Source organism: Lampetra planeri, unplaced genomic scaffold, assembly GCF_965212315.1.
Source record: "Lampetra planeri unplaced genomic scaffold, kcLamPlan1.2.h2 scaffold_213, whole genome shotgun sequence".
Taxonomy (NCBI): Eukaryota; Metazoa; Chordata; class Hyperoartia; order Petromyzontiformes; family Petromyzontidae; genus Lampetra; species Lampetra planeri.
The window spans coordinates 262-62,531 of record NW_027614894.1 but is presented as its reverse complement, the minus strand read 5'-3'; the positions used below and the strand labels follow the sequence as shown (position 1 = coordinate 62,531).

Genomic DNA, 62,270 nt, shown 5'->3' with positions numbered 1-62,270 from the left:
ATTCTTCGTCATCAGCAGCAGCGTACTTTAGTCCCCACTAAAAGACCATGATGCACCTCACCTATCATCCCACTCACTCACGCACTCACTCACCCACCCACTCACCTTGTCTCTGCGTCTCTGTCACTCGCTCTGTGCCCGCTAAATGAACTAACCATCATCAGTAGCTAATGCTACTGATGATGATTCTGCTGTTCCATCATCAGGAGTAGCAGTATCATAATCATCAGCAGTCGGTGCATCATTATCAACAGCGGTAGCAGTACAAAGCGATGCTGATGATGTTGCTGCTGTTACATCAGGAGCAGCAGCAGCATCATCATGAGCTTCAAGCAATGAACAGTTGAACACCCTACGGCTACACCATGAACACACTGCTTGCTACACCATAAACACCCTACTCTCTGCAGAAAACCGAACTGAGAATCCTGATACTCGGACTACGAATCCACAAACCTGAATTAGCAACCCATCAACCCGAGACCAAGATACCGCGGTGGCTAGGAGATGTTTAACTACATCGCCTGGTGTACAGGAGGTTGTGGGTTCTATCCTGACCCTGACGCCTGCTGCTGTGCATTTGGAGTTGTGCGTGTCTCTCTCTCATCATCATCACGGTGGCTAGGAGATGTTAACTACCTCGCCTGGTATACAGGAGGTTGTGGGATCGATCCTGACCTTGACGCCTGCTGCTGAATATTTGGAGTTTGCGTGTTTCTCTCATCATCATCACGGTGGCCAGGAGATGTTAACTCCCTCGCTTGGTATACACTAGTTCGTGAGTTCGATCCCGACCTGTATTTTGGAGTTTGCGTGTCTATCTCTCTCTCATCATCATCATCACGGTGGCTAGGAGATGTTAACTCCCTCGCCTGCTATACAGGAAGTCGTGGGTTTGATCCCGACCCTGACGCCTGCTGCTGTATATTTGGAGTTTGCATGTGCTCCCCTGTGGTCGCGTAGACTTTTGTCGGTTTAAAAACATGCGTTTAGAGTATTCGGCTGCTATATATTTCCACATTGTAAGCCACTTCGTTGAGCAATCATCTGTGGCAAAGTCGCTTATGAAAAAATATTCTGTATATAGCTCAGTGGGCCTCACCTGGTAAATAAAAAGTTTACTTCTAGATTTGAAGCTTTCGTGACTGCAAGGATTCATACTCTTAGGTTGTTTGGGTAAAGTCACGTGGGTGAAAAAAATATAGAAATAATAATAGAAAGAAAATAATAAATTAACAATTTAGCTGTGACGGTCCCACCTGATGACGGAGACTTGTGTTGCCTCCGAAACGTCGTGATTTACTATTTAATTAATATTATTTCAATTATTTTTATTTTTTACCTACGTGACTTTACCAAAAAAAAACACAAGAGTATAAAAAGTTTACATTTATCAACCACTGATGCCAAGCTGTCGGACAGATCACCCCATGGGGGAATTTTGTTTTAGGCCTCAAAGAGATGGGTCTTCAGCAGCATTTTTTTTATTTGACTAAACTCCCAGCTTCTCTGACGTCAATTGGGAAGGTCATTCCACAACGTGGGAGCCAAACAATGGAATGAGGACCGTCTCAAACTAACACACCCAGCACTCTTGAAGCAAAAGGAATGCTTTAAATTTCGATTTGAAGCTTTCGTGACTGCAGGGATTCATCTTCTTGGTTCTTTCGGTAAAGTCACGTAGAAGGGAAGTAATACAATAATAAAAATAAAACATAATAAAACAATTCTCACGACGTTTCGGCTACAACGCAAGCAGCCGTCTTCAGGAGAATTGTTTTATTATGTTTTATTTTTATTATTTTATTACTTCCCTTCTACGTGACTTTACCGAAAGAACCAAGAAGACAAAAGGAATGCCTTTTGACTTTTTTTTTACGGAGGAAATTCATAATGAGTTCTTCCAGGAGGTGCCCTGCAGAAATTGGGATGGATACTTGGCCCAACACCAATGACGTTCTTGTGTGTTCGGCTTTGGGAGGAAACTAAACTCAAACTTCTTGGTTCTTTCGGTAAAGTCACGTAGAATGGAAATAATAAAATAATAAAAAATAAGACATAATAAAATAATTCTCACGACGTTTCGGCCACAACGCAAGCAGCCGTCTTCAGGTGGAGAACAGGTCCGTCAAGTAGACAGAGTCTGAATGAAACACCCCAGGCTTTGGAGCGTCTATTTAAGCTGGGATGGAGGGGGAAGAGCGCCTTGACAAAAGAATTTGCATATCAAGAGGAATTTAGCATATCTATGGGAAATGCAGATATGCGATTAGTACTACTTGTGAAATGCGTAGGGGGTTTGGCGGGGGGTTTAAAGTCATATTATGCCCGTGCATTATGCAGATTAGCAGTATCAAAGGGAGGGGATAGGGGTAACATTATTATTTTATTATTTCCATTCTACGTGACTTTACCGAAAGAACCAAGAAGATGAATCCCTGCAGTCACGAAAGCTTTAAATCGAAATTTAAACTCAAACTTTCAACTTGTTTTTATTTGACCATGTAAGGCCCCACTGAGCTACATGGCGGCTCTGCTTATAAGAAGCAACCTAATTCTAGATTAGAAGCTTTCGTGACTGCAAGGATTCATACTCGTAGGTCTTTTCGGTAAAGTCACGTAGGTAAAAATAAATAGTAAAAATTATAGAAATAATAATAGAAATAAAATAATAAATCACGACGTTTCGGAGGCAACACAAGTCTCCGTCATCAGGTGGGACCGTCACAGCTAAATTTACTGTATCAAGTGAAGAGAAATCCAAGAAACAAGATCTTATATACTGGTTCAGGGGAGGGGGGAGGAGCTTATTTAGATATAAGCTCCTCCCCCTTATCTAAATAAGCTCCTCCCCCCTCCCCTGAACCAGTATATATAAGATCTTGTCTCTTGGATTCTTCTTCACTCGATACAGTAAATTTAAGCTGTGACGGTCCCACCTGAAGACAGAGACTTGCGTTGCCTCCGAAACGTCGTGATTTATTATTTTATTTCTATGATTAATTCTATTATTTTAATTATTTATTTTTACCTACGTGACTTTACCAAAAAAACCTAAGAGTAAGAAGCGACCTGGCCATTACAAATGAGAGCTCAACGAAGGTGGCTTATCATAATTACGTGGAAATGTATAGCGGCAGCCAAATACTCTAAACGCGTGACGTGAATTCTAAACGTGGATGAAAAACCGAAGGACCTGGAGAAAAATCCACGCGACCACGGGGAGAGAAAGAGACACGCAAACTCCAAATATACAGCAGCAGGCATCAGGGTGGGGATCGAACCCACGACCTCCTGCACACCAGGCGAGGTAGTTAACATCTCCTAGCCACCGTGATGATGAGAGAGAGAGACACCCAGACTCCAAATATACAGCAGCAGGCGTCAGGGTTGGGATCGAACCCACGACCTCCTGTACACCAGGCGAGGTAGTTAACATCTCATAGCCACCGTGGCACCCCACAGGAGAATCCAGTGAAAGCCCAGCGTCTCTGCGGTGAGCTCCGTGTCAGTGCCAGCGGTGATAACTCCATCGGACCTTCCTCGTTGCTTTCGGAGGACCAGGGTCCCTTGGAGACCAGCAACAACTGCCATGGGGGGATGACGAGAGGGAGCATAAGTCTGGCTCTATGAGCCTAACGCATTCACGGTGAGAACCCCAAAAGTCCCCCGATCCCCCACACACTCCACCCCTATCTTTCCATACCCCCCACTCCCCCTCACCTATCCCTCACTCCCCCCTCACCTACCCCCCATTTCCCCTCACCTATCCCCCACTCCCCCCTCACCTATCCCCCACTCCCCCTCACCTATCCCCCACTCCCCCCTCACCTACCCCCACTCCCCTCACCTATCCCCCACTCCCCCCTCACCTACCCCCCACTCCCGACCTCACCTCCCCCCCTCCCCCTCACCTATCCCCACTCCCCCCTCACCTATCCCCCACTCCCCCCTCACCCTATCCCCCACTCCCCCCTCACCTATCCCCCCACTCCCCCCTCACCTACCCCCCACTCCCCCTCACCTACCCCCACTCCCCCCTCACCTACCCCACTCCACTCCCCCCTCACCTATCCCCCCACTCCCCCTCAACCTATCCCCCACTGCCCCCTCACCTACCCCCCACTGCCCCCTCACCTACCCCCCACTCCCCCCTCACCTACCCCCCACTCCCCCCTCACCTACCCTCACTCCCCCCTCACCTACCCCCCGCTCCCCCCTCACCTACCCCTCACTCCCCCCTCACCTAGCCCCCCACTCCCCCACCTATCCCCCACTCCCCCCTCACCTACCCCCCATTCCCCCTCACCTATCCCCCACTCCCCCCTCACCTATCCCCCACTCCCCCTCACCTATCCCCCACTCCCCCCCTCACCTACCCCCCCACTCCCCTCACCTATCCCCCACTCCCCCTCACTACCCCCACTCCCCCCCTCACCTACCCCCCACTCCCCCCTCACCTATCCCCACTCCCCCCCTCAACCTATCCCCCACTCCCCCCTCACCTATCCCCCACCTCCCCCTCACCTATCCCCACTCCCCACCTCCCCCTCATCCTACCCCCCACTCCCCCCTCACCTACCCCCCACTCCCCCCCTCACCTCCCCCCACTCCCCCCTCACCTATCCCCCACTCCCCCCTCCACCTATCCCCACTGCCCCCTCACCTACCCCCCACTGCCCCCTCACCTACCCCCCACTCCCCCCTCACCTACCCCTCACCTACCCCTCACGTCCCCCCTCACCTACCCCCACTCCCCCCTCACCTACCCCTCACTCCCCCCTCACCTACCCCCCACTCCCCCTCACCTATCCCTCACTCCCCCTCACCTACCCCCCATTTTCCCCCTCACCTATCCCCCACTCCCCCCTTCACCTATCCCCCACTCCCCCTCACCTATCCCCCACTCCCCCCTCACCTACCCCCCACTCCCCCTCACCTATCCCCCACTCCCCCCTCACCTACCCCCCACTCCCCCCTCACCTACACCCCACTCCCCCCTCACCTATCCCCCACTCCCCCCCTCACCTATCCCCCACTCCCCCTCACCTATCCCCCAACTCCCCCCTCACCTATCCCCCACCTCCCCCCTCACCTACCCCCCACTCCCCCCTCACCTACCCCCCACTCCCCCCTCACCTACCCCCCACTCCCCCCTCACCTATCCCCCCACTCCCCCCTCACCTATCCCCCACTGCCCCCTCACCTACCCCCCACTTGCCCCCTCACCTACCCCCCACTCCCCCCTCACCTACCCCCCCACTCCCCCCTCACCTACCCCTCACTCCCCCCTCACCTACCCCCCACTCCCCCCTCACCTACCCCTCACTCCCCCCCTCACCTACCCCCCCACTCCCCCTCACCTATCCCCCACTCCCCCCTCACCTACCCCCCACTCCCCCCTCACCTACCCCCCACTCCCCCCTCACCTATCCCCCACTCCCCCCTCACCTATCCCCCACTGCCCCCTCACCTACCCCCCACTGCCCCCTCACCTACCCCCCACTCCCCCCTCACCCCCCTCACCTACCCCTCACTCCCCCCCTCACCTACCCCCCCACTCCCCCCTCACCTACCCTCACTCCCCCTCACCTACCCCCCACTCCCCCTCACCTATCCCCCACTCCCCCCTCACCTACCCCCCACTCCCCCCTCACTTACCCCCCACTCCCCCCCTCACCTACCCCCACTCCCCTCACCTACCCCCCACTCCCCCCTCACCTACCCCCACTCCCCCCTCACTCCCCCCTCACCTATCCCCCCACTCCCCCCCTCACCTACCCCTCACTCCCCCCCTCACCTACCCCCCCACTCCCCCCTCACCTACCCCCACTCCTCCTCACCTACCCCCCACTCCCCCTCACCTATCCCTCACTCCCCCCTCACCTATCCCCCACTCCCCCCTCACCTACCCCCCACTCCCCCCTCACCTACTCCCCAACTCTCCTCACCTACCCCCACTCCCCCTCACCTATCCCCCACTCCCCCCTCACCTACCCCCCACTCCCCCTCACCTACCCCCCACTCCCCCTCACCTACCCCTCACTCCCCCCTCACCTACCCCCACTCCCCCCTCACCTACCCCCCACTCCTCCTCACCTATCCCTCACTCCCCCTCACCTATCCCCCCACTCCCCCCTCACCTACCCCCCACTCCCCCCTCACCTACCCCCCACTCCCCCCTCACCTACCCCCCACTCCTCCTCACCTATCCCTCACTCCCCCCTCACCTATCCCCCCCACTCCCCCCCTCACCTACCCCCCACTCCCCCCTCACCTACCCCCCACTCCCCCCTCACCTACCCCCACTCCCCCCCTCACCTACCCCCCACTCCCCCTCACCTACCCCCCCACTCCCCCCTCACCTACCCCCCACTCCCCCTCACCTACCACCCACTCCCCCTCACCTACCCCTCACTCCCCCCTCACCTACCCCCCACTCCCCCTCACCTATCCCCCACTCCCCCTCACCTATCCCTCACTCCCCCCCTCACCTATCCCCCCACTCCCCCCTCACCTACCCCTCACTCCCCCCTCACCTACCCCTCACTCCTCCTCACCTACCCCCACTCCCCCCTCACCTACCCCCACTCCCCCCTCACCTATCCCCCACTCCCCCCTCACCTACCCCCCCACTCCCCCTCACCTACCCCCCACTCCCCTCACCTACCCCCCACTCCCCCCCTCACCTACCCCCCACTCCCCCCTCACCTATCCCCCACTCCCCCCTCACCTATCCCCCATTGCCCCCCTCACCTACCCCCCACTCCCCCCTCACCTATCCCCCATTGCCCCCCTCACCTACCCCCCATTGCCCCCTCACCTATCCCCCACTCCCCCCTCACCTATCCCCCCACTCTTCCCTCCTACCCCTCACTCCCCCCCTCACCTATCCCTCACTCCCCCCTCAACCTATCCCCCCACTCCCCCCCTCACCTACCCCTCACTCCCCCCTCACCTATCCCTCACTCCCCCCTCACCTATCCCCCCACTCCCCCCTCACCTACCCCTCACTCCCCCCTCACCTATCCCCCACTCCCCCCTCACCTACCCCCCCACTCCCCCTCACCTATCCCCCATTCCCCCCTCACCTACCCCCCACTCCCCCCTCACCTATCCCCCACTCCCCCCTCACCTATCCCCCACTCCCCCCTCACCTACCCCCCACTCCCCCCTCACCTATCCCCCATTCCCCCCCTCACCTACCCCCCACTCCCCCCCTCACCTATCCCCCACTCCCCCCTCACCTACCCCCCACTCCCCCCTCACCTATCCCCCACTCCCCCCTCACCTACCCCCCATTGCCCTCTCACCTACCCCCCACTCCCCCCTCACCTACCCCCCACTCCCCCCTCACCTACCCCCCACTCCCCCCTCACCTACCCCCCACTCCCCCCTCACCTATCCCCCACTCCCCCCTCACCTACCCCCCACTCCCCCCTCACCTACCCCCCACTCCCTCCTCACCTACCCCCCACTCCCCCCTCACCTACCCCCCACTCCCCCCTCACCTATCCCCCACTCCCCCCTCACCTACCCCCCACTCCCCCTCACCTACCCCCCACTCCCCCTCACCTACCCCCCACTCCCCCCTCACCTACCCCCCACTCCCCCCCTCACCTATCCCCCACTCCCCCCCTCACCTATCCCCCATTGCCCCCTCACCTACCCCCCACTCCCCCCCTCACCTATCCCCCACTCCCCCCTCACCTATCCCCCACTCCCCCCTCACCTATCCCCCACTCCCCCCCTCACCTACCCCCCACTCCCCCCTCACCTACCCCCCACTCCCCCCCTCACCTACCCCCCATTGCCCCCCTCACCTACCCCCCACTCCCCCCTCACCTACCCCCCACTGCCCCCTCACCTACCCCCCCACTCCCCCCTCACCTACCCCTCACTCCCCCCTCACCTATCCCTCACTCCCCCCTCACCTATCCCCCCACTCCCCCCTCACCTATCCCCCACTCCCCCCTCACCTATCCCCCACTCCCCCCTCACCTACCCCCCACTCCCCCCTCACCTACCCCCCACTCCCCCCTCACCTACCCCCCACTGCCCCCTCACCTACCCCCCACTCCCCCCTCACCTATCCCCCATTGCCCCCTCACCTACCCCCCATTGCCCCCTCACCTATCCCCCACTCCCCCCTCACCTATCCCCCCACTCCCCCCTCACCTACCCCTCACTCCCCCCTCACCTATCCCTCACTCCCCCTCACCTATCCCCCCACTCCCCCCTCACCTACCCCTCACTCCCCCCTCACCTATCCCTCACTCCCCCCTCACCTATCCCCCCCACTCCCCCCTCACCTACCCCTCACTCCCCCCTCACCTATCCCCCACTCCCCCCTCACCTACCCCCCACTCCCCCTCACCTATCCCCCATTCCCCCCTCACCTACCCCCCACTCCCCCCTCACCTATCCCCCACTCCCCCCTCACCTATCCCCCACTCCCCCCTCACCTACCCCCCACTCCCCCCTCACCTATCCCCCATTCCCCCCTCACCTACCCCCCACTCCCCCCTCACCTATCCCCCACTCCCCCCTCACCTACCCCCCACTCCCCCCTCACCTATCCCCCACTCCCCCCTCACCTACCCCCCATTGCCCCCTCACCTACCCCCCACTCCCCCCTCACCTACCCCCCACTCCCCCCTCACCTATCCCCCACTCCCCCCTCACCTACCCCCCCACTCTCCCCTCACCTATCCCCCATTCCCCCCCTCACCTACCCCCCACTCCCCCCTCACCTATCCCCCACTCCCCCCTCACCTACCCCCACTCCCCCTCACCTATCCCCCACTCCCCCCTCACCTACCCCCCATTGCCCTCTCACCTACCCCCCACTCCCCCCTCACCTACCCCCCACTCCCCCCTCACCTACCCCCCACTCCCCCCTCACCTACCCCCCACTCCCCCCTCACCTATCCCCCACTCCCCCCTCACCTACCCCCCACTCCCCCCTCACCTACCCCCCACTCCCCCCTCACCTACCCCCCACTCCCCCCTCACCTACCCCCCACTCCCCCCTCACCTACCCCCCACTCCCCCCTCACCTACCCCCCACTCCCCCCTCACCTATCTCCCACTCCCCCCTCACCTACCCCCTCACCTATCCCCCACTCCCCCCTCACCTATCCCCCACTCCCCCCTCACCTATCACCCATTGCCCCCTCACCTATCCCCCCACTCACCCTACCCCCCACTCCCCCCTCACCTATCCCCCACTCCCCCCTCACCTACCCCCTCACCTATCCCCACTCCCCCCTCACCTATCCCCCATTGCCCCCTCACCTATCCCCCACTCCCCCCTCACCTACCCCCCACTGCCCCCTCACCTACCCCCCATTGCCCCCTCACCTACCCCCCACTCCCCCCTCACCTACCCCCCACTCCCCCCTCACCTACCCCCACTCCCCCCTCACCTATCCCCCACTCCCCCCTCACCTATCCCCCACTCCCCCCTCACCTACCCCCCACTCCCCCCTCACCTACCCCCCACTCCCCCCTCACCTATCCCCCATTGCCCCCTCACCTACCCCCCACTCCCCCCTCACCTATCCCCCACTCCCCCCTCACCTATCCCCCACTCCCCCCTCACCTATCCCCCACTCCCCCCTCACCTACCCCCCACTCCCCCCTCACCTACCCCCCCACTCCCCCCTCACCTACCCCCCATTGCCCCCTCACCTACCCCCCACTCCCCCCTCACCTATCCCCCATTGCCCCCTCACCTACCCCCCACTCCCCCCTCACCTACCCCCCACTGCCCCCTCACCTACCCCCCACTCCCCCCTCACCTACCCCTCACTCCCCCCCTCACCTATCCCTCACTCCCTCCTCACCTATCCCCCCACTCCCCCCTCACCTATCCCCCACTCCCCCCTCACCTATCCCCCACTCCCCCCTCACCTACCCCCCACTCCCCCCCTCACCTACCCCCCACTCCCCCCTCACCTACCCCCCACTGCCCCCTCACCTACCCCCACTCCCCCCCTCACCTATCCCCCATTGCCCCCTCACCTACCCCCCATTGCCCCCTCACCTATCCCCCACTCCCCCCTCACCTATCCCCCCACTCCCCCCTCACCTACCCCTCACTCCCCCCTCACCTATCCCTCACTCCCCCCTCACCTATCCCCCCACTCCCCCCTCACCTACCCCTCACTCCCCCCTCACCTATCCCTCACTCCCCCCTCACCTATCCCCCCACTCCCCCCTCACCTACCCCTCACTCCCCCCTCACCTATCTCCCACTCCCCCCTCACCTACCCCCCACTCCCCCTCACCTATCCCCCATTCCCCCCTCACCTACCCCCCACTCCCCCCTCACCTATCCCCCACTCCCCCCTCACCTATCCCCCACTCCCCCCTCACCTACCCCCCACTCCCCCCTCACCTATCCCCCATTCCCCCCCTCACCTACCCCCCACTCCCCCCTCACCTATCCCCCACTCCCCCCCTCACCTACCCCCCACTCCCCCCTCACCTATCCCCCACTCCCCCCTCACCTACCCCCCCATTGCCCCCTCACCTACCCCCCACTCCCCCCTCACCTACCCCCCACTCCCCCCTCACCTATCCCCCACTCCCCCCCTCACCTACCCCCCACTCCCCCCTCACCTATCCCCCATTCCCCCCTCACCTACCCCCCACTCCCCCCTCACCTATCCCCCCACTCCCCCCTCACCTACCCCCCACTCCCCCCTCACCTATCCCCCACTCCCCCCTCACCTACCCCCCATTGCCCTCTCACCTACCCCCCACTCCCCCCTCACCTACCCCCCACTCCCCCCTCACCTACCCCCACTCCCCCCTCACCTACCCCCCACTCCCCCCTCACCTATCCCCCACTCCCCCCCTCACCTACCCCCCACTCCCCCCTCACCTACCCCCCACTCCCCCCTCACCTACCCCCCACTCCCCCCTCACCTACCCCCACTCCCCCCTCACCTACCCCCCACTCCCCCCTCACCTACCCCCCACTCCCCCCTCACCTATCTCCCACTCCCCCCTCACCTACCCCCTCACCTATCCCCCCACTCCCCCCCTCACCTATCCCCCACTCCCCCCTCACCTATAACCCATTGCCCCCTCACCTATCCCCCCACTCACCTACCCCCCACTCCCCCCCTCACCTATCCCCCACTCCCCCCTCACCTACCCCCTCACCTATCCCCCACTCCCCCCTCACCTATCCCCCATTGCCCCCTCACCTATCCCCCACTCCCCCCTCACCTACCCCCCACTGCCCCCTCACCTACCCCCCATTGCCCCCTCACCTACCCCCCACTCCCCCCTCACCTACCCCCCACTCCCCCCTCACCTACCCCCCACTCCCCCCTCACCTATCCCCCACTCCCCCCTCACCTATCCCCCACTCCCCCCTCACCTACCCCCCACTCCCCCCTCACCTACCCCCCACTCCCCCCTCACCTACCCCCCACTCCCCCCTCACCTATCCCCCACTGCCCCCTCACCTACCCCCCACTCCCCCCTCACCTACCCCCCACTCCCCCCTCACCTATCCTCCACTGCCCCCTCACCTACCCCCCACTCCCCCCTCACCTACCCCCCACTCCTCCCTCACCTATCCCCCACTGCCCCCTCACCTACCCCCCACTCCCCCCTCACCTATCCCCCACTGCCCCCTCACCTACCCCCCACTCCCCCCTCACCTACCCCCCACTCCCCCCTCACCTATCCCCCACTCCCCCCTCACCTATCCCCCACTCCCCCCTCACCTATCACCCACTGCCCCCTCACCTATCCCCCCACTCACCTACCCCCCACTCCCCCCTCACCCATCCCCCACTGCCCCCCCGCCCCCCCGTTTGAATTTCCCGCGCGTGCGCGTGCTGGCCGCGTCACGTGGACGACGCCGGCCAATGGGCGCGCGGCAGGGAGGAGGAGGCGGCTCACAATGGCGCGGCGGCTCTAGCCCCGCTCGTCGCGACTCCCGCCGATCGGACACCGCCGCTCCCTCCCTACCCGCGCCGCCGCGCTCAGCACCCCCCGTGCCGATCGCCCCGCAAGCCCCGTCTCCCTCCCACCCAACGCCGCCGTCGTCGTTGTCACCTCCCCCCCCCGCCTCAGGTTCGCTTCGCCCCCCTCGCCCGACCCCCGCGCCGCGCGCCTTGCCGCCATTTCGTCTCTTCCCCCAACTCGGCGTCGCCTTCTGCCTCGTCCCCTCGTCTCCCCCTCCTCCTCCTGGCGGCCTCGGTCTCCTCCTTCTCCTCAGCGCCGCCTCGTTCCCCGCGCGGCGAACGCGCTCGGCGGACGAGGTGCGCGGCGCTGCGAGGCCCAGCGGTGGGACGGGGGGGGGGGGTGCAGGCAGGGGGCCCTCGGCTAGTTTCTCTGCCGGGATCGCGCGACCTGATCCCGCGGGAGCCGCCGCGCTGGTCCCGTCTAGGCCGCGCCGGGGTCACGGGCCCCGCGTCTTTCCCGCCCGCAACGCGTCTCGGGCTCTCGGGTCGCACGGCGACCGCGAGTCGCTTGCGGTGAAGCGGCTAATGTTGTGGTTTGTGTGCGTTCTCCTCACAACCACAACCCCTACCCAACCACGACCCCTACCCCCTGAACCCCACGGGGTCGTGCTGCTCTTTAGCCCCCAGGCGCTGTTGCTGCTGATGGCGGGACAGTGAGGCAGTAAAGCGGCTGTCTCCACAGCCCTCATCTTTCCCCTCTCTCCCTCCCCTCTCTCTCTTCTCATCCATCCCTTCTCCTTGCACCGATCCCCCTCCTCTGCTTCCCACTCGCGTCCCCTAAAACTCGCCCGCTCCCCTCTCTCCTGTCGTTGCCTCTTCCCCGCTACGTCCCCCTCCCAGCTCATCTCTCAACTCCTCTCTCCCTCCCGTCCACCGTTCCCTCCTTGTCCTCTCCTCTCTGTCTCTCTTCCCGCCTCTGCTCCACAGCTCTCCCCTCTCCTGGCCTCTCCTCCCTCGGGACCATGGAGCAGCCCGCGCCGCCGCAGCCCGCGCCCAAGGCCGGCGGCCCGAACCCGCCGCCTCCCGAGACGAGCAACCCGGCCAAGCCGGGCAGACTCACCAACCAGCTGCAGTACCTGGCCAAGGTGGTACTCAAGGCCCTGTGGAAACACCAGTTCGCGTGGCCCTTCCACACGCCCGTGGACACAGTCAAGCTCAATCTTCCGGTAGGGATGGGATTCCTCCGTGGGTCAGAGCCTGCCCGACCGACCGCCCGCACTCCACCCCCACAACTTTCACTCGTCTCATGCTGGGATTGGGGTTTGGTTTTTGTTTGCACGCTTGCTAGCTGAGCAAAGGATCAAACAACGTCAATCAACCAAGAGCACGATGGAAGTTGTAACTGACCGGCGTTAACGATATTAATTTTGGAGCTTTTTTTGGAGCTTTCGTGACTACAGGAATTATTCTTTGGTTCTTTCGGTAAAATGCGTGACTTTACCGGCGTTAACGAGTTTCCTGAATTGAGCAGCGATTTTGAGAGGTGGGCAACTTTTGCCAGGGGCCGCGACGCATTTGGTCAACTACGTGTATTGGGTTTGACAGCATTGATGGGGTGTTTTCACATTTGTGTATTGTCAGGGGCTGCACTAAAGGCCACCAGGGGCCGCTAGGGGCTCGCGTAAGGAATTCCAAAGTGGAGTCGTGTGATGGACAAAGTGTTGTGACCTGCAGTTGCAGCGGTTAAACACAATGTGTTGTGGGATGAAATGAAGCGGTCGGTGCCCAGTCGACTCGAGTCCTCAATATGGGTGCACCAATCGACGGGCGAAGTTCCAAAGGAATAGTAACCATGGTAGTAGCTACAGAAGAGTGATGAGAAGGTGATTTGACCCGCTGGTTGAGCAGTTGACTGGTGGCCAAACCAGCGACTGCATTGAAAACAAAGACTTTTTTTTAAAAATGTAAAGGTGCAGCACTGAAATGTTTTTGCTTCATCACTGTTGGTGGAACGACCTCCACTCGAGGGTGCTCTAGAGAGCCACGGTTACGAGATGTTAACTACCTCGCCTGGTGTACAGGAGGTCGGTTGGTTCGATCCCGACCCTGACGCCTGCTGCTGTGTATTGGGAGTTTGCGTGTCTCATCATCATCACGGTGGCTAGGAGATGTTAACTACCTCGCCTGGTGTGCAGGAGGTCGGTTGGCTCGATCCCGACCCTGACGGCCTGCTGCTGTATATTTGGAGTTTGTGTGTCTCTCTCTCTCTCATCATCATCACGGTGGCTAGGAGATGTTAACTACCTCGCCTGGTGTGCAGGAGGTCGTGGGTTCGATCCCGACCCTGACGCCTGCTGCTGTATATTTGGAATTTGCGTGTCTCTCCCGGTGGTCACGTGGATTTTTCTCCGGATCTTCAGTTTTTCGTCCACATTTATAATGAACGTGTGTGTAGAGTATTTGGCTGCAATACATTTCCACGTGATAAGCCACTTGTTTGAGCCATCATTTGTGATAGCAAGGTCGCTTCTGAAAAAGAGTTATATAGCTCTGTGGGCCTTACCTGGTAAAATTAAAAAAAGTTTATTTTTAACTTAATAACTTTGGCTTACCTTTTCCGCACCGGCCAGATGTATTTTAAAGCACAGATCGAGTAGTGGCAACATTTAAAAGTTGGCAGCGATGCTCAGGGTTCACCGCGTTTTGTCATCATCTCTGCTTTTCAGCAGAAACAAAATGTGCAAGTGGGCTGACGTTTCACTTTGCTCTGCTATGCAGAAGGGCCATTTCCCCGAAACGTCAGCCTTTTGTATAAGTTTGTGTCGTATGGCATTTGCTCTTGTGGAATGTGGTGAGCAGTTGAAGATGTGGGGGGGAGGGTGCAGTCTGTTCCTGAAGAGTCGCAACGATTTCACTCCCCGGCACTGAGTCGATGCAGTTCATAATCGACAAGTGGATGGCGATTCCAATCTCTTGTTGTGATGTAAATGGGAGCGATAAAAAAAAATCTTACAATGCAGTTAATGACGAGAGCAAATAATCCACTTTAAACTCTGTTCCCTCTGAAGTGTGTCCCACGAGGATAATTTTATTTCCCAATAATAACGGAGGCGCTCGCTGCAGATTTGCGTAAATTATTTCCACCCCCCGGCCCTCGTCTGCACCCACCTCTCGCTAGGAGAGAAGTGTAAACCTCTCGTGTCCATACTTGTGGTTTCTGTCTTGTATACTGCTTTTTTTTTTAATACAAGCATAGTTGCTGAGAACAGGCGATCTCAGTAGTTGTGTGGCCACCGCTTATTGCACAGGTTCGCCGTTCGAATCCAGCGGGCTGCCTTGGTAAATACTGCAATGCGTATTAACCGTAAACAACAAAAAACTACGCGCCGTAGGTCACGTTGGGCGTTCAAGATCTCATGACGTAATTCGAAAAAGACTCAGAAGGCATTGTGCACGCCGGCGTGACGGTCCAAGTTTTCGAAATGTGAAAAAATGTACCTGCAAATTTCCTAACTGTAAAAGCCACATCACAGCATCGCTCCCGACTGGCAGACTGTCCCCATCTGTGAAACACACAGCGCCTTTTGTCATTGCCTTGCGCAATAAGAATATTGTGAATACCACGTGCAGGAGCCCTCCTGGAAATTTCGTGAGATTCATTCAGGAATTTCCTGGATGAATCACAGGCATTATTTTTGATGTCATACAGGATGGCCCAAAAGTCAGGATCGTACAGGGATATTACATTTATATTAACAAGTGACAAATGGCTATTTCATTTATTTTAACGACTGCCATTGACATTCATGCACGCATGAATTGTCTTTTGAAATAAATTAAGGACTTTTTTAAGTTTACAGGAGTAATCTTTGAACATTCATTGATTATGCTTCATCTCAATTCTCGAGCTTTCTAAATGCCACCTAAAAAATGAAGAAGAAAAATAGGCATTAATAACGGATGAAATATTAAAGAATTAACAATTAAAATGCTCATCTTCTTGGTTCTTTCGGTAAAGTCACGTAGAAGGGAAATAATCAAATAATAAAAATAAAACATAATAAAATAATTCTCACGACGTTTCGGCCACAACGCAAGAAGACGTCCTCAGGTGAAGACCAGGTCTGTCGGGGAGACAGCGTCTGAATAAAACAACACCACGCTTGGAGCGTATATTTAAGCTGGGTTGGAAGGGGGGAAGGGCGCCGAAACGTCGTGAGAATTATTTGATTATGTTTTATTTTTATTATTTTATTATTTCCCTTCTACGTGACTTTACCGAAAGAACCAAGAAGATGAAGCCCTGCAGTCACGAAAGCTTTAAGTCGAAAATTAAAATGCTTTAATGCCAGTGTTCAAATAGATTAAATAACCTCACGTATCCTGACTTTTGGGCCACCCTGTATATTGGCGAATTAAGAAGAAGACCATTGGCCAGATGGTGGGAGACTGAGGCCAGAACCTGGAGTTCCCTGCGTGTCGCAACTGTGCAGCATCTGTGGTATCTGGTAGAGGGTGGAGAGCTTTGGTAGCTATGAGATGCGGAGTCATCAACAGCTTTGGCCGTGGTGGCTTCTTGATCTTCGAGATTTATTTCCCTTCCAAACCCTCTAGTTCAGCGAAGTGGCTTATCACATGGAAATGTATAACAGCCAAATTACTCTTCTTGGTTCTTTCGGTAAAGTCACGTAGAATGGAAATAATAAAATAATACAAATTTAACATAATTTTTTTATGTTTTAGAATGGAAATAATAAAATAATAAAAATAAAACATAATCAAATAATTTATTATGTTTTAATTGTATTATTTAAATTCTACGTGACTTTACCGAAAGAACCAAGAAGATGAATCCCTGCAGTCACGAAAGCTTTAAATCGAAAGCCAAATTACTCTAAGTGCATAATGTTGATTCTAAATGTGGAGGGAAAAGCCAGAGAACCCGGAGAAAAATCCACGCCACCACAGGGAGAAGACGCAAACTCCAAATATACAGGCGTCAGGGTCGGGATCGAACCCACGACCTCCTGCATACCAGGCGAGGCAGATAACATCTCGCCATCGTGGCACCCCAATTTAGCGACCGTTACCAACCCTATCATTGCCGCACATCCACGGGTCCAAAAACCCATCGTTAGTGGCGGCAGCAGTCTGTTTAAATTGTGTAAAACTTACGAAATGCAACCCTGGGGAGGGGGGGGGGATTAAGATAACGGATGAATGTGAATAAGCAGACAAGAGCCTGAACACGTGAAAATGCAATGAAATAACTTGTAGATCTGTCTCCCTATGCAACGTGCCACTAGGCATCGATAAATGCATCGTTTTCATACTATATTGTAAAACAAGTTTTGCTGCCTGATGCACGGGTGGGCAAGTGCTCTGTGGTAACACCACCGTGTATCCCGTGCAAATGCTCGGGCAGTGCCAGTTTAACCCTTTAAATAACTTGTAGATCCATCTCCCTGTTGAACGTTCCACAAGGCATCCAGCGATGCATGGGTTTGACAATTAAATTAGATTGAAAAAATTCCTGTTACAACGCGCGCATCGGATGCTGATGGAACAACGGAGATGAGCAATGCAAAATGAGAGGGACAAGCAGACAAAGCGTGAGCGCAAAACATAGCGGGGTCGGACAGTACAAGTGATGCGGAGCAAACGAGATCGACAGCACATATGAGAGAATATAACATGTTGTACCCATCTTCTTGGTTCTTTTGGTAAAGTCACGTAGAAGGGAAGTAATAAAATAATACAAATAAAACATAATAAAATAATTCTCACGACGTTTCGGCCACAACGCAAAGAGCAGCCGTCCTGCTTGCGTTGTGGCCGAAACGTCGTGAGAATTATTTTATTATGTTTTATTATTTTATTACTTCCCTTCTACGTGACTTTACCGAAAGAACCAAGAAGATGAATCCCTGCAGTCACGAAAGCTTTAAATCGAAATTTAAATGTTGTACCCACTGTGTGTGTGTGTGCCACCCAACGGGAAGGGAAGTCGAGTCAAGGATGTCATGCAGATGGTGGGGATGAGAGGGTGATAATGAGCGGGGGCGGGGAAGAGTGGAGGATGAAGCAAGCAGTGGTGAGCTCGCGTCTGCTTTTACAGGGGGGGGGAGGCAGGGAGAGGCGAGGGACCTCAGGGTTGGGGGGTTGCCACAAAAGCCACGTGATTTACGGAGGCTTGTGCCGATTGAGATGAGATAGAGATGTATAGATGAGAGGAGAGGGACTCGTGAGTGGTTGGCGGGGGGGAGGGGCACACACAAGTTGCGTGATTTGCGCTGCTTTAGATGGAGAGATATTGATTCGATTCTTGGGTATGGCAATATGTTCAGGCGCTGAATGCCATTGTTGAGGTCTGCCAGCCACGATAGGTTTTCAGGAGAGAGTTTATAGTGTTGCTGGTCATCTGTTAAAAGAGAACTACAGGGATTCATATTCTTAGGTTTTTTCGGTAAAGTCACGTAGGTAAAAAATAAAAATTAATAAAAGTAAAATAAAATAAAAATCACGACGTTTCGGAGGCAACACAAGCTTCCGTCTTCAGGCGGAACCGTCACAGCCACGACAGCTGTATCAAGTAAATGAGAGATTACAAGAGCTACCACTCCGTATATATAATGGTTGAAGAGGGGGAGGGCCAAATCTAGAAAGAACTACAGGGGTTTACTACGTGGTCCATAGTTTGGGTCTTTAGTTTTTACATTCGTGAAGGAGATGTGCGCATCGTCCTTTCGATCTTGTGATGCGGTTGATGGTTACACAACCGGTGTCTTCCGGGAGGGTGATGTTTGGGTGATGTTTGGGGTCTCGAATGGGGGAGGTGTTTATTCTGGACATCCACGTTGTTCCATTTCGTTGGCCAGTGTTCCTCCAGATCCGAGTGAGACTATAGATATATGGATGAGAGGGGAGGGATTCGGAGTGGGGGTGGCCACACGGAAGGTGCATGATTTATAGGAGGCTCGAGCTGATTGAGATACAGAAAATATAAGACAGATAATATGAATGAGACGTGTGCTGGCGATGGACTGTACAAATGACGCGGAATAGTCCACCTGGGCTTGCGAGTTAATTTTTCTGGGTGAACGGAGGCAGTGGCAGTGGTGTTGGGGATTTAAGAAACCTGCCCCCATGTTTCAACTGCGCGCGCCGGGAGATTGAACCGGACCGGCGAGTTGTTAGATTGCAGTTCCGGTCGTGTGCTGCTCACCGTGGCACCACTGGCAGCTCCCAATTGGCTTCCCAGTTTGAACGGTAAACGCGGCGTGTTTTCTGCTCGATATTTCAATAGGCGCAGGTCATCTTAATCCGATACGTTGGCTTTCACGGCCGGTGTCACGATTCAAAATTCGTTTCTTTTGGGTTAGGTCGTGCAGGTACGTAATGCCAATATTTTAATTATAATTACGTGTAGAACTTGGCATTGTAGCTACACGATCTAGCCCCGAAAGTAACCAAATGATGCGGGCCACATGTTTAACGGTTGTTTTGTGCGGTTATCAGTAACGGAACTTAAAGTGATTTGTAACAGCCCCGATGAACGGGAGACGAGGGGAATCGTTATCAGACGAGGCCCGCGTTTGCGTAGGAGACGGACCGCCCGCGCGCATGATGCAGCAATCGGTATGACAGTAAAAACGTTCAGTTCAGTCTGATCCGTGACCCCTGAATCGGGAGGGGGGGGGATATAGGGCCCGATCATCAGGCGAGCTCCTCCACCGTGCAAGGATTTGCGCGAACGAGCTGCGGTGTTTCTGTGCGCGCAGGATTACTACGAGATCATCAAGAACCCCATGGACATGGGGACCATCAAGAAGCGGCTCGAGTCCAACTACTACTGGACGGCAGTGGAGTGCATCCAGGACTTCAGCACCATGTTTACAAACTGCTACATCTACAACAGGGTGAGCGTCGCACACTCGCCCACCCCGCGCAGGCCACAGCTTTAGCCCTGTCGAGGTAAACGGGCGCGGTGCAAGAGTGCCGTACACACGATCAATGTACGCACTATCGGTGCAAGAGTCCCGTGTGCACGTTCGGTGCACGAGTGCGGTGCGTACATGTGGCGTCGCGTTTGCTAGAACAGCCGGAGCGATTTCCCGCTCGAATGAGCGTCTGAGTACAGCCCTGAGTCGGTGGTGGTGATTCTCCATTCCTATGGCGGAGACAAACTATAATACTCACTTGCAAGTCGGTGCTGCATCGCCTTGTGCCACATGGGGACAGCTGTCATTGCTTGGGGGGGGACCCCTTGGCTAAGCAAGAGGGACCGCAACAGCACATTTAGAATGATGGAGATGGGACGTGTGATGCTAAGTGCTTTGAGATTGCAGAGCCATTGAAGTGCCCTTTGCAAATCTATATTCCTTATGAGGGTGAATACGCTGTGCGTGGACCAGTTGCTACCCTGGGACCCCCCTTACAAACGAGATGAATTCCATCTCAAAGGATTTTCCAGATGAAATGTTTTTGATAAAAAAAAAAATCTAATTCTTTTTCCATTTAAAGCTTTCGTGACTGCAGGGATTCATCTTCTTGGTTCTTTCGGTAAAGTCACGTAGAAGGGAAAATATTATTCTTATTTTATTATTTCCCTTCTACGTGACTTTACCGAAAGAACCAAGAAGAAAAATCTTAATTCGTTGGAGCTCGCTCCGCTTGTGCTGGCCTTGTGGTCGTATCGCTGGCGTCTCACCTCACCGCCCCCCCTCCCCTCCACCACCTCCCCACTCGCCACCAGCCGAGCGACGACATCGTGCTGATGGCGCAAAGCCTGGAGAAGTTCTTCCTGCAGAAGGTGGCAGAGATGCCCCAGGATGAGATTGAGCTGCAGCAGCCGGCGCCCAAGGCAGCCAAGGGCCGCGGCCGCAAGAACACCGGTGAGTACGGCCGGCCGGCCGGTAAGCCGCGGAGAAACCGGCACTCTGAACGGGGACGGCTGCTTGCGTTATTATGTTTTTAAATCCTTTATATTAAGTTAACTTGCTTGCTTGCTTGCGCGCTTACGACCGTGCAAATCTTTCGGTCGTTTTTTAACCCACTTCCCGTGATCCAATCGAGCTGACATTTTGCACACAGACTCGTTGTGCGTGACAATGTATTTTCGTGAGAAAAAAAATTCCAAAATTTTTCACTTTTTAGGAAAATTTTTTTTTCATATTTAATTTAAAATACCAATGTGATAAAAATTAAACTCTTACTCAAGAAAAACAGAAATGAATAATAAAATAAAACCGATGCCACGCATATAAAGGATTTATAGTGAAAAACTTTGTTTTTACCTTCTACGTGACTTTACCTTCTACGTGACTTTACCGAAAGAACCAAGAAGATGTTTGGGCAACTTCATTAAAGAGTGGGAGGAAACTGGAGCACTCTGAGAAAAAAACCCTTGTGCGTGAGGGGGGAGTTATCCCTCGATCTACAACAATTGCCACAAGCTCTGTGGGTCCTATAATGGGATGTTTGACCAACTCGGCGAACGGCGTGAAACTGGAGCGCCCAGAGAGAACCATTGCGCGCGAGGGCATAACGTTCGATCCCCAGATGAAGATTAACCACTTGCTGTGCTGCCATCACCCTGGAAGGTCAGGACAGAGGCGACCTCGACACCCCCAGTGGTAGGGAGTCTTTGAGGGACCCACCAACCCTCGTAATCTGAGGCCGGGATTCGAACACGATTTATTGGTTCTTCGTTAACCTAAGCCGCCCCGTGTCCTAACTGCACGCACTTAAAACTAAGCCTCCTCAAGTTATGTATGTATGTATGAACGTTGAACTTTCACACCGCGCTAATCAGAGGTGCCGTGTTGAGTCTCTGGGCAGTGTTGAGTCTTGGGTAGTGTTAGTCTATGGGCAGTGTTGAGTCTATGGGCAGTGTTGAGTCTATGGGCAGTGTTGAGTCTATGGGCAGCGTTGAGTCTCTGGGCAGTGTTGAGCCTCTGGGCAGTGTTGAGTCTCTGGGCCGTGTTGAGTCTATGGGCAGCATTTAGTCTATGGGCAGTGTTGAGTCTATGGGCAGTGTTGAGTCTATGGGCAGTGTTGAGTCTAAGGGCAGTGTTGAGTCTATGGGCAGTGTTGAGTCTCTGGGCAGTGTTGAGTCTATGGGCAGTGTTGAGTCTATGGGTAGTGTTGAGTCTATGGGCAGTGTTGAGTCTATGGGCAGTGTTGAGTCTATGGGTAGTGTTGAGTCTATGGGCAGTGTTGAGTATATGGCCAGTGTTGAGTCTATGGGCAGTTTTGAGTCTATGGGCAGTTTTGAGTCTATGGGCAGTTTTGAGTCTATGGGCAGTGTTGAGTCTATGGGCAGTGTTGAGTCTATGGGTAGTGTTGAGTCTATGGGCAGTGTTGAGTATATGGCCAGTGTTGAGTCTATGGGCAGTTTTGAGTCTATGGGCAGTTTTGAGTCTATGGGCAGTGTTGAGTCTATGGGCAGTGTTGAGTCTATGGGCAGTGTTGAGTCTCTGGGCAGTGTTGAGTCTTGGGTAGTGTTGAGTCTATGGCCAGTGTTGAGTCTATGGGCAGTGTTGAGTCTATGGGCAGTGTTGAGTCTATGGGCAGTGTTGAGTAGTGTTAGTCTATGGGCAGTGTTGAGCCTTGGGCATTATGTATGTTGAACTTTTTTGGTACCGTACGTAGCCAACCGTGTTAAATCAGTTTGAAAGAAACGAGTTTTCAATATAGATTTAAAAGTGCATAGCTCCAATTGCTTCCTCCTTGCACACAGTTAAACTAAGCCCCCTTGTGTCCTATCCCCTCGGCTAGAGCAGCTCTCCACAGTAAATTTGGGCGCCCCTTGCCCCTCCCCTTGTCCCCTATCCCCTCAGCTACAGCTCCTCCCCACAGCGGCTGCTGATTTATTTGCCTCTCAAGAGGCCTTAACCAGGCCTCCCTCACTCGCTCACTCCCCCCGCTCTCCTCGTGCCAAACCTCACGATGGCCTATCCCTGCAACCCACGATCCTTGACGTGCGTCGATAGAACGGGGACTGAAACTAGATTACGGCACGGTTGCAGCACACGCATTAGATGGCATCCTGGGTTCTGGTAGAGAAGCCAGGGTGGCGGGTTGCGCTGTAGACTTTGGTGAATTCCGTCTCGGAGCGACAGTCTTCTGCATTACCAGTGCATTTCATCTCTCCGTCTCTTTGAGTCGGCCAGTGGCGATTGAGGAGTTTCAGGAGTGTGTGGGCGAGTGGAGAACGGAGGTTTTTTTTGTTTGTTACACATCCCATCAGCCAAACGACGTTCCTTGCTGAAGTGCATTTGTTTGGCAGCATTGGTTAAATACGAGACAAACTGGCGAACCAATGCTGGTGAACTGTTGGATTTCTATAAGCAAGGATTGGTTTTGAAATTCAGCGTCTCATCAGCAGAGCCAGGCTCGCTTAAATGAATGCTGGTGAACTGCCAAATGTTTATAGACAAGGACCCTCCTCTTGGATATGGGATCTACTTTGACGCAAAACTTGTTAAATATGCAACACAGCGTCGTCATCGGCGACCTTGTGGACGATGTAAGATACCTGCTTCCATTTAAAGCTTTCGTGACTGCAGGGATTCATCATCTTGGTTCTTTCGGTGACTTTCTTTCGGTGACTTTACCGAAAGAACCAACAAGATGAATACCTGCTTCCTTCACCTGTCTAATCCTCGTGGGACAGAGTCTTGAGACTCGACGATAATTACAATCGTTACTGCTGCTCACCGGGTCTAACATTGACCTGCCGCCGTTGCCTTGCGTCACCGAGCAAGCTCTGACCGCGATCGCTGTGCCCTGTGCCGTGTTTCAGCAACCAGCGTGGAGTCACAGAGCCCGGAGGAGGAGGCCCAGGGGGGCCCATCCGCCCCGCAAAGGGGGGCCGCCCCTACGTCCACCCGGCCTCCCCGCGCCGCCTCCGCCGCTGCGGCCGCCTCGGCCGCCTCCTCGGGGGGGTCCACCCCCACGTCGGTAGCGCCCGCCCAGACGCCCGCCCCCCAGCCCAACCACGCGTCGCCCGCCTCCCCCCCCGGCACCCCCGCCCACGCCCCGGCCGCCCCCGCGCCCGCCCCCCAGGTCCCAAAAGCCGCCGCCCCGCAGCCCGCCCGGGCGGGCCCCCAGCAGAGCCCCCGGGGGGGAGGCCCTCAGGGCGCCAGGGGCGGGGGCCCTCAGGCGGCCAGGGGCGGGGGGGGCCCTCAGGGGGCCAGGGGCGGGGGGGGCCCTCAGGGAGCGAGGGGCGGCGGGGGACCTCAGGCGGCGAGGGGCGGGGGCCCCCAGGGAGCGAGGGGCGGCGGGGGCCCCCAGGGAGCGAGGGGCGGGGGACCCCAGGCGGCGAGGGGCGGAACCCCGCAGGGCCCCAGGGCGGCGGCCCAGCTGACGCCGCAGGTCGGGCCCCAGGCGGCGCAGCGGGTGGTGTCGACGCGGCCCCCCTTGCCCCGCCCGGCGCCCCCTCCCAGCTCCGCGCCGCCCCCCGCGCAGCAGCTGAGGCCCGTGGCGGGTGCGGGGACGTCGGCGCCGGCAGGGCCTGCGGTGACGTCGACGTCCGTGCCCACGCTGGGGCAGGTGCCGGCGCAACCCGTGTCAAAGGTGCCGGCCCCGCTCGCGTCACCCGCGATGCCGCTCGCGTTGAACCGCACGGACGAGCCGCAATGTGACACGCTCGCACCCGTCGCCCTCCTACCCACACTCAACCATGCTCGCCACCCATGAGCCACCACGTTCTCGCCACCCACAATTCCGCCGCACTTTCTCTGCACGTAACGTACCGTGCATGCCGCACACACGGGAGGCGTTGAAATTAGCACGGTTGGCTACGTACACGCACGTGTACAGATGGATGCACGCCGCCGCAGATGACCTCTCTTCATCGGCGGTCGCTGGAAGCTCCCCCGAGTGATCCCCCCACCAACTCCCTGTATGCGTCCCCCGCCTCCCTTGTCGCAGGTGAAGAAGGGCGTGAAGCGGAAAGCTGACACCACCACGCCCATGCCGAGCACCACGCCTCCCGAGAGCGGCGAGGCCTCCCCTCCTGCCGCCGCCGACTTCAAACCGACCAAGGCGCCTGCCCGCAAGGAGGGCGGCCGCGGCAAGGCCCGCAAGGAGATGCCCGACTCTCAGCAGGCGGCTGCCGCCGCAGCAGCAGCGGCGGCCGTGGCGGCCGCTGCAGCCGCGGCCGTGGCAGCTTCCGTCCCGTCCCCGCCCGCCAGCAAGAAGAGCAAACTCCCGGCGCCCGAGCAGCTGAAGCACTGCAGCTCCATCCTGAAGGAGATGTTCGCCAAGAAGCACGCGGCCTACGCATGGCCCTTCTACAAGCCTGTGGACGCGGACGCGCTGGGCCTGCACGACTACCACGACATCATCAAGCACCCCATGGACCTCAGCACCATCAAGGTGAGATGCTTTCGTCGCCCTCGCCCTTCCCTGGCGAATGTTCGCTCGCTCGTTCGACGTGCGAGTTTGCCCGGCGCAAGCGTTCCGTGTTGAGTGTTGTGCGGGCTCTGGTGGTTATGCACGGCAAACCAAAATCACAAGAAGAGCCATTTTTTTTTATTCGCTAAAAAAACTATTTCGAGAGCTGCCAATGCACATGAGAATACGCGAGACGGTGGCCCTCAATAAATAACATCACGAAGCACTCGTCGAAGAGACACAAGTTGCCGACCCCTGGGCTGGGGCCCAGGCTGCCAAGTGGGGCTCGGCATAAACCGGAGCAAACGCAGAAAGCGTCGCCGCTTTGCAGCGCGTGAGCCCGACAAGCAGAGGTCGCAAACGGGTTTTGATTCCTTACCCGTACCCGGCCGCACCAGGGTCGCAAACGGGTACCCGTACCATACCCGATACCCGGCTACCCGTACCCGGCCGGGTATCGGATCGGGTACGGGTACCCGATTGCGACCTCTGGGATGAAGCCATGTTGCAGGCGCGGGTGGGTTGATTCTAGGAACTTGAATTGTGAGAAGAGACAAGACATTAGGAAATGAGTGGCAAACGGTTACTCACCAGTGATTCACGGCCTACCCGTACCCGGCCGCACCAGGGTCGCATACGTGTACCCGTACCCGGCCTGGTACGGGTAGACGGGTATCGGGTAGGGTACGGGTACCCGATTGCGACCTCTGCCGACAAGTGGAGACGCCAGTCGGGAGAGAGAGACGCGACAGAGTGGCGTTGAAGCCAGCGGGCAGCTGTTGCAACACGGACCGCGGGGGTCAAAGTTCGATAAAACGAAAGAGGTAGACCAGAGCAAGGTGGGGGCAGCAGTTGCAGAATGCTCGGCTCCAAACGTGTGTGATGTATTATACCCTACCTCGCCTGGTGTGCAGGAGGTCGTGGGTTCGATCCCGACCCTGATGCCTGCTGCTGTATATTTGGAGTTTGCGTCTCTCTCTCTCTCTCATCATCATCACGGTGGCTAGGAGATGTTGACTACCTCGCCTGGTGTGCAGGAGGTCGTGGGTTCGATCCCGATCCTGACGCCTGCTGCTGTATATTTGGAGTTTGCGTCTCTCTCTCTCATCATCACGGTGGCTAGGAGATGTTAACTACCTCGCCTGGTATGCAGGTGGTCGTGGGTTCGATCCCGACCCTGACGCCTGCTGCTGTATATTTGGAGTTTGCGTCTCTCTCTCTCATCATCACGGTGGCTAGGAGATGTTAACTACCTCGCCTGGTATGCAGGTGGTCGTGGGTTTGATCCAAACCTAGACGCCTGCTGCTGCATATTTGGAGTCTGCGTGTCTCTCTCTCATCATCATCACGGTGGCTAGGAGATGTTGACTACCTCGCCTGGTGTGCAGGAGGTCGTGGGTTCGATCCCGACCCTGATGCCTGCTGCTGTATATTTGGAGTTTGCGTCTCTCTCTCTCATCATTACGGTGGCTAGGAGATGTTAACTACCTCGCCTGGTATGCAGGTGGTCGTGGGTTCGATCCCAACCTTGACGCCTGCTGCTGTATATTTGGAGTCTGCGTGTCTCTCTCTCATCATCATCACGGTGGCTAGGAGATGTTGACTACTTCGCCTGGTGTGCAGGAGGTCGTGGGTTCGATCCCGATCCTGACGCCTGCTGCTGTATATTTGGAGTTTGCGTCTCTCTCTCTCTCATCATCACGGTGGCTAGGAGATGTTAACTACCGCGCCTGGTGTGCAGGAGGTCGTGGGTTCGATCCCGACCCTGATGCCTGCTGCTGTATATTTGGAGTTGGCGTGTCTCTTTCCGAGTGGTTGTGGATTTTTCTCTGCGGGTGCTCCGTTTTTTTTCTCCCCGCATTTAGAATTGACGTGCGTTTTGAGTTTTTGGATGCTGCTATAAATTTCCACCCGATGATGAGCCACTTTGTTGAGCTTTCATATGTGGCCAGGTCGCTTCTGAAAAAGAACAATGTAGCTCAGTGGATAAAATAAAAATAGTTTAAATAGTTCATAGGTCGTGTTGAGTCAGTAGGCGTACGCAGCCTGCCGTGAAGCTTGGTTCAGAAAGATCGCGGTCGTTCGTCAAACGTAACGAGCAGCGACGCGCGGAGTTCAAGTTCATGTATTTGGTGTAGCCCTGTGAGCCATTCGGCTCTTGAATCAGGTGCAACCGCAACAAGCAAAAAACAAAAATATGAACAAGAAAACATCTTAAAGTGAATATGTGACTGAGTGCAAACAGAAAATCCAAGAAAAGACAGCAAAATATTGCAGAAAAAGCACCGTACACCAACGCTGTGTGCAAAAATCCCAGTGGGATGCAAGTCAAACAACCAACAACAACCACAAGACAACTTAGATTAAGGCCATCAGTCTAACTCTGTACTACAACAAACAAACATGGCCAAACCAATACACTTTTCGAAATCACCAAAATAAAGCCATGAAAGCAATGAAACAGCGATCATAGGAACTGTAACGGAATTTTCACAATAAACAACATAAACAACATGTACTACCAAAACCCTGCAGCCATAGCTGGCTGCATGAGTCACTCCACAACAGCAGCAGGAGCATCATTCGGAGTATCAACATTTTTCAATGCACCTTTAAGATCAGCACACTAAATCAAAACACAGATTATACTTTGCAGCGATCATCCGGAGCGAAACATTTTATTTTAGGCCACTGAATAGCACTGGCAGCTAGGGGTATACAACTCCTCTAGAGAGACGCATGCTGGCAATTAGACTGAAACAGAGGAATACGCTGATTGGAGAACACACACTGGTGAATGACACAATAGTGATCTTCATCCAGAAGTGGCATTACACCGAGAGATGAAAAGAAGAACATGCAACAGATTTAGAGAAGTCACGCAGGTTAAATGACGCCTTTCAAAGTGTGAAGAAAAGTCGATGGGGCTCGGTTCAGGTTGCGTCACGGCCAAAAGGGACGATGGCCGACGGTCGAAAGTAATAACGGAGCGGCAACCACGGAACACAACGTGTCCGAGAAACCCGTCCACCTGGGAGACGGAGCGGTGAAATCAACTCGTGTGCCCAGGTAGGTGCTGGGCGTGCGGCGACGACGCCATTGGGTGTATTTCATCCAGCAGTGGATTGACCGTGGCCGATGATGATGACGATGATGACGATGATGATGATGACGACGACGATGACACGTGGGTTTCCCGCTCTGCGCAGCACAAGATGGACGGACGCGAGTACCAGGACGCGCAGGAGTTTGCGAGCGACGTGCGTCTCATGTTCTCCAACTGCTACAAGTACAACCCGCCCGACCACGAGGTGGTGGCCATGGCGCGCAAGCTGCAGGTACAGACAGCCACTTGGAGCCACGCAGGGGTCACTGGGGGCCTCTGGGAGACACGCAGGGGCCACTGGGGTCACTGGGAGACACGCGGGAGACACGCGGGGGTCACTGGGAGACACGCGGGGGTCACTGGGAGACACGCGGGGGTCGCTGGGAGACACGCGGGGGTCGCTGGGAGACACGCGGGGGCCACTGGGAGACACGCGGGGGTCGCTGGGAGACACGCGGGGGTCACTGGGAGACACGCGGGGGCCACTGGGAGACACGCGGGGGTCGCTGGGAGACACGCGGGGGTCACTGGGAGACACGCGGGGGCCACTGGGAGACACGCGGGAGCCGCTGGGAGACACGCGGGGGTCACTGGGAGACACGCGGGGGTCACTGGGAGACACGCGGGGGCCACTGGGAGACACGCGGGGGCCGCTGGGAGACACGCGGGGGTCGCTGGGAGACACGCGGGGGCCACTGGGAGATGCGGGGGTCACTGGGAGACACGCGGGGGTCGCTGGGAGACACGCGGGGGTCGCTGGGAGACACGCGGGGGCCGCTGGGAGACACGCGGGGGTCACTGGGAGACACGCGGGGGTCGCTGGGAGACACGCGGGGGTCGCTGGGAGACACGCGGGGGCCACTGGGAGACACGCGGGGGCCACTGGGAGACACGCGGGGGTCACTGGGAGACACGCGGGGGTCACTGGGAGACACGCGGGGGTCACTGGGAGGTACGCGGGGGTCACTGGGAGACACTCGGGGGTCGCTGGGAGACACGCGGGGGTCGCTGGGAGACACGCGGGGGCCGCTGGGAGACGCGGGGGCCACTGGGGGTCACTGGGAGACACTTGGGTCGCTGGGAGACACGCGGGGGCCACTGGGGGTCACTGGGAGACACTTGGGTCGCTGGGAGACACGCGGGGGCCACTGCGTGCCATACACTGCAGGATCACCTCCCTTCTTCCCTCTCACCGCTCCATTTTGGAATTCCCTCCTACGGTCCATTTCCCCCCCGTCGCGCGTAACAACCTCGCTCAATTCATGGCCCTTGCCACACTTTCATATATTACTGCTCTTAATAGCCCGTTTTTGTTGTTCGCCACGTGATGTTGTGGGCTTTTTGGGCCTGTGCTCAATATTAGAAATAAAAAAACTAAAGAATAAGAGCCACCTGCTCCCATTTGCTCCACCGTCATCTCAGTGGTGTGGTGGTGGTGGCGGTGATGGTGGTGGTGGCGGTGGTGGTGGTGGTGGTGGTGGCGTCGTGTGCGAGTAGCGGTGGCGCACAGTGGTTAGCACACCGCTTCGATCTCGGCGACCCGAGTTAAATTTCCGCTCGCCGTCCTTGGCCTCCCCTAGGCCGAGTTAGTTGTTAATGATGACCTGGTGCTACACGGGAACGGAATAAGAATATTTATTTATACCGCAGGAGGAGGAATGCGATGACCTACGAAGCCCTTTTTCACAGATGTCCAGTCGGGGCGGCTAAGAACTTGACAATGAACAATACAAAAAACTTAATAGTAGTGTAAAGTACAAGAAAGGTAAACAAATCTTCCAAACGCGTACAAATCAAACGAAACCATCCTACCAGGCAAAACCCACTGAGGTATTAACTTATTTTTCTGAAGTGACCTGTCCATCGCAAATGATAGCTGAACTGAGGGACGTATCACTTGGACATTTAGAGACAAAGGCAGCCAGCACGTGGCAGAGGTCGCAACCGGGTACCCGATACCCGTACCCTACCCGATACCCGGCTACCCGTACCCAGTCGGGTACGGGTAGCCGTTTGCGACCCTGGTGCGGCCGGGTACGGGTAGGCCGTGAGTCACTGGTGAGTCACCGTTTGTCACTCATTTCCCAACGTCTTGTCTCTTCTCACAATTCAAGTTCCTAGAATCAACCCACCCGCGCCTGCAACATGGCTTCATCCCAGAGGTCGCAATCGGGTACCGTACCCTACCCGTACCTGGCCGGGTATCGGGTAGGGTACGGGTACCCGTTTTCGACCCTGGTGCGGCCGGGTACGGCTCAGGAATCAAAACCCGTTTGCGACCTCTGGGATGTGGTACTGCTGCTGCTGCTGGCTACTCCACCCCTTTGCGTGCCGTGGGCCCGGTCCTCCGTCGGCGCCGCTCGCAAGCGCACGCTTGCCCCAGCGGGCCCGTTAAATCGCGCGCGGTGGGGGCGTGGGGCGGGATTCCGTGTTTTTTCCCCAGGACATGTTCGAAATGCGCTTCGCCAAGATGCCCGACGAGGCCGGGGGGGGCGCCAGCCCGGCCCAGCCCCCCGCGGCGCCACCCCCTCCCCCCGAGCCGGTGTTGCCGACCTCGGAGAGCGAGAGCACCGAGGAGAGCAGTGCGGAGAGCGAGAGCTCGGACGAGAGCGAGAAGGAGCGAGCGAACCGCCTCGCCGAGCTACAGGAGCAGGTGTCTTGTGTGCGTGTACGTGCACGTGTGTCCACCGTCCTGCATGTCCACTCACCTGCGTGTGTCCACTCACCTGCGCGTGTCCACCGTCCTGCTCGTCCACTCACCTGTGCGTGTGTCCACCGTCCTGCTCGTCCACTCACCTGTGCGTGTGTCCACCGTCCTGCTCGTCCACTCACCTGTGCGTGTGTCCACCGTTCTGCTCGTCCACTCACCTGTGCGTGTGTCCACCGTCCTGCATGTCCACTCACCTGCGTGTGTCCACTCACCTGTGCGTGTCCACCGTCCTGCTCGTCCACTCACCTGTGCGTGTGTCCACCGTCCTGCTCGTCCACTCACCTGTGCGTGTGTCCACCGTCCTGCTCGTCCACTCACCTGTGCGTGTGTCCACCATCCTGCTCGTCCACTCACCTGTGCGTGTGTCCACCGTCCTGCGTGTCCACTCAACTGCATGTCCACTCACCTGTTTGTCCACAGTCCTGCTCGTCCACTCACCTGTTTGTCCACAGTCCTGCTCGTCCACTCACCTGTTTGTCCACCGTCCTGCATGTCCACTCACCTGTTTGTCCACTCACCTGTGCGTGTGTCCACTCACCTGTTTGTCCACCGTCCTGTGTGTCCACTCACCTGTGTGTCCACTCACCTGTGTGTCCACTCACCTGTGCGTCCACTCACCTGTGTGTGTCCACTCACCTGTGTGTGTCCACTCACCTGCGTGTCCACTCACCTGTGTGTCCACTCACCTGTGTGTGTCCACTCACCTGTGTGTCCACTCACCTGTGTGTCCACTCACCTGTGCGTGTCCACTCACCTGTGTGTCCACTCACCTGTGTGTCCACTCACCTGTGTGTCCACTCACCTGCGTGTCCACTCACCTGCGTGTCCACTCACCTGCGTGTCCACTCACCTGTGTGTGTCCACTCACCTGTGTGTCCACTCACCTGTTTGTCCACCGTCCTGTGTGTCCACTCACCTGCGTGTCCACTCACCTGTGTGTCCACTCACCTGTGTGTCCACTCACCTGTGTGTCCACTCACCTGCGTGTGTCCACTCACCTGTGTGTCCACTCACCTGTGTGTCCACTCACCTGTGTGTGTCCACTCACCTGCGTGTCCACTCACCTGTGTGTCCACTCACCTGTGTGTGTCCACTCACCTGCGTGTCCACTCACCTGCGTGTCCACTCACCTGTGTGTGTCCACTCACCTGTGTGTCCACTCACCTGTTTGTCCACCGTCCTGTGTGTCCACTCACCTGCGTGTCCACTCACCTGTGTGTCCACTCACCTGTGTGTCCACTCACCTGTGTGTCCACTCACCTGCGTGTGTCCACTCACCTGTGTGTCCACTCACCTGTGTGTCCACTCACCTGTGTGTGTCCACTCACCTGCGTGTCCACTCACCTGTGTGTCCACTCACCTGTGTGTGTCCACTCACCTGTGTGTGTCCACTCACCTGTGTGTCCACTCACCTGTTTGTCCACCGTCCTGTGTGTCCACTCACCTGTGTGTCCACTCACCTGCGTGTCCACTCACCTGCGTGTGTCCACTCACCTGTGTGTCCACTCACCTGTGTGTCCACTCACCTGTGTGTCCACTCACCTGCGTGTGTCCACTCACCTGCGTGTCCACTCACCTGTGTGTCCACTCACCTGCTTGTCCACTGACCTGTTTGTCCACCGTCCTGCCCGTCCACCCAACCGCACGCGACTGTGCGTTGACCTTGCCCCGCTCATCGTTGTGGCCGCACTCGCATCCACCACAGCGGAGAGTAGGGTCCCTGATCCCGTGTGATGGGCGGGTGATCCACCCTCACTTAATCACCAGAGATCCGTGCAGATCCAGGGCACGGGGTGACCCCCTCCTCCAGGGCACGGTGACCCCCTCCTCATGGGGACGGTGACCCCTCAATGGCACGGTGACCCCACTGAGCTATAGCTCATTGGGCCTTGCCTGGTAAAATGAAAATAGTTTTCAAAAAGACAACCAGCGATCAGTTTAGCAGTGGGGGGGGGGGGGGGGGGTCTCACTCCGAATGATCAAAGCACGGTTGTGCTTTTCGCGTAAGGCTTATACACTAACGCACGTACCGGGTCGTAAGAAACGCGAACATCTTTTGCCATCGTCATACGTGACAATGACACGCGCGACCGACACGCGTCCGTACGACCCAACGTGCAACTCGCGCGCTGTGGCCTCGCCCGCTCCTGCCGTCCAAAAACTGTGCTCCGTGTCGCCTCCCCCATCCCGCCCCTGCGCGACCCCTGCTCCCATCGCACTGCCCCCCGCCCCCACCCCGCCCTCCCCTCCTCCCGAGCAGCTAAAGGCTCTGCACGAGCAGCTGGCGGCGCTGTCGCAACCTCCCGTGTCGAAGCCGAAGAAGAAGCGAGAGAAAAAGGACAAGGACAAGAAGCGCAAGGACAAGGCGGCCGACAAGGCCAAGAAGGAGGAGGCAGACGAGGGCGACAAGAAGGGCGGCGGTGGCGGCGGCGGCGCCATCGCCAAGGGTGGCAAGGCCAAGCCAGGGCTGCCCAAGAAGGCGGCGCCCGCCAAGACCGGCACGGCCGCGAGCAGGTGGGGATGGTGCCCGTCGACTCGGTTGGGTTGCCGTGTAACACCCTCCCCCCACCCACCCAGCCCTAACCCCCCTCACTCCTCGTCACCTCTACCCCCGTGGCCCCTTTCATTCCTCCTCGGTGGACACGACGGCCGCCAGTTTTTTTTTCCACTGGCGCAAGCGAGCCGTGCTGGTGGGACAGCGCGTGTGCGCAGGCCCCTGGCGAGGGCTCGGGTGACGCGGGGTGGTTTTTTCCGGCGACACGCTGTTGACGTGTCCCTGCGGTCGCGCGTTTACCGCTCGTAGCAAAGGCTCGTGGCTCGGATCTGGCAGGACACGCCCTGGTTATCGGTGTGGTGCGTTGGCTGCACAAACACGCGCACCGTCTGCTTCGCAGCGGCCGTTATCCATCCTGTGGGGGGAATATTTTTTTGTTTAAACGAGTAGCAGGCCATTGTGTAGTGGTCCATGTTTGAAAAACGACGCGGCTAATTACTCAATTGTCTTTGGGCACGGCAACATCGCCCCATACTGGCAGTCTACATCTGCCTTCGTGGCACCGCTGCGCTACAGGAATGGCACGAGCGTTAACTTACTTGCGGGGGCAGGCGCCACCCGTGTCGTTGACCCGCCGGTGACACGAGTCTCACTTCCGCTACCCGCCAACCTCCCCCCCCCCCCCCTCACCACCGTCTCGCGATGCCCACGCAGGCCGACCCGGAAGGCCAAGGCGGGCGCGGCCTCCGCGGGCGGCGGTGGCGGCGCGGGCGGCGCGGCCGCGGCGGCGCCCGCCTTCGACTCGGACGAGGAAGAGGACTCGCGGCCGATGACCTATGACGAGAAGCGGCAGTTGAGCCTGGACATCAACAAGCTGCCGGGCGACAAGCTGGGCCGCGTGGTGCACATCATCCAGTCGCGCGAGCCCTCGCTGCGCGAGTCCAACCCCGACGAGATCGAGATCGACTTCGAGACGCTGAAGCCGTCGACGCTGCGCGAGCTCGAGCGATACGTCGTGTCGTGCCTGCGCAAGAAGCCCAGCAAGCCCTTCAGTGAGTCGGCCGGCTCGTGCCCGTGGCTCCGTGCGTGGGACAAAGATTCCCCGTGTAGCCTTTAACAGACCGTTGTTGGGGTAAGTGCTGTTAGCGGAGCAGCAGCAGCAGCAGCTATTGAGGCCTGGCACACACGGCGCCTTTGTTGGGACGGATGGAGATTGGTCCACCTTCTCCTGGCGAGCCTCCTGGACGCCTATGGGAAGGCAGTTTCGCAAGATTTGTATATGCGGTCCACCAACGAATCTGTTCTTCGCGTGCGTGTGTCTTTGCGTACGTGAGCAGGTAAGAAGGCGGGGAAGCTGAAGGCCGAGATTCAGGAGAAGAAGCGTGAGCTGGAGAAGCGACTGCAGGATGTGAGCGGACAGCTCAACCCCGGCGCAACCGGCGCCACCGCCGCCGGCGCCGCGGCCAAGAAGCCCAAGAAAGGTGCGACAGCGGGCGGGGCGAGGGGGGGGGGGCGGGGCGAGGGGGGGCGGGGCGAGGGGGGGCGGGGCGAGGGGGGGCGGGGCGAGGGGAGGGGGGCGAGGGGGGGCGGGGCGAGGGGGGTTGGCGGTCTAGAAATGTCGTAAGTCCGGTCTAAGATAATGGAACAGTGGGAGTGGAATAAGCAGAAAGAGCCGTGTGGTCACCTGCCGTGTGGTGACCTGCCGTGTTGTCACCTGCAGTGTGGTGGTGGTTGAACATTGTGGACTAGATGAGTCCTCAACATGGGCTTGGTTTGGGCTCGGCGCAGCAGATAGCTGGTGGGTGACCATCCGTGCCGTGAAGGCGCTGCCGGTGCTCGGGTGTGCCAGTGGAAAAGCGGCGTTTGTGGCCTCTCAGTGTGATTGGGCCTCCCCTAAGTTGACTCCGCATCAAATGAGTAGCTGGTGCGGTGTGTAGTAAACTTCGCCACTGGGGAGACAAAGGCGGCCGGGCGTGGTGCTGGCCACCCCACCCGCTCGTGTGCCGTGCCGGCCTTCACAGGTGCTCGCCCCGACAGCCTGTAGCCAGTCGTGTACGTGTCTAATGCCTGCTGCGCTTTCCTCAGACGGTGGGGGCGAGGCCGGCGGCCGTCTCAGCGCCAGCAGCAGCAGCTCCTCCGCCTCGGAGAGCTCCAGCTCCAGCGGCTCCAGCTCCTCGGAGACCAGCGACTCCGAGTGAAGCTCCGGCCCTGCTTGTGCTCCCCCCATCGCCCCCCCCCCCCCGCCCGCCCCGCCAACCCCGGCCCCGCGTGCCGTTGGGTCCTCCCGCGTCATGACCGCGCGCGTTGCCGCACCTGGCAACGGCGGCGGCGCCACTTCCACGCGCGACGCGTCGCGACAACCATGGTGCTCTCGCTCGCTCGCTCACCCGCCTCCTCGCTCGGTGCCCCGCCCGTTCCGTCACGGCGCCCGCCAGCGCCACAACCGCCGCCCCGGGGACGCCATCCTCCGCCGCCGGGCGTCTCCGCTTCCTTGGGCCGCCCGCCCGCCGCCGCCGCCGCCGCCACCGCCAGGGCTTCAACGGTCACGCGGCGGTGCTTGGGGTGGCGGGGGGAGGCAGATGGGGGGGGAAGTGGGGGGGTCGGGTGGGGGGTGGGCGAGCAGTGGGTAGCGCAGCCAGTCGCCCGCGCGAGCGTCGGGGGAGAGCGCAAATCAAACGGGCGCAGCTGCCCCGTGCCGCTGAGTTTGGGAATCGTCAGTGAGTCCTCGCGCACTGGCGGTCGGTTGGGGGGGAATTGTGAGGGGGGGGGGGGTGAGTGATGTCCCCCCACCACCCTCCACCGCCCCCCCACGGGGCACCTCCGAGCTACAGCGGTGGCCGCAGGTTTTAAACAAAATGTAAGAGAGGTGACGACCGTCGGCTTTTTATTCCTTTTTAGATTGTGCATGGTGACGCTTTCATTACCGCTGTGGTTTCATTTTTTTATTATTATAATTATGACGATCGTTATCGCTCTGGTTATTCTTGTTATTCCGAATTAAACGGAAATTTCCTTTTAAAAAAAAAAAACGTAGACAAAAAAACTAAACTATATCCGAGATATTGGAACCCCGCTGGAGCACCCGCCACCCCCGCACGAGTTGCGTGATGTGCCGTGCCGACCCGGCGATGTTATCGGAGGGTTGTGACGACCGCCTCTTCACCGCACGCGGTTCGGCAGTGTCAATGGTGGTGGTGGTGGGTTGGGGTTGGGTGGCGACGTGGGTTGTGACGTGGGTTGTGATGGTGGTCGGGGACGACTGGCGACGTGGGCTAAGGGGTGGTGCCGCTGTGACCACCACGGTGGTCGTGACGGCGATTGGGGTTTGCGTGCCGATGCCGTTTGTGCCGCTGCTGTTGGTGCGGTGCGAGCTCTGTCACGGCGTTGGCGGGGTCGCCCTGCCCCACATCCTAGAATTGTCGGTCACCTTGATCTTGGCCACCACGCTATCCGTTCCTCCCCCCGTCACCATGCCACAACACACGCGCTTGCATCCACCCCCGCCCCCCCACTCGACCTGCGTGGTGGACCCGAGCGGTGTAGATTCTGGTGCTGGGTCAGGAGGAGGAGGAGGATGATGATAGCGAGTAGCGTGGGTGAAGTGGGGATCCTCCCCTGCGGGAGGAGGCATCGTTGTCATTCATCCCAGAGTCCGTTTTTACGTTTACGATGAAGAGAGGAAGGAAGAGGTGGTGGCTTTTAGTGACAATTACGACGATGCAGCCCCGTCACTCCCGGTGATGGCGCTGCACCTGCTGCGGGAGTTTACCTCCCTGCACCCACGAGCCTCCTGGGTCTCGGGAGATGTTGACCCGATGCCCCCTGTGATCATAGTTCGGTCGTGGTGTTGAGGGTGTGTTGGGGGGGGGGGGCGGACGTTGGTCGGTTTTGAAACGACGATTCGAATCTCACGCGGAGGGCGTCGCTTGCCTAGCCGGGGAGCCGGTTAGGCAAGCGACGATTTGCCCTCCCCCCGTTCGCCGTAATTAGGCCGAGCTACGAGTTGTCCACAATATTCGATGATGTGGTTGTGGAGGATATCGACAGAAGCCCCCCCCCCCCACCCCTCTCCATGAATTTGATGGTCCTGGTACGAGTCGTGGCGCGTGGCGCCCCGCCTCACCTGGACGCACGCCATCGCAGCAGCCAATGGGCCGAGGGCATTGGGCGGCACGCGTCCTGTCCCACCCTCCTCCAGAGAATCGATCTCATCATCATGGCAAATGGGGGGGGGGGGTGGGCTTTTATAGTCCCATTTAACCACGACACGTCAGGGTGGTGGTGGTGGTGGTGGTGGGGGGGGGGTCCTCCTCCTCTCGCGTGCAGGTTCTGACCGTGGCCGCTTTGGAGACGGGGGGCGCCCCTTTTGGTGAATAGATTAGAACTTGTTTTTTTATTTCGGAGATTGAATGATGCCCCTCCGTCTCCCCACCCCCCCCCCCCCCCCGTGACCAGAGTGTTTTGTACACGGGGCGACGGCGGGGGGTGAGATTGGCACAGAGGGACGCGGGTTTGCGTGCGATCGTGGCCGTCGTGGTGCTTTGACTCGCTGGTTGGGGGGGTGATGATGAGAGACAAGCAGGGGGGGGGCGGTCTTGCTCCCAACCCTAAACCCTCGCCACCCTTAACCCCTGCCGCGCAGACCCACCCACCCACCCACCCCTGAGCAATTCTTTACGACGGTGACGTTAAAATCTGATTCTCCGGAGGCTGTTACTCCTCTTACACGTGGGAGCGAGCTTCGGGGTTCGGGGTTCGGGGTTCGCGGGGGGCAGCGTGCGTGCGCGCGCGCGCCGTGGTTTGAATGTCTCCTGCACAGCTGACGGTTGCATTTAAAAAAACCAATGACAACTCAGACCCCAGACCCCCATCCCTCCCTCCCCACAGCGGCGACTACTTGCACCTACTCAGAGCTGTGCCCCCCCCCCTCCTCACGCGGAATCCCGCTGCTGCTGGGAGCGGTGTTGGCTGGGTAGCCGCGGCCGCAGTGGGGTTAGGCGGTGGTGCCGGAGATTTGGGGGGTGTGTGCTCTCGGCGTGGCGACCAGCTGCCCGCGCCCCTCATGGTACTAGAGGCGCTGCTAGGGGAGGAGGCGTTGAGTGTGCGTGTCCCGGGTCGTCGTGGTGGTGGTGGTGGTTGGGGTGCTGAAGGTTGTTTCTCGGTTGGGATGCGAGGGCGCGGGGTTGACCGGGATTGTGAAACTCACTGCGCTGTGGTTCGGGGGGGGGAGGGGGGGTGGGGGGGGTACCCTCCGAATGACTTCAAGATGACTCGGTCTGGGGGTGTGACTGGGGTGTGGTGTGGGTGGGGTGTGGGGGGGGCACGGGTGGGGTGTGGGTGGGGTGTGGGGGGGCACGGGTGGGGGGGGTGTCTATGAAAGTTATTATGTTAAGGGCCTTTCTGGGTCTGAGTTGGCCCGTCGCAAGTCCAGGAGTGGCGAGGGGCCGAGCCGGGGGTCTGTGACCCCCCCCCCACCCTCCTCGCGTCTCCGACTTCTCGCGTTCGTAGTGATTTGTCCTTCTATCGTGACGATGACGACGGTGGTGGTGGTGGTGGGAGGGCGGCATCGTCTCACTGTTGTTATTATTCTTGTTATATTTTATCGTCGTTTTTTCGGTTGCGTACGGTTCTCTACCCCCGCGTCTCTTACACCCTCCCCCCGCCCCAGCCAGCTCCATGTTTCTCCGTCAGTCTCAGTCTCAACCTGTGCCCCTTACCCCGCCCGCGTCTCCCCATCTCTCCCCCCCCCCCCTCCCCCCCCCAATCTCTTCCATTCCTCCTTCCCTTCGTATCCCTCCGCCCTTTCCTCTCCCCACCTACCTCTCCCTTGCGAAACCCCGTCTCTCTCTCTCTCCCTACCGTTCCCCCCTTTTTGATACCCAACCAATTTAACCGCGTGCCCTCTGTGGCTATCTTCAGAGCCAGCCCCCCCCCGTAGTCAACGCCACTCGAGTTGACCAGAAGCTCCGTCCCTCCCCCCTGCACCAGATTGACCAGAGGTATTCTCGGGAGGTGTAACCACCCACCCACCGACCCGCCCACCCACCCACCCACGGAGGTGGCCAGCCCTGCCTTTTGCTGCGCTGTACAAAATGCTAGGCGTGGAGTGTGAGACCCCCCTCCCTCCCCCCCCCCCGTTATCCACAGATGGATTCGTATGAATAGGATGCTTAGCCGCTGCTGCTGCTTTGTGCGTTTTACATGTTTGCCTCACCCATAGCTCTGCCCCACCCCTGGATGGTTGGGCGAGTGGTCAGGGCACAGCATCGCAGCGTCCTGGGCGAGGTCTGGAGCTACTGCCACCCTTCCCACCTCACCTCTATGGTTCCTAACCCCATCTGTGCTCCCCTCAATCCTTCAGCACCGCCATACGTCTACCCCTTTCTCAGTGCGTGCCTCCATGTCCCCCCCTCCTGGGCCCCCCCCAGCCCCCCCCCAGCCCCCCCCCCAGCCCTCCCCCCAGCCCTCCCCCCATCATTGTCACCACCACCTCGTGTGTGTACCCCGCGTGTAGAGTAGCTGCCTCCTCCGCTCCCGAGTTTTGATTTGTACGGCGCGTTCTCTCTCCTCCGTTATTTCGATTTTTTTTTTCTGTTCAAGATCATTTTTTTTGACAAGTTGCTTTTGTTTTTGTAAATAATTCACTTCATAGGTCTGTCGAACGGATTCGTCCCCCATTTTTTAATAAAAATAGGCCGAGTATGAGACGAGAAGCCGAGTCTTGAGTGTCGCGAGAGCGTGGGTGAGCGAAGCTCACAACAACGGGCGCAGCGCCGAGGCGGGTAAAACGCAGCGAGGTGGCACAGTGGGGGAGCACGGGTGATTTGCACAGCACCTGCCAGGGTCTGTCTCTTGACCCTAGCCTGGTGCATCACCTAACGTGTCACACCTATAACCCACACATCGACCAGGAAATGTGGTATTGGCTTCGTATACCTCCGAGTTAAATCACAAGCATCATTAGAATACGCATCAGCAACATCAATCACCACCATCGTCAATGACTGCATCAGCCAATTAGTATCATCATCACCAACACCGTTAGCATAATTGTCACCAGCATCATCTCAAATTCCCAGGGACACGCCGTTGCCTGCCCGTGGCTGGTTCCTTTATTCCATCAGCACTGGGCTGTCACCGCGCGAGTGTAATTACTTCACCCGGAGCCTCCTCACGAACAACAAAGCTCCACAGTAGTGTCGAGGTTCATCTTCTTGGTTCTTTCGGTAAAGTCACGTAGAAGGGAAGTAATACAATAATAAAAATAATTCTCACGATGTTTCGGCCACAACGCAAGCAGCCGTCCTCAGGTGAAGAACAGGTCTGTCGGGGAGACAGCTGAAACGTCGTGAGAATTAAGTTAGATTTTTATTACTTCCCTTCTACGTGACTTTACCGAAAGAACCAAGAAGATGAATCCCTGCAGTCACGAAAGCTTTAAATCGAAATTTAGTGTAGAGGTATTAATCGGCACTCCCCATGCTGTTAGCGGGAAGCTCCCCCTTCTCGTCAACAGGGGACGGAAGCGGCATCACGCCAGCGTGAAGGATCATGGCCCAAGGAGCCAACGACAATCCCTGGGAAAACGGATCCTGGGCAGAGGTCACAACCGGGTACCCGATACTCGTACCCTACCCGATACCCGGCTACCCGTACCCGGCCAGGTACGGGTACCCGTTTGCGACCCTGGTGCGGCCGGGTACGGGTACGGGTAGGCCGTGAGTCACTGGTGAGTCACCGTTTGTCACTCATTTCGGGTAGGGTACGGGTAGGGTACGGGTAGGGTATGGGTAGGGAACGGCTACCCGTACCCGGCTGGGTACGGGTACCCATTTGCGACCCTGGTGCGGCCGGGTACGGGTACGGAATCAAAACCCGTTTGCGACCTCTGATCCTGGGACACATCCCCAAACCCCGGGAGAGGGGATTGGGTGATGATGTCACCTTCCAGAAGGTTCTGGAAGGGAGGCGTGGCTAGGGCGGAGCAAGCCACGGACCTGTATATAGGCCGCACCTCTTGACGGGTCCGGCTCGGTCATCTCCAAGCTGAAGATCGAAGACGGAGCTGAAGATAGGACCCTGGACCCCAAGCTCCACTGTCCTTCTAAGGGCCGGAGCTCAGTGAGGCCAGCGGTCAAGACCCGGAGACCTTGGGACGGTCAGGTCAACGGGCCTCCCCTAGGACCCCGGGCTGGAGGGCTCAGAGCTAGAGTGGTCCCAGTGTTAGGCGGCAGTGTAGCCCAGAGACCACGCCTCCTTAGGTATCGGGTGAAAGGAGCCATTACCCCTTCGTGTTAAGGACCTTGTATTCAGTTACAGTTAAATAAATAGTGTTGCCTCACATACGTTCTCCTCTGGTTCCTGACCCACGACAATAGTAACAACCTCGTTAAGCAACACCTCGCTTGGCGCAGTGTCGGCCCCAGATGCCCTGCACCAACCCGCTGACACCAATATTCACTCGGACACCTTCACTCAAGCGACCTCCGCTCAACAGTCGCCTTCTCCACTCAGGCACTTTCCTCACTTGCCAGTCAACTCCACTTCCCAGTTGCCTTCTCTACTTACCAGTCACCTTCTCCACTCACTTTCTTCACTTTCCAGTCACCTTCTCCACTCAGGTACTCCTAACCAGTCACCTCAACTCTGGCACCTTCTTCACTTCTCCGACACATTTTCCACTCAGGGACTTTCTTTACCAGTCACCACCTCAGGCACTTTCTCCACTTTCCAATCACCTTCTCCACTTAGCAGTCACCAACTCAGGCACTTTCTCAACTTCCCGGTCAACGTCCACTCCACTTCCCAGTTGCCTTCTCCACTCAGGCACTTTTTTTACCAGTCACCACCTCAGGCACTTTCTCCACTTTCCAATCGCCTTCTCCACTTCCCAATCACCATTACCCATCACCACCCACGTCCACTGTAACATTGTAAACTAAGCGGCCGCACGGAGGCGCTCCCCTTCCACGCAGCGTTAACGCCTATCTAGACACGCAGGCAAATCCTCCTCCATCCAATAATTAATCGGACTTCCCCCTCTTACAACTAAAATATATTAAATAAAACATTTCACACATCCCATCAACCGCACGGCCTTCTTCCTGGGTAGGCCTCGGCAAGGTAAGGTGATTTACCCTTTTTACCGGGTAATAGGGTAAAGGCGTCGACATGCCAAGGAGTAAGGTAAAGGGTAGGGTAAAGGTAGCGCGGAAGAATTACCCGGTAAATACCTTGTTTACCGCTCGCTAAAAGCTCCGTGGTGCAGTCTGTGACCTCCATTTAATATTGGAATCATCTAGAGTATGAAATGTGAATAACGCACTCTACCTAGCATTTAGCTGTTATAAACCTCGTTCATTTGTAGTGCCCCAGTAATTACCCTGTAATCGGATAATGTGTATGGGGTAAGGGTAAAACGAAGGGTAAAGGTAGGCTCGTTGCTTTTGACCTTTTACCTTACCTTGCTAAAGGGTAAAAGGTAAGGGTAGAGTGATTGTATTGTGGTAAGGTAAAATGTAGGGTAAAGGTAGGCTCGTTCTTACCTTACCTTGCCGAGGACTACTCCTGGGAGCAGCAGCATAATTTCGGCGTTAGTTCAAAGTGAGCACCAACCCCCCAGGAGCGGATTAAAGATTCAACGTTTCGTCAGCAGAGCCGGGCTTTCGCTTTAACCAATTACCGACGTGTTTCCACGCGTTTATCGGCAAAGGGTCCTCTCTGTGCGGCTGATTAGGTGTGTATAAAAAGTCTTAGTGTTTTGTTTTACTTCACAATACGAATGCGTCAGAGAGCAGCAGGGTTACATGTACAGGGACTCATCTACTCAAGAACATTCGACTTACGAACGTATGTCCAGTTGCCAGTTCGTACCTAGAGTTGTAAGTTCAACCGCCACGCAATCGATGGTGGTGGTGGAATCTACAGAACGTGAAGAACCAGTGGCATCTATATCTGCAGAATGTGAAGAACCAGTGGCATCTACATCTGCAGAACGTGAAGAACCAGTGGCATCTACATCTGCAGAACGTGAAGAACCAGTGGCATCTACATCTGCAGAATGTGAAGAACCAGTGGCATCTACATCTGCAGAACGTGAAGAACCAGTGGCATCTACATCTGCAGAACGTGAAGAACCAGTGGCATCTACATCTGCAGAACGTGAAAAACCAGTGGCATCGACATCTGCAGAACGTGAAGAACCAGTGGCATCTACATCTGCAGAACGTGAAGAACTAGTGGCATCTACATCTGCAGAACGTGAAGAACCAGTGGCATCTACATCTGCAGAACGTGAAGAACCAGTGGCATCTACATCTGCAGAACGTGAAGAACCAGTGGCATCTATATCTGCAAAACGTTAAGAACCAGTGGCATCTACATCTGCAGAACGTGAAGAACCAGTGGCATCTACATCTGCAGAACGTGAAGAACCAGTGGCATCTACATCTGCAGAACGTGAAGAACCAGTGGCATCTATATCTGCAGAACGGGAAGAACCAGTGGCATCTACATCTGCAGAACGTGAAGAACCATTGGCATCTACATCTGCAGAATGTGAAGAACCAGTGGCATCTTCATCTGCAGAACGTGAAGAACCGGTGGCATCTACATCTGCAGAATGTGAAGAACCGGTGGCATCTACATCTACAGAACGTGAAGAACCGGTGGCATCTACATCTGCAGAACGTGAAGAACCGGTGGCATCTACATCTGCAGAACGTGAAGAACCAGTGGCATCTACATCTGCAGAACGTGAAGAACCGGTGGCATCTACATCTGCAGACCATTAAGAACCAGTGGCATCTACATCTGCAGAACGTGAAGAACCAGTGGCATCTACATCTGCAGAACGTGAAGAACCAGTGGCATCTACATCTGCAGAACGTGAAGAACCAGTGGCATCTATATCTGCAGAACGGGAAGAACCAGTGGCATCTACATCTGCAGAACGTGAAGAACCATTGGCATCTACATCTGCAGAATGTGAAGAACCAGTGGCATCTTCATCTGCAGAACGTGAAGAACCGGTGGCATCTACATCTGCAGAATGTGAAGAACCGGTGGCATCTACATCTACAGAACGTGAAGAACCGGTGGCATCTACATCTACAGAACGTGAAGAACCAGTGGCATCTACATCTGCAGAATGTGAAGAACCAGTGGCATCTACATCTGCAGAACGTGAAGAACCAGTGGCATCTACATCTGCAGAACGTGAAGAACCAGTGGCATCTACATCTGCAGAACGTGAAAAACCAGTGGCATCGACATCTGCAGAACGTGAAGAACCAGTGGCATCTACATCTGCAGAACGTGAAGAACTAGTGGCATCTACATCTGCAGAACGTGAAGAACCAGTGGCATCTACATCTGCAGAACGTGAAGAACCAGTGGCATCTACATCTGCAGAACGTGAAGAACCAGTGGCATCTATATCTGCAAAACGTTAAGAACCAGTGGCATCTACATCTGCAGAACGTGAAGAACCAGTGGCATCTACATCTGCAGAACGTGAAGAACCAGTGGCATCTACATCTGCAGAACGTGAAGAACCAGTGGCATCTATATCTGCAGAACGGGAAGAACCAGTGGCATCTACATCTGCAGAACGTGAAGAACCATTGGCATCTACATCTGCAGAATGTGAAGAACCAGTGGCATCTTCATCTGCAGAACGTGAAGAACCGGTGGCATCTACATCTGCAGAATGTGAAGAACCGGTGGCATCTACATCTACAGAACGTGAAGAACCGGTGGCATCTACATCTGCAGAAGGTGAAGAACCGGTGGCATCTACATCTGCAGAACGTGAAGAACCAGTGGCATCTACATCTGCAGAACGTGAAGAACCGGTGGCATCTACATCTGCAGACCATTAAGAACCAGTGGCATCTACATCTGCAGAACGTGAAGAACCAGTGGCATCTACATCTGCAGAACGTGAAGAACCAGTGGCATCTACATCTGCAGAACGTGAAGAACCAGTGGCATCTATATCTGCAGAACGGGAAGAACCAGTGGCATCTACATCTGCAGAACGTGAAGAACCATTGGCATCTACATCTGCAGAATGTGAAGAACCAGTGGCATCTTCATCTGCAGAACGTGAAGAACCGGTGGCATCTACATCTGCAGAATGTGAAGAACCGGTGGCATCTACATCTACAGAACGTGAAGAACCGGTGGCATCTACATCTGCAGAACGTGAAGAACCGGTGGCATCTACATCTGCAGAACGTGAAGAACCAGTGGCATCTACATCTGCAGAACATTAAGAACCGGTGGCATCTACATCTGCAGAACGTGAAGAACCATTGGCATCTACATCTGCAGAACGTGAAGAACTGGTGGCATCTACATCTGCAGAACATTAAGAACCAGTGGCATCTACATCTGCAGAACGTGAAGAAACGGTGGCATCTACATCTGCAGAACGTGAAGAAACGGTGGCATCTACATCTACAGGAGACGATAAAACGTTTAAAGCCATTCTCCGTGTTTAGTGTACATGCTGTAACACATGTTTGGAATGGACAGGAGTAAAGCTGGAATAACGAACATATCGACTTACAACCAGACCTCTAGAACCTAACTTGTTCCTAAATAGAGGAGTCCCTGTACAACTACAAGACCATTGTTGAGAATAATTCGAGACGGGCAAAGTTAGATTTCTTGTCCGTATAGTAGAGGAAAACGAGAAGCCGAGTATGAATGTGGGGTTTGACATGAGTTCCATGGGCAATGTGAATGATCGGATGCTACTGGGAGGCAGTTGAGTAAATGTCATGGACAGAGCTAAACGGAAGGAAGCCAAAATAGCCAACCTCTAACGAGAAAGGACCATTACCCATAGACTAACACTGCCCATAGACTAACATTGCCCATAGACTAACATTGCTCATAGACTAACATTGCCCATAGACTAACATTGCCCATAGACTAACATTGCCCATAGACTAACATTGCCCATAGACTAACATTGCCCATAGACTAACATTGCCCATAGACTGACATTGCCCATCGACTGACATTGCCCACAGACTAACATTACCCATAGACTAACATTGCCCATAGACTAACATTGCCCACAGACTAACATTGCCCATAGACTAACATTGCCTACAGACTAACATTACCCACAGACTAACATTGTCCATAGACTAACATTGCCCATAGACTAACATTGCCCACAGACTAACATTGCCCACAGACTAACATTACCCACAGACTAACATTGCCCACAGACTAACACGGCCTGTAAACTAACATTGCCCACAGACTGACATTACTCAGACTAATATCCAGCCAAATATCCGTAGACAAATATCACCCGGAGACTAACATTATCCAGACAAATATAATCTGTGTCGTCGTCGTCGCCGTTTATATTCTACGCACGACCCCGAGGTCGGTGGACGCTCGGCAACACGACCACGCTCTGGCCCACGTGGCCTCGCGTATCCCCCCCCCAGCACGCTCACCGGCCACTCCGTCCGGCCGCGCTCCACAACAAGGGGGCGGCCCAGCCGGTCGGCGCTTAGCGGGAGGTGGGGGGGGAGGTGGGGCGGCATCAGCGCATGGGGCTTTCCTCGGGCTCCCCGGCAGAATCGCGCCGGTCCGGCACGCCGGAGTCGTCCGAGAGGCTGGCCGCGAGCTCCTCCTCCGACAGGCTGATGTGCAGGCGTGTGCGCGGCGGGGACGGCGACGAGAAGAGGCTGGTGCTCAGCTCGGGCCTGCTAGGCGAGGCCAGGCCCGTGGCCCACAACGGCGCCGGTGACGCCGCCGCCGGCCCCGCCGCGTGCGGCCCCTCCCGGTCGCTCCCGGCCTGCGCCACGCCGCCCTCGGCCTTCCCCGTGAGCCACAGGCCGAGGACGCTGTCCTCGAAGAGCTCCCAGGAGGCGCGCGACGGCGGCGCCGGCGGCGGCACCGTCGCAAGCGTCACGGAGAAGGCGTCGGTCGTCAGTTCGGCGAGCGAGGAGCCGGACGCGAGGTCGGGGAGCGTGGGGAGGGACCACTCGTGGCCGCCGCCGGCGGGAGGGGTCGTCGTGTCGCTGGCCGGGAGGTGCGGGGAGCCGTCGCCAGGACTGGGGACGCAGGACTTGCCCCTCCCTCCACCACAGCCAGGGGGTGGTGACGGCTGAGGAGGGGTGAACTGTTGGTGGGGCTCCTGGGTCCTGCAGCGTCAGACACAGGGAACGCACGCACGTGTACGCACGTGTACGCACGCACGTGTACGCACGCACCTGTACGCAAGTGCACGCACGCACGTGTACGCATGTGTACGCACGCACGTGTACGCACGTGTATGCACGCACGTGTACGCACGTGTACGCACGCACGTGTACGCACGTGTACGCACGCACGTGTACGCACGCACCTGTACGCAAGTGCACGCACGCACCTGTACGCAAGTGCACGCACGCACCTGTACGCACGTGTACGCACGTGTACGCACGCATGTGTACGCACGCACCTGTACGCAAGTGCACGCACGCACGTGTACGCATGTGTACGCACGCACGTGTACGCACGTGTATGCACGCACGTGTACGCATGTGTACGCACGCACGTGTACGCACGTGTACGCACGCACCTCTACGCAAGTGCACCCACGCACGTGTACGCACGTGTACGCACGCACGTGTACGCACGCACGTGTACGCAAGTGCACGCACGCACGTGTACGCACGTGTACGCACGCACCTGTACGCAAGTGCACGCACGCACGTGTACGAACGTGTACGCACGTGTACGCACGCACGTGTACGCACGCACCTGTACGCATGTGTACGCACGCACGTGTACGCACGTGTACGCACGTGTACGCACGTGTATGCACGCACGTGTATGCACGCACGTGTACGCACGTGTACGCACGTACGTGTACGCACACACGTGCACACGTGGGTGCGTGCACGCCCGGTTTAGTGGTGGGCACCGCTAAACCGGACACCGCTTCCAGAATCGGTCAGAGTCGTAAAAGTGTACCTAGCCCGGCACCAGCGGTAATCTCTCCCGGTGGAGGTTTCGTCGTGAACGCACCGATTGGCAGACCGCACGGCGGCAGCCCTGAGGCCAAACAACGTAACGGGGAAGTAAACGGTAAAGGCGCAGCCCCGCAAGCGCTCGTTCAAACCACGCTGACCACATGTTGCTTTATACTGTTAGGTGTTTCCGGTAAAGTCACGTGACTTTACCGGAAAAAAACCTAAGAATATGAATCCTTGCAGTCACGAAAGCTTCAAATCTCGAATTAGATGTTGTTTTGGTTTACTTTGTCGTCCTTCTCACGCACCTCCGATTAGCACGGTTGGCTACGTACGGCGCGAAACAAGTTCAACGTACGTACGTAAGTGTCAGAAGCGGTGGGCGAGCCCTCACTTTGACCCCCACCGCCGCTACCACATTTCTATCTATTTCCCGCTCCGCTCATCGTTCGCGCAGACCGCGTCGCCCCTCCAGGCGACGTCCGACCCTCCCAGCCGCTCCTGGAGAGAGGGGGGCAGCAGGCCGCCCACCGCAGAGATGGGGGGGTCGGGGGGGGGGGGTCTCACCTGCTGGGGGTGCGGGCCCCCGGCGGGCCCCCCACGGGGCTCTCCGCCGTGTCCTCACCCTCCACGCCGCCGCGGCTTCCCACGTTCCCGTGGGGGGCCCAGAGGTCGAGCAGGCTGCCGTACGCGTGGCCATGCACCAGGCGTACCTGCGACACGCGTACAGGTGCACGCAGAGGCAACGATTCACCCGTATAGCCTTCACAGACCTGCTGGGGCAAGTCCTGCGAGAGGGTAGCACCTACGAAGGACGGCACGGCCCACAACGGTGCCAGCACCACGCCCGACCGCCTCTGTCTCGCCAGTGGCAATGTTTACACATCGCATCAGGCACTCGTTTGAGGCCGAGTCGACCTAGGGAAGTTCCAGGACCGGTTCAGATAATTGTCACCGGTGTTAGCCGTGAGCGGGAATTGAACTGGAGTCACCTGGTTCAGAGCACAGCACGCTAACCGCTACAAAGACAAAGATCACCTGTACAGCATTAAAATACTTTTTGGGCAAGTGCCGTTAGTGAGCACCTATGAAGGCCTGCAGAGTACACGAGAGGGTGGGTGGCCAGCACCACGCCCGACCGCCTTTGTCTCCCCAGTGGCGATGTTTACACATCGCACCAGGTACTCATTGCATGCCGAGTCGACCTAGGGAGGCCCACTGGTGTTGGTAGCCGTGAGCGGGAATCGAACTTGGGGCTACTGGGTTCGATTTAAAGCTTTCGTGACTGCAGGGATTCATCTTCTTGGTTCTTTCGGTAAAGTCACGTAGAAGGGAAATAATAAAATAATAAAAATAAAACATAATAAAATAATTATTCACCTGATGACGGCTGCTTGCGTTGTGGCCGAAACGTCGTGAGAATTGTATTTTATTATGTTTTATTTTTATTATTGTATTATTTCCCTTCTACGTGACTTTACCGAAAGAACCAAGAAGATCTACCGGGTTCGTCGTGCAGTGCGCTAACCGCTACCCGCTGCCCGGTGTCTGCTCACAAATGTGTGTGCGTACCTGTGGTGCAGCGGGTGTGCGCGCTCACCTGTGGCGGGGTGTGCGTGCCGCACGGGGTGGAGGTCACGGGGCACGGGGTGGAGGTCACAGGGCACGGGGTGGAGGTCACGGGGCACGGGGTGGAGGTCACGGGGCACGGCGGAGCGGAGTCGTGCGCTGCAGCGTCTCCCGCGGGCCCCAGGGTCGCGTGCGTGTGCGCGTTTTCAAAGATCTCCTCACCTGAGACCCCCCGCAGCCAGACACACGTACACAAGAAAGACACAGATCATATCCCCGTGTAGCACATACAGACTGTCCCCGGGGTTAAGTGCTGTTAGCAATGAGCACCTATGAAGGCCGACACATGAAGGGGGTGGGGTGGCCAGCACCACACCCGGCCGCCTTTGTCTCGCTGGTGGCGATGTTGATGCACCGCACCAGATACTGATACGAGGCCGAGCAGGCCGAGAAGAAGCCCAGGAACGGTTCAGATAATCGTCACTGGTGTCGGTGGCCGGGAGCGGGAATGGAACTTGGTTTTCCAGGCTCGTACCACGTTACGCCAACCAATGTACTGCCGTTTCCCCACTCACTCACTCACCCACTCACTCACCCACTCACTCACTCACTCACCCACCCACTCACTCACTCACTCACCCACCCACTCACTCACTCACTCACCCACCCACCCACTCACCCACCCACCCACTCACCCACCCACTCACCCACCCACCCACCCACTCACTCACCCACTCACCCACCCACTCACCCACCCACCCACCCACTCACCCACCCACTCACTCACCCACCACACTGCAGGTCACCTCACGTCTTTCTTTCTGTAAAGCTCCACTTTGGTATTTCTCCCCACCCACTCCCACATCACCATCATCAACCACCACGTTTCCCACCACCCCACCACTGTCAAGCTCTCACAATAAACAACCTTGCTCCATTTAAGACTACTATGATACTCGTGCTGTATGTTTTGTTGCTGTGCGCTTGGCGTTTTGGGGACTTTGGTGGGGGGGTCCCATCCTCTTCTCAAGGCAGCTGCCGTTCCCCTGGCCAATCTCCAATTCTCCCGGGGACACTGAAGGCCCTGGTTGTTTTACAAGTCCCGTACATTTTTATAAACAACAATAACAATATTAAACACTTATTCTCGTGTAGCTCCCCCCCCCCCCCCCCACACATTTACACTTTCTGCTTCTTCCAGCTATGTGATACGTCCCGATGTTTTGCACCTCAGGAGGTGACTAACAGTAAATGTGCATTGTTGGACAAAAAATGCTTGTTTATTGGGCACAGGCCCAGTGCCACCCCCTATCTGACAAGGCCTCACCCAGCCCCAGTGCCACCCCCTGTCTGACACAGGCCTCACCCAGGCCTAGTGCCACTCCCTGACGCAGGCCTCAACCAGGCCTAGTGCCACCCCCTGACAAGGCCTCACCTAGGCCCAGTGCCACCCCCTATCTGACACAGGCTTCACCCAGGCCTAGTGCCACCCCCTATTCGACACAGGCCTCAACCAGGCCCAGTGTCACCCCCTATCTGACACAGGCCTCAACCAGGCCTAGTGCCACCCCCTGACAAGGCCTCACCCAGGCCTAGTGCCACCCCCTATTCGACACAGGCCTCAACCAGGCCCAGTATCACCTCCTATTCGACACAGGCCTCAACCAGGCAAAGTGCGACCCCCTATTCGACACAGGCCTCAACCAGGCTCAGTGCCACCCCCTGACACAGGCTTCACCCAGGCCTAGTGCCACCCCCTAATCGACACAGGCCTCACCCAGGCCTAGTGCCACCCCGACACAGGCTTCACCCAGGCCTAGTGCCACCCCCTAATTGACACAGGCCTCATCCAGGCCTAGTGCCACTCCCTATCTGACAAGGCCTCACCTAGGCCCAGTGCCATCCTCTATCTGACACAGGCCTCAAACAGGCCCAGTGCCACCCCCTGTCTGACACAAGCTTCACCCAGGCCTAGTGCCACCCCCTATTTGTCACAGGCCTCACCCACGTCCAGTGCCACCCAACACCGGCCTCACCTAAGAAACTGCTACCTCCTTACCAGGCTCGATCCTAAGCTCGGGGTTAGTGTGTTTAACGCGTAGGAGGCTTTCGCCACCAATATTATTCATAATAAAGGTATTTAGGGTTAGATCGCGTGAATATAAAGTTGTGTCGTAACCCTCCACCACCCGACACAGCCAGTAAGGTCTGTCACCTAAACAAAACGTGCCCAATTAGTTACTACTTCCGCCCACCGGTGTGTTGGTGAGTAAATCCACAACATTTACAATTTGAGTACGACGTTCACTGATAATTTTGTTTATGTGACAAACCTTATGCCGGGTGGTGGAGGGTTACGACACATTGAAACTTACGCGATCTAACCCAAAAGCCCTTATGAGGGGTGTGTTGATTGGCAGGATGAGAGGTTGAACAGAGTATAGGTGAGAGGTTAAGCAGAGTATAGGAGCGAGGCCTCGTAGAAGTTACTGCTGCTACTGCTGCTGTTCCTGAGCGAGGGCACAGTGCGGCAGGAGAGCACGCGAACAAGAGAGTCCAGGCAGGGAGATGAAACAAAAGTGCAGGAAGCTGAAGGTGGAGCGAGAGAGAGAGAAAGGTTTATTCCACAGGATCGGCAGAAGCGTAACACAGCACACGGCAGGGGCACGCCGAGGAGGGCGACGACGCTCGCGAGCTCCCAGCCGGCGCGCGGAGCGAAACGTCGGACAACGTGCCGAACGGCTCCGTCCCGAAAGCGCGTCGGAGGGAGTAGCAACAGCGACGGCGGCAGCACCAACCACGACGACAAAAAAATGTCCGCGCGGGTCGCGAGCAGCAACTTCTCTCGCGAGACGACCGAATCGGAGCGATGCGACTGCGAAAACTCAACGGCACGCACAACATCGCGGCCACTGGCGGGCTAAAACGTCTCGCGCGATCCCACTACATACAACGTGTAACAACTTGACGACAAGACGTCGATGTCTCGCGCGCACGAGATTTGACGCGTGCGTCGCTTAGGTTTTGGGAGTCGATGCGAGTTTGAGAATCCACGGATCAATGCACCTCACTCCAGCTCGCACGCACAAGACAAAGATCCCCCCCCTTCCCCCTATAGCCCACACAGACTGTCCGGGGCAAGTGCTGTTCATGAACGGCACAGTACCGTGCCCGGTCGCCTTGGTCATCCCAGCGCTGATATTTACACATTTTAACGTTGAGTCCGCCTAGGGGAGGCCCAGGACCGGTTCTGATAGTCGCCATTGGGTGTTGGTGGCCGTGAGCGGGAATTTAACTCGGGTTGCCGGAATCGTAGTGCAGCGGTTCTAGCTCACAGCTGCGCCACCGCTCCCCACCACACAAACACAGATGCTATTGCATGCACTCGCCCGCTTGCCCGCTTGCCCGCTCATGAACTCACTGTGTGGTGTGGCCAGCCCCGTGCCCGCCCGCACGCCCGCCTTTGTCTCACCAAGCGCTGATGCTTTATACGCACCGCACCAGGTACACATTTAAGGCCAAGTCACCTAGGGGAGGTGCGGGACCGGTGGTTCAGATATTCGTTGTTGGCCGCGAGCGTGAGTCGAACTCGGGTCTTTTGTCAATTACAATCAATCCCAGTGCGCTGCGGGCCTCGCGTCACGAGATGCAGGCGACTCTGTCTGGAACCGTGGCAGAGAGCAGTGCACCACCCTGTGGTGACGTGACTGCTGCTAAGCTCACGTCCACGGGCATCTCCACGCGTTGACGCCCCCCGATTGAGGTTGGGGTCGACTCCGCGCCATCATCACCCCTCCCTCCGGTGCAGATAAAACTAGCAACGCGTTGCGGTGAAATCAACAGTGGCCGTCCGATGGATAGACTCGTCCCCGTCATAGGAATGTGGTATTTTGGCCCCTGGCCCTGCAGGGGTGTAAACAGGAGGTGAGCAGCAATGCCTCAATGCTCGTGTGAGCATCAGGAACTCTGGTGAGGGGCTTGATTTTGATCCCCACGCTCGGGGGAAATCTCTGGAGCTTTGTCATTAAAACCGACAAATTAATAACTTCCAGTCGATGGTGGCCACGCTGAGCACGTGAACTCGCTACACTCGAGAACCCGGTTTCATCGCAGCTCAGTCTGACCGAGTCTATGGGTCTCCATATTATTGAGTCTATGGGTCTCTGTGCGAGTCTATGGGTCTCTGTGCGAGTCTATCGGTCTCTGTGTGAGTCTATGGGTCTCTGTGCGAGTCTATGGGTCTCTGCGTGAGTCTATGGGTCTCTGCGCGAGTCTATGGGTCTCTGCGCGAGTCTATGGGTCTCTGCGCGAGTCTATGGGTCTCTGCGCGAGTCTATGGGTCTCTGCGCGAGTCTATGGGTCTCTGCGCGAGTCTATGGGTCTCTGTGCGAGTCTATCGGTCTCTGTGTGAGTCTATGGGTCTCTGTGTGAGTCTATGGGTCTCTGTGCGAGTCTATGGGTCTCTGCGCGAGTCTATGGGTCTCTGTGCGAGTCTATGGGTCTCTGCGCGAGTCTATGGGTCTCTGCGCGAGTCTATGGGTCTCTGTGCGAGTCTATGGGTCTCTGTGCAAGTCTATGGGTCTCTGCGTGAGTCTATGGGTCTCTGCGCGAGTCTATGGGTCTCTGCGTGAGCCTATGGGTCTCTGCGCGAGTCTATGGGTCTCTGTGCGAGTCTATGGGTCTCTGTGTGAGTCTATGGGTCTCTGTGTGAGTCTATGGGTCTCCATATTATTGAGTCTATGGGTCTTTGCGTGAGTCTATGGGTCTCCAAATTATCGAGTCTATGGGTCTCTGTGCAAGTCTATGGGTCTCCATATTTTCGAGTCTATGGGTCTCTGTGTGAGTCTATGGGTCTCTGCGCGAGTCTATGGGTCTCTGTGCGAGTCTATGGGTCTCTGTGTGAGTCTATGGGTCTCTGCGTGAGTCTATGGGTCTCCAAATTATCGAGTCTATGGGTCTCTGTGCAAGTCTATGGGTCTCCATATTTTCGAGTCTATGGGTCTCTGCGCGAGTCTATGGGTCTCTGCGCGAGTCTATGGGTCTCTGTGTGAGTCTATGGGTCTCTGTGTGAGTCTATGGGTCTCCATATTATTGAGTCTATGGGTCTCTGCGTGAGTCTATGGGTCTCCAAATTATCGAGTCTATGGGTCTCTGTGCAAGTCTATGGGTCTCCATATTTTCGAGTCTATGGGTCTCTGTGCGAGTCTATGGGTCTCTGTGTGAGTCTATGGGTCTCTGTGTGAGTCTATGGGTCTCCATATTATTGAGTCTATGGGTCTCTGTGTGAGTCTATGGGTCTCCATATTATTGAGTCTATGGGTCTCTGTGTGAGTCTATGGGTCTCTATGTGAGTCTATAGGTCTCTGTGTGAGTCTATGAGTCTCTGCGCGAGTCTATGGGTCTCTGCACGAGTCTATGGGTCTCTGCGCGAGTCTAAGAGTCTCTATGCGAGTCTATGGGTGACCAGGCTGAGACCATCAACTCACTGCATTAGAGAACCCGGTGTAGCGGCAGGCTGGTGCGGCTGACACTCGGAATGGAACCCCGGCTCTCGACGGTGCCGGCTGAGCAGCGACTCCGATCCACCCGGCCGCCTCTAGCTGCACCATTAGCGAGCGCCTATTAGGGCTGGCACGGCTCAAGGGAGCGGTGTGTGACCTGCACCACCACGCCCTGGCCACCTTTGCCTTCCCCAATGAATTTAAGGGCGGTGGCGGAAGAGGGGCGGAAAGGGGGGTAGGGGAGTAGGTCGACCGCGCGGTGACCCCACGGTGACCCCGCGGCGACCTCGCGGCGACCCCAGGGCGACCCCAGGGCGACCCCAGGGCGACCCCAGGGCGACCCCGCAGGGAGGGAACGCGGTGTCAGACGGAGATCTCGTCTTCGAGCGAGTGGCGCGACGCTCCGAGGAGGCGTCGCGCCTCGTCCAGCAGGCGGTACCCACGCACCGCCGCCTCCTCCTCACAACCGTCGTCATCGTCGTCGTCGTCGTCATCGTCGTCGTCCTCGTCGTCGCCGCTCGTGCCGCTCTGCGAGCCGATGCCGGACTCGCGCTTCGGCGTGCCGAGCGGCAGCGGCGACGGAGACGCCGACCCTCGCCGGCTCCAGCAGAAGCGGGGGCCCCGGGGGGGGCGGCGGCGGCGGCGGCGGCGGCGCGGGGGACCGCCCGGTGGTGGGAGGGGCCCTGCCGGCCCGGCCCGTCGGCGCCTTTGCCCCCCCGCGCCAGCGACACCGGTGCCGGCTGCCGTACCTACGGGGGTGCTCAGAGCACCAGGGGCCCGGGCGGTGGCCGGGGGCCCAGCGGAGGCCGTTAGGGGGGCCGGGTCGCGCGCTGGCGGAGAGGTGGAGGAGTGGAAGCCGTTGGAGAGAACCTCCAACTTGTGGCAGCCGTCGTCTGCGGGGGAGATGGGGAGACGGGGACGGGGAGATGACGGGGGGGGGGACGTGGGGAGATGGGAGAAAGGGGATGGGAGATGGAAAACAAGAAGATGGGAGACATGGAGATATGAGGATGGGAGTTGGGAGACATGGGAGATGGAAGACAGGGAGACTGGGTGACAAGGAGAGGCATGCCGGCCTCAATAGGTGCTCGCGAAGACGACCTTCCCTGACGGCGTGTTGTGGCTACACGGTGACCCTTGTGCGTACTCACCGGTGCCCGAGAGCTGCATCTCCGTGCGTTGGAGCTGCGCCACGAGCACGGAGATGTGGGTGAGGAGGTCCCGGTTCTGGGTGAGGAGGTGGTGAGCGCGCGCCTGAGCCTCCACACGGGCAGACACCTCCGCGGACAGCTGCTCCTTCAGCAGACGCACCTGCGACAAGGCAAAGACGCCCGCCCCCCCCACCACGCATAGCCTTTAACAGACTGTTGGAGCAAGTGCTGTCAGTAGCGAGCAGCCCCGATGAAGGCAGGGGTTGGCCACTGGGGAGCCGCGATGTTTGCACACCACGCCAGATACTCATTTCAGGCCGAGTCGACCTAGAGGGGGTGGGCGCCCCAGGACCGGTTCAGATAACTGTCACCGGTGTTGACCGCGAGGGGGAATCCAAGTCGGGTCGCCGGGTTCCAACGCTCCCCGTTCCCTTCCCCACCGCCCGCGCGCTCACCTGCGCCACCGCCACATGCGTCTGCTGCTCCTGCTGCCCCAGCTGCTGCTGCAGCAGCTGGATGTGGTGGCGGGCCGACAGCGGAGTGATGTCCAGCGACCCGGGGCTTGACGCCGCTGGGGCGGCGAGGAGGCTCCCCTGCCCGGGAAGCAGCGTCCCGTCGGGCAGCCCGTTCAGGAAAGTCCCTTTGGCGGCAGGCTGCGTACGCCAGACCAGGCCGCACATGGCGGGGGTCGGTTTAAATCTCGTTAGACCGGGGTGAGCGCAGAGACGGGCAAATCAATTATAAAACTTTACTTTGTATTTTACCAGGTAAGGCCCACTGAGATGTACAGATCTTTTTCAGAAGCGACCAGGCCACAAACGATAGCTCAACGAAGCAGCTCATCATTATCGTTGTGTGGAAATCAACGTCACGTGCGGCGTGGACGTCGATTTCTAAATGTGGACTGAAATGCCGGAGGACCCGGAGAAAAATCCACGTGGCCACGGGGAGAAAAAACATGCAAACTGCAAACATACGACTGGCGACAGGGACGCGATCGAATCCCACGACCTCCTGTACACCAGGCGAGGTCGTTAACGTCCAGCTCAAGAAGAAATTGAAAACAGTGCAGGGACATTCAAACATGAACTTAACTTGATAATTGTTTTTTTTACCCTTCTATCTGGACAGTGCATACATTATCAGAGTTGTGTTTTTTGTTTGCGTTATGACTGCAGGTATTGTGGTCTATGCAAACATGACTCCTTGTAAAAAAGGTGTCAGTTTTGTTGCCAGATAGAAGGGTAAAAAAATAATTATTATATTTTGCTACTGGCAAATGAGGTTCCAATGGTGTAAATGCTTACCCCGAGCTCTCATACTCTGATGGTGCATTGTCTTTGAGTTGTGCGCCTTTTGGCGTCATCTGGTCCAACACCATGTGAGACTAGGCTCTAAGGAAAGCTGTCTCGGGTGTGGACCAATCAACTTCAAGGACAGTGCACATTATCAGAGTTATGTTTTTTGTTTGTATTATGACTGCAGGTATTGTGGTCAATGCAAACATGACTCCTTGTAAAAAAGGTGTCAGTTTTGTTGCCAGATAGAAGGGTAAAAAAAACAATTATCATATTTTTACTGGCTAATGAGGTTCCAATGGTGTAAACTTAACAGTTTGAATGAATGTGGTGACACAGCGCGCCGGTGATCACCCGTGATATCGGATAACGTGGATGGTGGGGGGCTGCGTGTCCCAAGCGGTTGCGGTTGGGGGGGGGGTACCTGTGAATCTGTGTGCTTGATGGGGGCGGCTGCATTGGGGGGAGTGCTGGGGGTGTCCGTGAGAGAGACCCCCACGCCGTCCCCCACTCCTCCCACTCCTCCGCCCCCCGGGACCTCCGCAAGCAGCAGCTGACGAGGGCTGCAGCAGCCACCCACGCCTGCAAAGACAAAGATCCCCCCCCCCCCGTGTATAGCCTGCAGCACCGTCGGGGCAAAGTGCTGTTAGCAAATCATGGTCGAGGTGCCGGAACGGCACTCTAGGGGGCGGGGTGGCCACCACCACGCCCGGTTGCCTTTGTCTCCCCGGTGGCGATGTTTACACACCGCGCCAGGTACACATTTGAGGCTAAGTCGACCTAGGGGAGGCCCCAGAACCCGTTCAGAAAATCGTCACTGGTGTCGACCGTGAGCGAGAATCGAACCCGGACCGCCGGGCTTGTAGCCACACAAAACACAAAGATCCCCCCTCCTCATAGCACCAACGCAGGCCGGCACGGCACACGAGGGGGTGGGTGGCCAGCACCACGCCCGGCCGCCTTTGTCTCTCCCAGTGGCGACGTTTACTACACACCGCACTAACTGCCGCGCCGCCGCTCCCCGGCACACAAAGAGAAAAAGACAAAGATCCCCCGTATAGCCTTAACAGACTGTTGGGGCAAGTGCTGATAGCGAGCACCTATGAAGGCCGGAACGGTACACGAGGGGGTGGGTGGCAGCACCACGCCCGCCCGCCTTTGTCTCCCCAGTGGCGATGTTTACACACCGCACCAGGCACTCACTTGAGGCTGAGTCGACCTAGGAGAGGCCCGGGACCGGTTCAGATAATCGTCGCCGGTGTTGGCCATGAGCGGGAATCGAACCCGGGTCGCCGTGTTCATAGCTCAGCGTAGCGCTCACCGCTACACCACCGCTCCCCACTCACTCCCGCACGCCCGCTCACCAACTACTCACCTGGAGGCGGCTGTGTCTGTGTGCCGTCCTCTGTCTGCTGCTGCTGCTGCTGGGTTCCCTGTGCCAGGCTCAGCGTGTGGCACACCTCAAACGCCTGCCCCACCGTGCGCACCACCCGCATCGCGTGGCTCTGCAAGACACCCGCCCGCCCGCCCCAACCTCGTTAGCCGGCGGCGGCGGTGCTGGTTGTGTGTGGTTAGGGGTTAACGGTTACCGCATCTACCGGTAAAACCGGTCACCGCTTGCTGATTCAGTTACCAGTTTCCTAATGTTGGGAGCCGGTATTTGTCCTGGCACCCAGTAGGGCCCACGGGCCCCACATGGTCCTCGTAGGCCGTGCCCATCTGCTTAACCCCCCACTGACCCCCACTGACCCCACGTGGTCCTGCCGGCCCCCACTGGCCTGACAGGCCCCCCCTTAACTAGCTTGACCCCCCTTGCCCTGCTGGCCCACGTGGCCCTGCTGGGCCCCCATCAGAGGTCGCAAACGGGTTTTGATTCCTTACCCGTACCCGGCCGCACCAGGGTCGCAAACGGGTACCCGTACCCGTACCCAGCCGTACCCGTACCCTACCCGTACCCGGCTGGGTACGGGTAGGGTACGGGTATCGGGTACCCGATCGCGACCTCTGGGATAAAGCCACGTTGCAGGCGCGGGTGGGTTGATTCTAGGAACTTGAATTGTGAGAAGAGACAAGACGTTGGGAAATGAGTGACAAACGGTGACTCACCAGTGACTCACGGCCTACCCGTACCCGTACCCGGCCGCACCAGGGTATCGGGTAGGGTACGGGTATCGGGTACCCGGTTGCGACCTCTGGCCCCCATCCCCTTGTCCTGCTGACCTTCCCCCCCCCCCCCCCGGGGCCCTAGTGCCCCCCCCCCCCCCGCAGACAGACCTTGCGCTTGGCCTTGAAGACGTTGCAGCGGAAGGCATGGGTGACGGCGTCGCGAGAGATGTAGCTGAAGATGTTGAGGTCCTGGGAGTCGTGGGACACGTAGAAGATCCTGCAGGGCGCAGACGGGATGCCCGGATCAATCACCAATACACTCACCGATACACTCACCGATACACTCACCGATACACTCACCGATACTCACCTCACTATACACCGATACACTCACCGATACACTCACCAATACACTCACCGATACTCACCTCACTATACACCGATACACTCACCAATACACTCACCGATACACTCACCGATACACTCACCTCACTATAGACCGACACACTCACCGATACACTCACCGATACACTCACCGAAACACTCACCGATACACTCACCTCACTATACACCGATACACTCACCAATACACTCACCGATACACTCACCTCACTATACACTGATACACTCACCAATACACTCACCGATACACTCACCGATACACTCACCGATACACTCACCTCACTATGCACCGGTACACTCACCGATACACTCACCGATACCCTCACCGATACCCTCACCGATACACTCACCGATACACTCACCGATACTCACCTCACTATACACCGATACACTCACCGATACACTCACCGAAACACTCACCGATACACTCACCTCACTATACACCGATACACTCACCAATACACTCACCGATACACTCACCAATACACTCACCAATACACTCACCGAAACACTCACCGATACACTCACCTCACTATACACCGAAACACTCACCGATACACTCACCTCACTATACACCGATACACTCACCGATACACTCACCGAAACACTCACCTCACTATACACCGATACACTCACCAATACACTCACCGATACACTCACCAATACACTCACCAATACACTCACCGAAACACTCACCGATACACTCACCTCACTATACACCGATACACTCACCAATACACTCACCAATACACTCACCGAAACACTCACCGATACACTCACCTCACTATACACCGATACACTCACCAATACACTCACCGATACACTCACCGATACACTCACCTCACTATACACCGATACACTCACCGATACACTCACCTCACTATACACCGATACACTCACCGATACACTCACCGAAACACTCACCAATACACTCACCTCACTATACACCGATACACTCACCTCACTATACACCGATACACTCACCGATACACTCACCGATACACTCACCGAAACACTCACCTCACTATACACCGATACACTCACCGATACACTCACCGATACACTCACCGATACACTCACCGATACACTCACCTCACTATACACCGATACACTCACCGATACACTCACCGATACACTCACCGATACACTCACCGAAACACTCACCGATACACTCACCGATACACTCACCGAAACACTCACCAATACACTAACCTCACTATACACCGATACACTCACCTATACACTCACTGCTCTATACTAACCAATACACTCACCAATACACTCACCAAAACACTCACCAATACACTCACCTCACTATACACCGATACACTCACCGATACACTCACCAATACACTCACCGATACACTCACTGAAACACTCACCTCACTATACACCGATACACTCACCAATACACTCACCGATACACTCACCAATACACTCACCAATACACTAACCTCACTATATACTCACCAATACACTAATACTCACGAATATACACACCGTGACTATTACACGCACTCTCAAACTCATGATTACTCCAACACTCCCTGCCACGCTCACCTCCCCCATCTCCCACGCTCACCACCGGGTGGTGAGCAGCCCCTTTGCTCAC

At 57.1% G+C, this 62,270-nt stretch overlaps 2 protein-coding genes across 2 annotated transcripts in view; one reads left to right on the top strand and one right to left on the bottom strand.

The window, feature by feature from the left end:
• Positions 1-11,891: 11,891 nt before the first annotated feature.
• LOC144740418 (bromodomain-containing protein 3-like) lies at positions 11,892-36,670 on the top strand. The gene is made up of 12 exons (XM_078623271.1): positions 11,892-12,099; positions 12,918-13,156; positions 19,712-19,849; positions 20,686-20,824; positions 23,737-24,509; positions 24,867-25,313; positions 28,541-28,669; positions 30,881-31,105; positions 33,408-33,661; positions 34,356-34,693; positions 34,979-35,122; positions 35,727-36,670. Exons 1-12 carry the CDS (start codon positions 11,892-11,894, stop codon positions 35,837-35,839), a joined length of 3,147 nt encoding a protein of 1,048 aa, XP_078479397.1. The 3' UTR covers positions 35,840-36,670.
• Positions 36,671-47,011: 10,341 nt separating this feature from the next.
• LOC144740417 (uncharacterized) overlaps positions 47,012-62,270 on the bottom strand; it is a 15,514-nt gene continuing 255 nt past the window's right edge. The window contains exons 2-10 of the mRNA XM_078623270.1: positions 60,425-60,533; positions 59,526-59,655; positions 58,575-58,732; positions 57,308-57,505; positions 56,853-57,012; positions 56,451-56,594; positions 50,232-50,422; positions 49,199-49,344; positions 47,012-47,818 (exon numbers count right to left, since the gene is read on the bottom strand). Of these exons, the coding sequence (XP_078479396.1) occupies positions 47,215-47,818; positions 49,199-49,344; positions 50,232-50,422; positions 56,451-56,594; positions 56,853-57,012; positions 57,308-57,505; positions 58,575-58,732; positions 59,526-59,655; positions 60,425-60,533 (1,840 nt within the window). The 3' untranslated portion in view covers positions 47,012-47,214. The remainder of the gene's footprint in view (positions 47,819-49,198; positions 49,345-50,231; positions 50,423-56,450; positions 56,595-56,852; positions 57,013-57,307; positions 57,506-58,574; positions 58,733-59,525; positions 59,656-60,424; positions 60,534-62,270) is intronic.

What these genes read in the sequence shown, in the direction of transcription:
- LOC144740418 (XM_078623271.1), top strand. Translation starts at nt 11,892, where the DNA reads ATGGGCGCGCGGCAGGGAGGAGGAGGCGGCTCACAATGGCGCGGCGGC. An exon ending in CCGCGGCCGCAAGAACACCG is followed by an intron (nt 20,825 to 23,736) that starts GTGAGTACGGCC and finishes GCCGTGTTTCAG; the next exon opens with CAACCAGCGTGGAGTCACAG. An exon ending in CCATGGCGCGCAAGCTGCAG is followed by an intron (nt 28,670 to 30,880) that starts GTACAGACAGCC and finishes TTTTTTCCCCAG; the next exon opens with GACATGTTCGAAATGCGCTT.